General features: G+C 34.1%; 8 protein-coding genes and 1 long non-coding RNA gene across 9 annotated transcripts in view; 7 read left to right on the top strand and 2 right to left on the bottom strand.

Moving 5' to 3' along the window:
• Nucleotides 1-2,664: 2,664 nt before the first annotated feature.
• On the bottom strand, nt 2,665-5,676 carry LOC123895807. Its single transcript, XM_045946291.1, has 3 exons — nt 3,931-5,676; nt 3,251-3,774; nt 2,665-3,139 (listed from the first exon to the last, which is right to left on the bottom strand). Exons 1-3 carry the CDS (start codon nt 5,674-5,676, stop codon nt 2,665-2,667), a joined length of 2,745 nt encoding a protein of 914 aa, XP_045802247.1.
• A 5,593-nt stretch (nt 5,677-11,269) lies between these two features.
• Nucleotides 11,270-14,636, bottom strand: LOC123894830. Its single transcript, XR_006803924.1, has 3 exons — nt 14,198-14,636; nt 13,177-13,629; nt 11,270-11,498 (listed from the first exon to the last, which is right to left on the bottom strand). It is a non-coding gene; the product is annotated as an uncharacterized LOC123894830 (long non-coding RNA).
• Nucleotides 14,637-20,235: 5,599 nt separating this feature from the next.
• Nucleotides 20,236-21,295, top strand: LOC123894831 (expansin-A23-like). The gene is made up of 2 exons (XM_045944907.1): nt 20,236-20,371; nt 20,676-21,295. The coding sequence occupies exons 1-2, from the start codon at nt 20,236-20,238 to the stop codon at nt 21,293-21,295; spliced, it is 756 nt and encodes a 251-aa protein (XP_045800863.1).
• Nucleotides 21,296-37,140: 15,845 nt separating this feature from the next.
• On the top strand, nt 37,141-38,200 carry LOC123894832 (expansin-A23-like). The gene is made up of 2 exons (XM_045944908.1): nt 37,141-37,276; nt 37,581-38,200. Exons 1-2 carry the CDS (start codon nt 37,141-37,143, stop codon nt 38,198-38,200), a joined length of 756 nt encoding a protein of 251 aa, XP_045800864.1.
• A 5,744-nt stretch (nt 38,201-43,944) lies between these two features.
• On the top strand, nt 43,945-45,005 carry LOC123894833 (expansin-A23-like). The gene is made up of 2 exons (XM_045944909.1): nt 43,945-44,080; nt 44,386-45,005. The coding sequence occupies exons 1-2, from the start codon at nt 43,945-43,947 to the stop codon at nt 45,003-45,005; spliced, it is 756 nt and encodes a 251-aa protein (XP_045800865.1).
• A 5,696-nt stretch (nt 45,006-50,701) lies between these two features.
• LOC123894835 (expansin-A23-like) lies at nt 50,702-51,761 on the top strand. Its single transcript, XM_045944910.1, has 2 exons — nt 50,702-50,837; nt 51,142-51,761. The coding sequence occupies exons 1-2, from the start codon at nt 50,702-50,704 to the stop codon at nt 51,759-51,761; spliced, it is 756 nt and encodes a 251-aa protein (XP_045800866.1).
• Nucleotides 51,762-59,658: 7,897 nt separating this feature from the next.
• Nucleotides 59,659-60,716, top strand: LOC123894836 (expansin-A23-like). The gene is made up of 2 exons (XM_045944911.1): nt 59,659-59,791; nt 60,097-60,716. The coding sequence occupies exons 1-2, from the start codon at nt 59,659-59,661 to the stop codon at nt 60,714-60,716; spliced, it is 753 nt and encodes a 250-aa protein (XP_045800867.1).
• A 5,573-nt stretch (nt 60,717-66,289) lies between these two features.
• LOC123894837 (expansin-A23-like) lies at nt 66,290-67,349 on the top strand. Its single transcript, XM_045944912.1, has 2 exons — nt 66,290-66,425; nt 66,730-67,349. The coding sequence occupies exons 1-2, from the start codon at nt 66,290-66,292 to the stop codon at nt 67,347-67,349; spliced, it is 756 nt and encodes a 251-aa protein (XP_045800868.1).
• A 1,584-nt stretch (nt 67,350-68,933) lies between these two features.
• The window catches only part of LOC123894838 (biotin carboxyl carrier protein of acetyl-CoA carboxylase-like), a 6,414-nt gene continuing 3,258 nt past the window's right edge, over nt 68,934-72,089 (top strand). Inside the window, exons 1-5 of the mRNA XM_045944914.1 lie at nt 68,934-69,162; nt 70,393-70,548; nt 71,070-71,146; nt 71,411-71,464; nt 71,987-72,089. The exon at nt 71,987-72,089 is cut by the window's right edge and continues 170 nt beyond it. Coding sequence (XP_045800870.1) covers nt 69,129-69,162; nt 70,393-70,548; nt 71,070-71,146; nt 71,411-71,464; nt 71,987-72,089 — 424 coding nt within the window. The 5' untranslated portion in view covers nt 68,934-69,128. The remainder of the gene's footprint in view (nt 69,163-70,392; nt 70,549-71,069; nt 71,147-71,410; nt 71,465-71,986) is intronic.

The raw sequence follows: 72,089 nt of genomic DNA on the forward strand, positions 1-72,089 counted from the left end.
CAGTAGCAATCTCCTTGAATATATTTTCAATAATAATCTCCTTGAACCATAAAGATTTATTTGAAATAAATCTTTTATATTTTCTACAACAATCTTCACAAAATATATTTTAGAATCAAATCTTTATCTCTTAATATTGAGGAACAAATAACACATAAATCGCTTACTGAAGATTCTGGAAACACCTGTGTGTTGGCACACAAATTAAAAGGCGTGGATTAATTCTTCAATCAAATCTTTCAAAGATCTTACGCAAAAATATATCATTCGCGAAAACAGAGCGCACTGGATGTGGTATCCAATGTTGAAGCATGAATGTTGTATCCAATGTTGAAGCATTCTATCCAACATCTTGCTTGAATATTTGTTTTAGCAAAATGAGGCCAACATAAAACACCAACAATCTCCCCCTTTGGCAATTTTTGGCTAAAACAACTTAAGATCATTTCAACCAATCTAGAGAGATACATCACCTACCTTTCTTCAAATCAACATAAGCACACAGTCATGAAGTAAAGTAGAACATCTTCAAATGCAGTTTTCTATAGAACTTCTCAGATGAAAAAGCAAATAAGAATAGCTGTATCGCACAAGAATAACAGAGGCATGCAACAGCGGAATAGTGAACACAACTCGCCTCACAGAAAAACGCCAATGGAGTGACAAATATTCTCATAAAAAGAATCATCGGGGAAAAATAAATTCCCTCAAGGCTGAGAGAAATAAACTCTCAGGAATCAAGATGTTCATTTTCAACAGAGCATCAGGTAACGTGATTCAGCATCGATTAGAACATCTAGCATTGGTCCACTGAAGGCAAACCAAGGCAAACCACAGCACATAATACTACTCTTCACAGATTCAGCAGACAATCAGCAGTACATCAGGCAGACTTACTAACTCTCCCCCTTTTTAGTCACAAAATATGCCAAACAGAAGCTTCATGAACGAAGAGTATCACAGAAATCCATAGTGCAGAGTATCAGAGCATAACAAATCCATATATTAGTATCTAGCAATCCGTAGTCTTGTAATAGCAGAAGCATTACTTCACATACAAAAATGCAGCAGTATTGCTATACATAACATATACACACTCCACAACAGGAAAGGCAAATGTCTCTACATTAAGCACCACATCATGAAACATCAGATAACTACTCCCTTTCAAGACATGCATAACAGAGTATCAAAACATCACACACCACTCATGCAAAGCACATTCAGAACATATGCAAAGCACATACATCAGATACTATACATCACATACTGCTACCGTGCCTACAGCAGATGTTAGAGCATCTGTCAGCACATCATGCTCACTAAATAATACTCCTCCCCCTCAATATCAGAGATGAGCAAAAATTTAATCAAACATGTTTACTCCCCCTAAAAAAGTGCATATCATAACAAGGTATCCGAGTACCACATGCATATCAGAACTTACTCCCCCTTAATCCTTACAGAGCAAACATAAGTACTACGACACATATCAGATGTTGCAACATCAAATAGCACATCAACATACTGCACACTACTAACTACCAACTACTCCCCCTTTTTTTTAGACAAAATAGGGTCTTCATAGAAGTAGCAGAAAAACCAGAGACACAGTGCAGAATATCACAGTCAAGATGCACACAAGGTGCTTAAATTTAGATCATAGCCCACACATGAAAAATAAATCCAAAAGAAAACATTACACAGAGGCACTGTCTTGGGGAATCATTTCCCTCATCTTCAACCTCAGAGTCTTCTTCCTCATTATCACCACCTGCACCAACACTCAAATTATCATCAACACCTGCGTCAGTTGCTTCTAATGCAGCTTCTTCAAGCTTCAGAGCATGAATCATTCGCTCAAACTACAACTTCTTTTCATCCAGCTAACTAGAGGTTGTAACAAGCATATCTACTACCTCCATCACAACAAACACATAGTCAACAAAAAAATAGACATTTCCCCTTGTTTGCATAATATGACAAGGGCATAAGAAAACATTGTTCCAATCTCCCATGAACAGTCTTTGGCTGAGGTTCATCCAAGAAGTCAACCTCATCAAGATCAATCATCTCTTGTTCTTCATCTACTATCTTTTCAGACTCAGTATCTTTATCACCAAGAGAGACAACTTTCTCTATACTTTCCTCTGTTTTAGAGTCTTCAATAGCATCAGCAGGAATATCATTCTTTTCTTTGTCCTGCAATTCATCTTCAGTAGCAGCCTCAAAATCACAGCTATCACCAAAAGACTCAGTGATAGTGGTAGCATTTGGATTAGGCTGGACAGAGGATGTTCCAACATCCTGTGCAACATCAAGGGTAGTAATGTTCTCCTTGATAGAAAAGGTAACAAGCTCAACAACAGAATCAGAGATGGACTTATCAGATGGAGCCACATGATCATTCACAACTACAAATGGTTGTACAGTAGCATCAACAGTATTATCAGAGTTTAACATGGTGATCTGATTGGAATAAAATAGTTTTTGATTGAATTGAACTTCAAACACAGCACAATCAGTGGGACAGTAGGTGAAAGAGAGTTGATTGCATGTTATGACACAGTTATGGCAATTTTGATATGATTGCCCGGAATTAGCGTGCATCACTGGTGGGAGCGAAGTGAAAAATGTGGTTGCACGCTCAAAACTCCTTAACTGCTACAATTCCTTATGCAGGCAAATTCTTAATTTTCCCCTTAGCCTTTCAAACTCAACAACATCCAATGCTTTACTGAATATGTCAGCCACCTGTTCTTCAATAGCAACATGATCAAGCTTCACAATATTTTCTTCAGCTAAATCCCTGATAAATGGGACTTTGTTGACACGGGCAGGTTCTGATTTAGGATTAGTAGATTCATTGTTAGAACCTGAAACTTCATCAAATACAATATCATATGACTGTTGAATGGATGATTCAACATCTGCTGTTTTGGTTGATGGTGCATCATCAACTACCACATTGATTGATTCCATGGTAACTTTAGTTCTAGAGTTATAAACTCTGTAAGCTCTGCTGTTTGTGGAGTATCCAAGAAAAATTCCTTCTGATGCACATAAATCAAAGAATTTTTCATTCTCAAATTCTTTGCCATGATCACTTCTTATTCTTACAATAACAACCTCTTTTTCTCTTTGAAGTTGTAAGCATAAGTTTCTAAAAGTTTCAAAGCTGTCTGATTTTTCTCTAAGGAAATCTATCCAAGTGAATCTAGAAAAATCATCTTCAAAAGCAAAAACATACCTTTTACCACCAAGACTTTCAGTCTGCATAGGTCCCATCAGATCTATGTGTAATAGTTCAAGTGCTCTAGATGTAACCGGATGTTGGAGCCTCGGATGTGCCACCATGGTTTGCTTACCTATTTGGCACTCACCACATATAGTTCCTTCCTCAATCTTGAGCTTTGGATTCCCCCTGATTGCTTCTTCTGCTATGACCTTCTTCAAACCTCTCAGATGTAAGTGACCAATTTCTTGATGCCACGGCTTCACTTTATCCTCTTTGCTTAAGAGACAAGTGGACAAGTGGTTTTCTTCTTCAGAGACCCATAAGTAGCAGTTGTCCTTTGACATCACACCCTTCATCAAGAGTCTTCCTTCTTCATTTATAACAAGACATTCTGACTTTGTGAAGTTTACTTTCATGCCTTGATCACACAACTGGCTAATGCTGATTAGATTAGTTGTAAGGCCTTTCACCAATAGAACATTATCTAGATTTGGCAATCCATTGTTGATTAGATTCCCAATTCCTTTTATCTCTCCCTTAGCTCCATCACCAAAGGTTACATAACTTGTGGCATAGGATTTTAAGTTGGCAAGATATCCTTCCACTCCAGTCATGTGTCTTGAACATCCACTGTCAAAGTACCAATCTTGTCTAGATGATGCTCGTAGTGATGTGTGAGCTATCAGACATACATCATTCTCCTTTTCTTTCCACTCTTTCTTAGTCTTCACATTTTCTGGCTTTGGTGCAGGTGACCGGAAATTCTTTGGGTAACCATACAATTTATAGCAATAAGGCCTTATGTGCCCTTTCCTACCACAATAGTGACATCTCCAGTTCCTTCTCCTAGAATTAGGTCTTGACCAATTATTCCGATGTGGAGGAGGATGTTGAGGCATCGATCCAGTCTGTGCAGGAGGCTTAGGTTTGGGTTTTAACCAAGTGTCGGTTCCCTGGTGTGTGGGAGGATGTGGTGGTAAAAAGCCAGCACTGACAGGAAAAGTCTTCTCGATGGGAGTACTGATTGTAGCTTTGTTGTATCCCATTTGTTGATCAACAATCTCATAGTCAAAGCCAATTGGTTTCTTTCCTGCACTTTGTTTCAACAACATGGCTTGAAATTTTTCTTCTCCTGACCCATAAACTCTGACTTGTTTTCTAGCATGCTCCAAGTCACCATTCAGATTTTCAATTTCTTTGTTGAGAGTATCAATCGTTACCAGACATTCATTCTTCTCAGCTTGCAGTTGACAATTCGCCTTCTTTTGTTTTTCCAACGCTTTATAAACTTCATTGCTTCTGATGAACAGATCCTTATAGGTAGTAAGCAGTTCCTCATAGGATGTTCCATCACATGATTTAGCATCAGATTCACACACACCTGTCAATGCATTGACATGTTTTGCAGATCCACTTTCAGTTTCCTCCTCTGGGTCATCCTCATCTGACCAAGTGATAGTCAGACTTTTCCTTTGTCTCTTCAGAAAGGTAGGACATTCAGCTTTGATGTGTCCATATCCTTCACATTCATGACACTGGACCCCTTTTGACTGACTGGTTTTCTCATCACTTCTAGCCCTTCTTTGATCATTGGTCTGTTTGTTGATGTCGAGCTTGATGCTTGGCACATTGAACTTAGACTTTTTGTCCATTCTTTTCATGACTCTGTTGAATTGCCTTCCTAGCAAGACCATTGCTTCTGACAAACTTTCACCACTCTCCAGATCTGATTCTTCATCTTCTCCAGTGTTGGAGGCAAAAGCTAAACTTTTATTTTTCTTTTCTTTTCTTTGATTCATGCCTAGCTCATAGGTTTGAAGAGATCCTATTAGCTCATCTACTTGGATAGTTGCTAGGTCTTGAGACTCTTCTATTGCTGTTACCTTCATGTCAAACCTCTTAGGAAGAGATCTGAGAATTTTGCTTACAAGCTTCTCATCAGATATGGGTTCTCCTAACGCATCAAATGAGTTTGCAAATTCTAGAATATTCATGTGAAAATCATGAATGGTCTCTTCTTCCTTCATACACAGGTTTTCAAAGTTTGTACGAAGCATCTGAAGTTTAGACAATTTTACCTTGCTTGTTCCTTCATGTGCTTTCCTTAGTATTTCCCATGCATTCTTTGCTACAGTGCATCGTTTGACAAGTCTGAACATATTGATGTCCACTCCATTGAAGATGGCATTTAGAGCTTTTGAGTTACCAAGAGCTAGTTCATCCTCATCCTTTGAGTAGTCCTTTACTGCCTTAACCTCAGTTGTCTTGTTCCCGTCTTTGTCAAGAACAACTGGAGCCTCCCAGCCATTTTCAATAGCTTTCCATGTTCTGCTGTCAATGGATTTTAAGAAAGCCATCATCCGAGCTTTCCAATAGTCATAGTTCTCAGGCCCTATCAGTAGGGGCGGTCTGGAAACTGTTCCTCCTTCCTTGTCCATTTCACCAGAAAGTACTTTCCCTGGAGCTCACCCTAAATCCAGAACAGGGTGCCCGCTCTGATACCAATTGAAATTCTGGCACACTAGTAACACGATGTTGAACACGATGCTCCAACACTGTATGTTTGATCCGATGATCCAACACTGTGTTCAACACTGAACTAGATGAACAATAAGGAAATATAAAATGCACGAAACAGAATAACACAGTTATTTGTTAACCCAGTTCAGCATAACAGCCTACTCTGGGGGATACCAATCCAGGAGTGAATCCACTATGATAGTATTAGTTCAAAGCCCTCAATAAACGCCCCGTTTATGACTTCTCACCTAATCACCACCCGTGCTATATTCTACCTAAGTCACACCTAGGTATGAGAACCTCCGCTCAACTCCTCTTAATCACAGCCACTGTGATCGTACACGTTACAGTTTACAGATGAAGACACACTTCTTAAAACATCCACCAATTCCGTACTTCAAAGCTTAGGAATGGTTCATACACACTATCTCCTTGCTTAGAAGCTCCAGAGATATTACAACACAGTAACACACAGTCCTTAATCTTGCATCAAGGTAATACAAGAAGAGGAACACAATTAACAATACTAGAACCCTAAACACACGCTTTGTAAAACTCAATTTCGGTTTCAGTGAGTTGCACAAGGGTTCAGTCTTCCTTTATATAGCACGAGCTAGGTCTTGAATTGGGCTTCAAAAACGCAGCAGGTCCAGAAGTTACTTCAAGGAATATTCTTGTATCAAATGTTTTGTTTCCTAAAATAGTTGATTTGTTTAGAAACAAAACTAGGTCATGGCCGTCTTCTAGAACATCAGGAAAGGCGCTACTTAGTGCACAATACTTCAGGTCAAAGCAACCTTGTAGAAGAAAAATATATTTTCCACAAATATATTTTCACGAAATATTTATTCCTTCCATAAATATATTTATTGTCCATAAATATATTTATTGTCCATAAATATATTTTCAGTAGCAATCTCCTTGAATATATTTTCAATAATAATCTCCTTGAACCATAAAGATTTATTTGAAATAAATCTTTTATATTTTCTACAACAATCTTCACAAAATATATTTTAGAATCAAATCTTTATCTCTTAATATTGAGGAACAAATAACACATAAATCGCTTACTGAAGATTCTGGAAACACCTGTGTGTTGGCACACAAATTAAAAGGCGTGGATTAATTCTTCAATCAAATCTTTCAAAGATCTTACGCAAAAATATATCATTCGCGAAAACAGAGTGCACTGGATGTGGTATCCAATGTTGAAGCATGAATGTTGTATCCAATGTTGAAGCATTCTATCCAACATCTTGCTTGAATATTTGTTTTAGCAAAATGAGGCCAACATAAAACACCAACAACATTTATCTCTTTACCCCAACATATTTTAAAATATTCCTATTCTATCCTTATATATTGTGTTGGTATGTTAAGAGTGTGCTGGTTTGTTAATTAAACTGTGCTGGTATGTTAAAACTCCATCAAAAGTGTGCTGGTATTTTAAATAACTACCTATATCCCCTTGTTTGGCAGCAATGTGAAATGCATCAAAACCATTTCTTGCTTTAATTCCAGCATCAACAAGATCATAATATTGAATCATTTCTCTAACAACATCAATATAACCATACTCAACAGCAACATAAAGAGTTGTGTCTCCATCTTGATTCTGCCTAGTCAATAATTCAAGCAATTCATCCTCCTCAGCAGAATTAAGGGTATCCCTTCGTTACAACATCTAAATTCCCTGCTCTTGCTGCAGAATGCAAACGTGTATCATCCATTTTTCCTGTCAATTTCATTTTGTCATCTTTTTCTTTGGGTGCTCACATTCATAGCTTGTTGCTGCACCATTGAAGTTGCATTATTGGATTCACCCATCTTCAAATTTTCTATCTTTTGATGCTAATTACTATATCAAAATCATTGTGGAATGTGATCGCAACACAAAAACATAATAAAGGGTTTAAAACATTGCACCTAGGTACTTTATTTTTATTGCATTATGAAGCACATACACTTTTTGTAACACCCAAACCCATTATTTATATATTTCTACCTTAGTAAAATCTTTTTCAAAATACGCAACGGAAAATCACATTTAATTTATTGAATGTCGGTTTGAGTATTACACTCCTCTACCAAAATAATACTAATGTAGTTAATTAGTAAAAATACATGTTTATACAAATGTTAAATCAACTAATGTATTTATTAGCTATACAAAACAACCTAGATAAGGAGACTCTATATACATATAAAACCCCTTTTCCCGTGTCACAATCAGAGCGGAGCTTCACCGACGACTCGACATCGAATACCACAAAATCCTGTAAAATCTGGACCCCCAACGGTCCAGCACATAACACATAAAAGAGAGTTAGATAACATACTCAAAATATACAGGTGTAAGTAAATGGTACTTAAACACTTGTTCATAAAAACATGCATAATCATACATTATACATATACATCACCATCATTCATGCATATTCATATATCATGCATATACTTCATTTATCACCTAATCAATCATCCACAAAATACACCAAACATATAGTTTCACGTCGTCTCGGACAATACCAAAACATCAACAAATACATTGTTCAGATTATGGTCATGACGGACCCTGCGTTGTTCATTTTATAGTCATGACGGACTCTGCTCCTCACATACGGATTAACAATCAACATTTACCAAGTATGTGTCAAACATCATTTATCATAAAATGCACACAAAATCCCTAATGCAATCTAATGCTTCACATTCATGTTATGTCCTCTAGACACCTCTAATGCATGTGGTACCATCGTCTTTATCAGAGTATCTCACCTCCGATATCCGTCTTTATCAAACAAATATAGTTCGATATCCTTCTTTATTGGACAAGCCAATATCCCTAAATATTCATGATGCATGCACTCAAAACTCATGAATATATTCATCAACAATTTTGGCATATAGCCCGTCAACAATAACGTGGAACACTATCCAACGTCCGTCTTTATTAAGATAATCAATACCTTAATATCCGTCTTTATTAGAATAACATAATTCTAATATCCTTCTTTATTAAGTTGATTAACACCTTAATATACTTCATTTATACTTCATACATGATTAACAATCGTTATAAGCATCAACAAGCATCAACAATCATGTAAGAATAAGACACTGATTGAAAATACATGCAAAGGAAGATAGCATATGAAAAACTAGTGAAATCTGCAGTATTTCCGCCTGGGGCGGAAATATTTACGTTTGGGGCGGAAGTTTACGCCTGAGGCGCAAAAGTTTACGTTTGAGGCGCAGAAACTTCTGAAAGGTTGGCTGCTCACTGATCTGCCGTTTCAGGCGGAAATTATGGTGCCTGAGGCGGAAAAACATGCGTTTTCTACACAAAAACGCCCAAAAATCCCATTTTTCATGTTATAAACCCCAAATAAGTTCATATTCAAGCATAACAAGCATATCTAAACACAAAAGGACGGTTCATTTCACCGATCTACCATTTTTACTACGAAAAAGTAAGGATTTATCACTTTTACTCAAAACACTCAAGAACACAAAGTTCTTGAGTTTAATCTTTCATAAACATCGTTTTTACCCAATAAATTCGTTCATACATCATGATAAGAGCATGTTAAACATGTTATGAACCTTAGAATCGATTTCCATAAAGAAAATCCATTCACAACTAAAACGAAAATGGGGTGGAGGAAGTTCGGGTGAGGAGAAATCGACATTCTCCCCTTCCTCGGGTCACCCATGTAACACCCCGAACTAACTACCCTTAAAAACGTGATCTTAAAAACTCTTTAAAGATAAGTAGCCGGAGCGCTACGGAAAACATTTTCAACACGATCGTGCACACGACACGAAACGTCGCAGCGGAAAACATTTAAATAAAGGATTTTCAAAGCAATGAACAAAATAGTTCCAAAAGATAATTCATTAGCATAAAACATAAGTTAAGATGTTCGCATCGATATACGACGGAATACAAACGATCCCCCGACTCGATGTTACAATTACCAGAGCACTAATATACATCACAACCAAACTAACTTAACAAAACTATACAAAGGTAGCCTACACTAGCTCCTCACCAAAAGTGCTCCATACCAAAACGATCTACAGCTAAAGCTCGATCGAAACCTCGACCTGAATACCTGAACCCCCAAAGGTCCAGCACATAACAAATAGGTAGAGAGTTAGTAAACATAATCACATACATACGAATATAGAAACGCACCTATATTCAACCTATCACGTATTACTAACTCACACACATGCCTCAAAAGCAATAACCAGATAACACATACTCACAAATACACAACCAGATAGTTTCACGTCGTTTCGGACAACACAAAGAACTCACATAACACATAACACATAATTGCACATTTACTCAAATGCGACTAATGCCAAACATTCAATGTCATGCCAACCTAGACACGACTAATGCATGTGGTACCATCTTCTTTATCAAGGAACTTACCATTGATATTCTTCTTTATTGGACAAGTCCAATATCCTTCTTTATCAGACAAGTCTGATATCCCTAAATAATGCATGAATTTATGAATGCCATGCATTTACCAAACATATGATAATCACTTAGCACGAAGCTACTGCTCACTACATGGATAACATAATCCATTAAACTTCTTTATCAGACAAACTGATATTCTTCTTTATCGGACAACCCGATATACAAAATACATATACTTCTTTGACATTTTATATAAATGCCATCACACAACACAATTATTAAACATATAATAATTCCAAACCAAAACAAAACCAAATACATGGATACACACACTTATAAACAATCAACAAAATTGCTGTCGCAGAGGCCTTCGCTAAGCGAGGGCTTAGCGAGACTTGGCGAACCTCACCAGGAAGTCACCTGCTCATGGCGAGCTTTGGCGAGCTTCGGCGAACAGGTTCGCTACAGCGAACTCCTGGTCGCTTAGCGAACTACACCAGAAAAATATCTGTTCTTGAGTTTTCCAAAGGCGGTTTAACACTCAAATCCAATCAAAATACATCATAACATGTTATAAATGCATAACAAGTGATCAATCATGTATATACCATACATATATACATGTATCAACACTAGTACAGAAAACACTTTTTACATCTGGCCAAAACCCCCTTTTACATCTGGCCCAAGTCAGAGGTAGACGTACGAGAAGTAGTAAGTTTATGCTTTTTACATCTGACATTCGCCAGATGTAAAAATATCCCCTTTTACCTCTGTTCTCAAGTTTCAGCTGACCAATTTTTTTTTTTAATTAAATTGGACCTTTTACATCTGACCAAGTCCACCAGATGTAAAATAGTAACTTTATTTAATTATTTTTTTTTCAAAACCCTGCGTTTTCTTTTTTATATTTTAAATCCTTTTTTATAATTAAAAAAACTAAAATACCACTACAATTTAACATTCAACCAAAATACAGTTGCAAAATATAATCAAATGTCATTAAAATTCAACATTCATCCAAAATACCAAATGTCATACAATTCAACATTCATCCAAAATGTCATACAATTCAACATTCAAGCAAAATACCAAATGTCATTACAATTCAAAACATCATAATTAATATGAATCCATCGTAACATCATACAAATTAACCTAGCTAGCTCCTAAGCCTCATCGGCAACATCATAATCTACCTCAGGATTATATATATAGGTCAAGAAAACAAGTTGCCCAGCGGTTTCACAATTCATACAGCTCCTCCTCTGTTAATGTCGTGGGATTATCGAACACCTACAATATGTAAATATATATTTACTTATACATACATGGCTCAAATTCATTACGTATACATGATCAACTTATTCATATATATAAATTAACATACATTCAGGTAGTATCATACTGCATGATCTAAAATCGAACAAAATGCAACACAAAGTGAGCTAAAGGCTGCTGCCTCGAGCGCCCCACGAAGGGTGTGGCGCGCCCGCGCAATTGGGAGCATGCAACCTGCAGAATTCTGCAGAAAAGAAACAAAGAAAACAGTCCCCTTTATGCAGAAAAATGCAGCAAACCAGCCCTTCTTTTTATGCAGAAATTTATAGCAAAGCAGTGCCGTTGTTATGCAGAAAAATCCATCAAACCAGTCCCAATTTCATGCAGAAATTTACAGCAAAACAGTCTCATTCTTATGCATGAATATACAGAAAACCAGTCTCATTTATGCAGAAAAAATGCAGCAATCAATACTTCTTTTTATGCAGAAAAAATGCAGCAATCAATACTTCTGTCTCATAATCTAACTTGTGGTTCCACTATCTACACTATTTGTTTGTTAATTTCACTTATTAAGTGCCAACCAAACCTATACAGATTTACCATAAAAGCATAAGCAGTCTGCTAAACATCAACAGAGGTTAACGAAAAATACATATAATGTCGATAAAGAAAAATATAATACCTCCATCCAATTCTTTGTAATACTAGCGGAGACAATGTCAATCATATTCTTCATTACATAATATCCACAGTCATTGCCGTTAGGCTGTACCCCAAATATGTTGCATAAACCAGTCCCAAAACTTGAAGCAAATCTTACATAAAGCAGTGTCAACTTAACATGTAGCAACCTTATTAAAGATCAAAAGGCTCGTGTAAACAATCAATTAATAATCACAATGAGAAATAATTATACATGTTGCAATGAAAAAGTTTCTAGTTTCATCTCCAAACAAAGTAAATTTCATTGAGTTACTAAATAATTGTTTTCTTCTAAACCATGATCATTCTCTTTTTAAAATAGCATGAAAATTTTGAAAAGAAGCATGATACATGTACTATACATGCCTCGGCCCTCAATAAAACATGGCTAGTTCAAACATTTCATTCCCAAAACCAATAATCTACTTGTATAAAACAATCATCAAAAGCTTATCTTAACTTAAAAATTTCTTTTCCAAAGTAACTCAAAATTTTAAGCTAAGTAGATTTAAACCCTCACTTTTATTCTTCAAAATTAGACCACATCAATACATGTTTTCAAAAGCTACAGAGGGTCTAATTTCAAAGCAGCAGAAGCAACTCCCATGTCTTTGATAAATTGTAAATTTTCTTTTAAAGAAGACATGACTTGCACAAATAAATTAGGGCTTTTCTCTTTTAAGTTAAACACAAGAAAAGTGTAAGTACCACAAGTCATAGAATAGTTTTAATTTTAATTAAACCATGACAAACTTTAAGTTCTTGATTAATTGGAATTTTCTCAAATGCCTAGCTACTGACTATTGTGAAAGCCATGGTTTCAACCATGAAAATCCATCTAACTACCCTTAACACACTAGTTTCATAATAGCTACTATAAGACTTCCATTAGGAGTTAACTAAATCATAAATATGAAAAAGACATAAAACCATTCTTCAAGCTCTGAGAGCTTGACCTGCTATGGAGAAGAAAAGAAGTTCTAGTTACCTTAGAAGAGGAAGCTCATCACAACTCCTAGCTTTCAAACAAGCTTCGAAAGGATGAAAATGGTGGAGAGATGAATTTTGAGTGAGTGTATAGTGATGGTGGAGTGTGTGGTTCGGCCATGGAAGAAAGATGAGTGAGTTTCCAATTTATCCTAAACCTTCTACTTAATAGCTAAGCTAAGGATCATGGCCATTGTTCAGAATTCAGAACAACAAATTAAATTCTAATAATCATAATAAAGGCATAAAAATCAACCATAAAGAGGAACCTTGTTAAGTGTTAACCATCAAACACAAAGATAAATTATGTTTCAAATACATAAAAATTGAGATGAAATCAAGTCACCCTTTTCAAAGTAGTCTTCTTGCTAAGCAATTCTGGCACAACAGAGGCCACGACTGTATGAACCAGCAAATCAGTAGGTTCTTGATCATCCATTGTCTTCTCCCGGAACTTCAATGTAGAAAGTCAAGCAAACAAACGCATTAGCATCAAAATGAACATTATTAAAACTGTAAATCAAAGTCATACACAGTTTCATAAAGCTCAAAATATCATCATCCTACAACCCATCAACAAAGTTCTCATTTTTCATATAATTCACAGTGTCCCATAAAGTCATATCCATGTTCACATAATCCATTTTCAATTTATGCTCTCTCCAGAGATCATCACATCTCAGAATATAAAAAATAAAACATATGTTGTGAGCTAAAATATACTTAACACAAACCAATTACGGCGACAGTTTATGCTGACACCACAATGCTTCAAACATCAATTCTGGCCCATTAATTAAATTCCATAATCAGATTGACCATAAAAACAAAACATCAATCTTTTCAATAATCACATTCACAAAAAACAATTCAAGTCCCACTTTATGGTTCAATATACAAAAGCAAAAGTAGAAGATTACAAAAAATTACACAGGATTAAACCCTTAATCATCAAAATCAAAGATTAAAATGAAAGATAAACATATGCTAAAACCTAAAAACCCTTAATCGTCAGAACTCACCAGTTTATGACTCTGTAACGAGCTGAGAGAGCTTTGATTCGTTTCACTGAGCTTCGATTTGGGTTCAGTAAGCCTTGGTTCTTCAATTAGGGATTAGAATTTGTGATTCAATGAAAGGGATTGGAGGCTAGGGTTCGAGAGAGAACAAGTGTTAGAGAGACATCTCTTCGATCGCGAATCTAGGGTGAGAGAGAACGACAAGCTTCGATTCGTGAGAGTAGAGGCCGGAGAAAGAAAGAGAAGCTTCGATTTGGAGTTAAGCTTCGATTTGGAGTTAGGGTTCGTGAGAGAGAGGACGACTGCGAGTGAGAGAGAGGACGGCGCTGGTGGTGAGTTGATTAAAGGTTGCGGAGGGTTCAATCTTGTCGCCGGTAGAGGACGGCGGTGAGGGTTTGCATCGCCGGTTCTTGCGAAGGTGAGGGTTTTTTCTGAAGTCTTGGGAGAGAGATATCACACTATTACCGTTCCAAAAATATTTTTTTTTTTTTGTATTTAACCTGACATTTTACATCTGTGCCTAAATATGGCCAGATACATACATATTTTAGATAATTTTCACCATAATTACAAGATTGCCACCGCGTTTAGTTATGCTTCTGGTACATTGAAGTCAGATGTAAAAAGTCTTGTCTATTTATTTTTTACATCTGTGGATATTGAAGCCAGATGAAAAGGTTACTCCACATAGCCTTTTACATCTGACATATGCTCGTCAGATGTAAACATGCTGTGTAATATGTTATATTTGTACTAGTGCAACAATCAAAAACACCAAAACACATCACACATACAAAATCATGTCAATTTCTTGCAAAATAAGCAAAGTTGCATAAACATGCAAAACCATCATCAAACATATACATATTCCCTCCTAGATGTTCATTAAGCATACTAAGATGAAAAGACATGTTTATGATAAAGAAACTTCACCCAAACCCCAAAGAAATTGGATGAGAGAGTTCAGGAATGGAGGCTAGACACCTCCCCTCTCTTGGATCACCCAAGCTTATGCTTAACCACTCTCACCTTGGATTGAATGATGATTCTTGGCCTCTAAACCTCTTCTCCTTGCTCAAGTTCTTCTCCTTGCTCTCCTAGCCAAAACCCTAGCTTAGCTTTCTCTCTTGCTAACTTCTACTTCTCATGAAAAGTGAATTATGAAACTATAATGGTTTTGACTTGCTACTTATACTACTCTCCAATTCTCTTGGTTCAAGCCCAATAGCCTAAGCCCATTAAGCCCTATCACACGCCCAAGCCCACTAACACGACAAAGGTTTCGCTCACAAACTTATGTTCGCGATAAATAATAATAGGTCGCGTAAATAAATATTTAACACTAACCCAAAATATATGCAAATATATAAAATATCGATTTACTAAAAATCGGGTCGTTACAACTCTACCCCCCTTAAAAGAATTTCGCCCTCGAAATTACCTAAGAGATAAAACAGAGAACGAACCCTCAACGCGGCATCTTCGGTTTCTTGCATACCGGACTCTTGTGACCTTCCTCGCCACAATTGAAACAAAACACTTTCACCCGACAAGCATCGGCCTTGTGCCCAAACTGTCCACAATTGAAACACTTGTCGCTTTTCCTCGGGCAATCATATGACATATGACCCCGCTCTCCACATTTGTAACAACTTCCACTTCCTTGCTTCTTCTTTACATTTCCATTGCCCTTGTTCTCATACGGTTTACCACGATCCAAACCTTTCCCTTTCCTATCATTCAGAACCTTATAGTAGTTGGTCTTGGCTTTGCTATCTTCATCACAAATCCTTGCCTTGGTCATAAGGGTCGGAAAATCCCTGATTTCAGAAAATCCAATCAAAAGCTTGATATCCGGACGAAGTCCACTCTCGAACTTGACACACTTATCCTCTTCGGCTTCCACCGTGTTGTAGTGTGGACTAAACACACACAAAGCTTCAAACTTAGCCGAATACTCGGCGACCGATAAATTTCCTTGCTTGAGCTCCATGAACTCGATCACTTTCTTATTCTTCACATCAGCCGGAAAGTACTTCCTTAAAAATTCCCTTTTGAAAGTTTCCCAAACGATAGCAACACCGTCCACTCCTATCCTGAGTCTCACATTCCTCCACCAAACGATTGCCTCCTCTCTAAGGGCATAAGTTCCCAAAGTAGTCTTGTTCTCCTCAGAACAACCCATTGCTTCGAAGATGATCTCAACCTCATCTAACCACTTGATAGCTCCCTCTGGGTTATAGCCTCCGGTAAACAGAGTTGGTTTATGCGACATAAACCTTTCCAATCTTTTCTCACTATCCCTTCCCGGGTCATTATCTCTTACCACCAATGTAGTCAAAGCAGTCAAAGCTTGTGCAATCTGAGCGTTGGTCCTAGCAGCAGCCATGATTCCTGAACGAATCACAACTCGACGTTAGAATGTATTAACAGTGTACCCAACACATGCTTCATACAAGAGAAAGAAAATCCTAATGGCTCACATGAACCGACCTGCTCTGATACCAACTATTGTAACACCCCGAACTAACTACCCTTAAAAACGTGATCTTAAAAACTCTTTAAAGATAAGTAGCCGGAGCGCTACGGAAAACATTTTCAACACGATCGTGCACACGACACGAAACGTCGCAGCGGAAAACATTTAAATAAAGGATTTTCAAAGCAATGAACAAAATAGTTCCAAAAGATAATTCATTAGCATAAAACATAAGTTAAGATGTTCGCATCGATATACGACGGAATACAAACGATCCCCCGACTCGATGTTACAATTACCAGAGCACTAATATACATCACAACCAAACTAACTTAACAAAACTATACAAAGGTAGCCTACACTAGCTCCTCACCAAAAGTGCTCCATACCAAAACGATCTACAGCTAAAGCTCGATCGAAACCTCGACCTGAATACCTGAACCCCCAAAGGTCCAGCACATAACAAATAGGTAGAGAGTTAGTAAACATAATCACATACATACGAATATAGAAACGCACCTATATTCAACCTATCACGTATTACTAACTCACACACATGCCTCAAAAGCAATAACCAGATAACACATACTCACAAATACACAACCAGATAGTTTCACGTCGTTTCGGACAACACAAAGAACTCACATAACACATAACACATAATTGCACATTTACTCAAATGCGACTAATGCCAAACATTCAATGTCATGCCAACCTAGACACGACTAATGCATGTGGTACCATCTTCTTTATCAAGGAACTTACCATTGATATTCTTCTTTATTGGACAAGTCCAATATCCTTCTTTATCAGACAAGTCTGATATCCCTAAATAATGCATGAATTTATGAATGCCATGCATTTACCAAACATATGATAATCACTTAGCACGAAGCTACTGCTCACTACATGGATAACATAATCCATTAAACTTCTTTATCAGACAAACTGATATTCTTCTTTATCGGACAACCCGATATACAAAATACATATACTTCTTTGACATTTTATATAAATGCCATCACACAACACAATTATTAAACATATAATAATTCCAAACCAAAACAAAACCAAATACATGGATACACACACTTATAAACAATCAACAAAATTGCTGTCGCAGAGGCCTTCGCTAAGCGAGGGCTTAGCGAGACTTGGCGAACCTCACCAGGAAGTCACCTGCTCATGGCGAGCTTTGGCGAGCTTCGGCGAACAGGTTCGCTACAGCGAACTCCTGGTCGCTTAGCGAACTACACCAGAAAAATATCTGTTCTTGAGTTTTCCAAAGGCGGTTTAACACTCAAATCCAATCAAAATACATCATAACATGTTATAAATGCATAACAAGTGATCAATCATGTATATACCATACATATATACATGTATCAACAATCAAAAACACCAAAACACATCACACATACAAAATCATGTCAATTTCTTGCAAAATAAGCAAAGTTGCATAAACATGCAAAACCATCATCAAACATATACATATTCCCTCCTAGATGTTCATTAAGCATACTAAGATGAAAAGACATGTTTATGATAAAGAAACTTCACCCAAACCCCAAAGAAATTGGATGAGAGAGTTCAGGAATGGAGGCTAGACACCTCCCCTCTCTTGGATCACCCAAGCTTATGCTTAACCACTCTCACCTTGGATTGAATGATGATTCTTGGCCTCTAAACCTCTTCTCCTTGCTCAAGTTCTTCTCCTTGCTCTCCTAGCCAAAACCCTAGCTTAGCTTTCTCTCTTGCTAACTTCTACTTCTCATGAAAAGTGAATTATGAAACTATTCATGGTTTTGACTTGCTACTTATACTACTCTCCAATTCTCTTGGTTCAAGCCCAATAGCCTAAGCCCATTAAGCCCTATCACACGCCCAAGCCCACTAACACGACAAAGGTTTCGCTCACAAACTTATGTTCGCGATAAATAATAATAGGTCGCGTAAATAAATATTTAACACTAACCCAAAATATATGCAAATATATAAAATATCGATTTACTAAAAATCGGGTCGTTACAACCCACGAATATGAAATCTACTCTCTTACCTGGATTCGAAGAAAACACGACGAAGCTCTCGAATCCCTAGCTCTCCCTTTGCCCTAGCTCCACAAACTCTCCTCTCTTCTCTCAAGAACACAAGACTTATGAGAAAAATGAAATGTTCTCTTCTCCCCCCTCATGGCCATAAGGGCGCCACACACACTCACAAGGCCCATTGGGCCTCAAGCCCAATTGGCTTGGCCCAATAACACGATAACTCTCACTATTCGCTTAATAACTAAAGTACTCGATAAATAACTCTAGTTATTAACTTAATTAAAATGCCACGTTAAATAAAATATTTTAACACATTAAAATTAATAATTTGAAAATTGGGTCGTTACACTTTTCAGATTAGGCGTGTCTCGATGTCGGGCACGCGTCGATGTCACACACCGACACGACACCGACACTTATGAATACACTGAATTATATTATTTTCTCAAATTATTATCGGTGTTGACGTGTGTGTCATGTCTTGTGCCAATGCTTCATATATTATTATATTCTAAAGAATAAAAACAACCCAAGAAACAGAAATTGGAAAAAGACAAAAAAAAAATGATTCATTGTATTGGTCGTCGAATGATCATGGAAGACAAAAAATCAAATGGGTAAGAATGGAAAAACAAAAGAAACGAACTTGAAAATAAATTAAACCTTGGGTTGAAGAAAGTACCTCCTCAACCCTTGTGCTAGCTTCGTTCTACCACCGTGAAAACTATAAAGAACAAAGATTCGATTTTGAAAGAAACAACATTTGCAAAGGTGGTGGTGAATTTGGTGATGGTGTCGGAAATAATTCGGAAAAAATATGTTGACAGAGAGAGAGAGAAGAAGATACACTTTTAACATACCAGCACACTTTTGATGCAGTTTTAACATACCGGCACACTTTAATTAACATACAAGCACACTTTAATTAACATACCAGCACACTTTTAACATACCAACACAATATATAAGGGTAGAATATGAATATTTTAAAATATGTTGGGGTAAAGAGATAAACGTAGGGGTATAAAAAAAATTCCACAATAAAATAATAATGTTGCTGCTTTTTTAGGGCCTCAAATTTTGCATATGATAATGTGCTTACGCTAAAAAATAAGCAAATGTTAATTAAATATTTTTGGGCCTAAATTCTTTAGAAGGCTTAAATTTTAGAATCAACTTATATTTTATATTTTTTTATTGGGCCTAAGTTTTTGTAAAAAATTATATTTATGAATTGGGAGTTGACTTATATGTCCAAATTTTAATTCTTTTATGAATTCCTTTTTCTTTCTTTTTCTAGGTAAGAATTGACTTTTTCTTATTTTATTTGTCTTGGGAATTGACTTTTATTTTTACTTTTCTTGAGAATTTAATTTATTTCTTTATTTGTCTTGAGAATTGAATTATAGCCTTTTATATTTATTTTGATTTCCTTTAAATACCACCATATATTCACCACTCTAAAATGCAAATATTCTGCGGCTCTTCCGTGTCTTTTACGTACCTTAGTGATGGCTATTTCTCACTCTTTCATTCCTTTGACCTTTTTCATATTGCTCTTCAAACAGGTCATAGCCGGCATTGATACAAATTGGTATGATGCTCACGCAACCTTCTATGGTGGTCCGTCAGGAGCTGGAACCATGCGTAAGTTCTAAAATTAAACTTTGATTTTTATTCTATATGAGTTTTTAAATGATATAAATTGTTTATACGTTATTTAGAATCTCAACAATAAATAACTATGAATCTCCATTATTTTGTTTGCCTAATATTCTCCACCCACATACAATTATAAAAAAAAAATAGATAAATCATATTTCAAGTTTTTTATATCATACGTTATGTGTTACATGAAGTTCAAATGACTATTCGTTGTTAGTTATTATATATGAATGAAGAACATACGGGAAACAAGTTGTGTACCTAATCCTTTATTGTATTTGTGCAGAGGGGGCTTGTGGTTATGGTGATCTCTACAAACAAGGATATGGACTTACAAACACAGCACTAAGCACAGCTCTATTCAATAACGGAGCTACTTGTGGTGCTTGTTTTCAGTTAGTTTGTGTGAACGATCCTCAATGGTGCATAAAGGGTGCAAGGCCAATCACGGTAACCGCAACAAATTTTTGTCCTCCAGATTACTCCAAAACCACTGATATTTGGTGTAATCCACCACAAAAACACTTTGACTTGAGTTATAAAATGTTCACTTCTATTGCCTACGAAAAAGGCGGTATCATACCAGTTAAATATCGACGTGTTTCATGTTTCAAAAGAGGGGGTGTAAGGTTTGAGATCAACGGAAACCATAATTTCTTGTTAGTTTTGGTGTTCAATGTTGCTAATGCTGGCGAAGTTTCTCGTGTTAGTGTCAAAGGATCTAAGACTGGCTGGATTCCCATGAAACGCAATTGGGGACAAAAGTGGGATTCTGGAGTTAATTTGGTAGGACAAGCTTTGTCATTTCAAGTTACTACAAGTGATGGAAAAACTTTGGAGTTTTATTCAGTTTCTCCTTACAACTGGCAATTTGGACAGACTTATGAGGGTCGGGGTAATTTTTAGATAAAATTTAATACGTTAATATATCTAGTCACAAAATCATTAGGAGAATGAGTTAAAAAATAATAATTATTCGGAGTATCATGTAATTTTAATTCTAGTATTTTGATGAAATAAAAGCATGTGGTTTATAAATTATAAACTAGTTTATTTGTACACCTTTTCTTTTTATAATTTATGTTTAAATGATTTTCCAATTTCACTTAGAATTCTAGCTTCTTTTTTTTTTCTTTCATAAAGATAAAATGTAGTAAGTAGTTTTTATTTTCAAAATTTTTAGACTTATATAAATGGCATTTTTCATAAAGTAATTGTATATAGATTTATAAAAAATTACATATTGTGTGATTCTATATACAATTTATTTATTTAAAAATCTATTTTATTATATATATATATATATATATATATATATATATATATATATATATATATATATATATATATATATATATATATATATATATATACTTATTGATCACTGTCGTTTCGTGATCAAAATAATTTCAAAAGAATAGTAGTACAAGGTAGTAACCTTGGTCGTTTCGCAAGGACTCACAATCAGTTTAACAATGTTAGAATCAATTTAAAATTGTAAAGTTGGGGGTTTTCGGTGTTGAAAGAGTATGTGGTTTTAATTAATAGAAAAGAATCAATCCATTGGTTTTAGGTAACTTCGTTTATTATCTATCACAGGTTATTCGAAAATGTTCATTCAAGGATTTATGCTTCGGTTGATCATTAAACTAATTAAACAAGCGGAAATTAGTCTTATACGGAATTCAATTGATTAAGCATCAAATGTGTTCAATTAACTATGACAGTGATCAAGCGTCACGAAAATAGAGTTAATGTCATAGAAAATTCCAATCAGCCCTATTGCTAAGCGCGATAGTTTGTATCAGTTTCTATTCAAATCAATTTTAACAAGTGGAAAATCAATTCGAACAATCTCAACAATATAAATTCGAAATAGAATAATTAAGCATCAATCTAAACGAAATTCATACAGAATAAGAGATATGAAACATACAGAATAAGAGATATGAAAGTGATACAAAACAGCATAAACACTCAAACGAACTTGCAATTGAAAACCGAACCTCAAGAATTCATAAACGGAGTTCCTTACACCAATGGATCGATAGAGATTATTTTTAGTTCTCCATGAGGCAGTGGCTGCTAGGGTTTGTTTATTTTTGTGAATACTGAATAATGCCTGACTCTGTCAGAATTTCGTTTCTATACATCAATGAAAATGGGCCACAAAACAATTGGGCCGAAAAAATACAAGTTATCCTGAAAATAATTAAGTTTTGGCAAGTCTGGGACATTGATGAGTAAATATGACACCTTTTCGCTCGGAATTGGCTTTGGCCTTCAACACGAAAGTTGTAGCTCTTTGTCTTATCTTTCCAATGCAACTGACCGCGCCTTAATCCGATATTCCTAGCTCAAGTTATAGTCTGCGCAATGAGAATGTGTCAAATTACTGTTTATTACGAAAATAAATAGCAAAACTTAAATAATAGCAAAACTAGACTCTAAACACAAAACATGATAAAAACACTAAAATAGCGGGAGAAGTCACAAAATTGTCATAGCACAGAGTGATTAAAAAGTGCACTAAAATGCACTGATCACTTACATACAGTGTACGTAATAGAGTATAATTTTCGAAATTTGGTGCATTTATTTGGAACAAAAGTTTGTGCGTCATGGGTTTTGCTCATATAATTGTAAAAATTGGTTCTCTTTTTGCTATTCATCTTATCCGACAAAGTTGCTCGATGAATCATCCATATTATCTCATTATTTTTCGTATTTCATCGCTATCACGGATAAAAACTTTGGAATATTATTTTGTTTCTCCTTACAACCGGCAATTCGGATAGACTTAGGAGGGTGGGGGAAATTTTTAGATAAAATTTAATTGAAAAATACATCTAGTCACAAAATTATTAGGAGAATTGTGATAAAAATTATTAATTATTACGAGTATCATGTAATTTTAGTTCTAACATTTTGTTCACCAAAAGTCTTTCCTTTCAAAAAATATTAAGGGAAGTCTTTGTTTCTCGGGTTCAAAATGGTTTGTGGTACACTTTTTTTTTTATACTTGTTGTTTAAATTATTTTTTCCAATTCCACCATTTTTATTTATCAAACCTTTGTTTGTTGACACATTTTATTACCAAACCTTTAATTCCAAATAGAATTCTATTTTTTTTATTTCACCTATAAGAGTAAGATAAAAAAAATGCTAATTGATTATTTAATCAAATTTTTTTGGCTCAACCTATAAATGGATTTTTCACGAGTGAATTGTATATAAACTTATAAAAAATAAAAGATAAATATATTTCAGATCAAATACTATTAAATACATTCAAGACCAAATACATTAAAACATGTCAGTTTTTATTTGACTTTTTTCTTCATATTCTTGTGTTATCATTCTATGTGAGAGTATCTTTCATACCTCATTCATCGACATATTAGCAGTCCATAAAATATAATATTTCTTTTAACAACAAAACAAAGTTGATAAAGGGGTTGAGAGAGACAAAAGAGTCTCTAGAAAATGAAGGGGAAAAAAAAGATACATATCTTAACGGTTTTTCGGTCGATTTCGTACACTAAGATCTTGGTTTTACGAGACTCTCACCCATCTACGTGCAACTATGGATGATCGATTTTTCATAACACTAACCCGAGATCCACCAAAATATTCACCTATATATGTGTATGCACGCTTGTAATTAGGCTATGTTTTGCTTTAGTTAGGGTCTCTCGATTTATTCTCTATATTTTCCTTCTCTATTACTATAGTTTTGATAGGTTTTAGAATATATATATTAAATATTTGGACCCAATTGTTGGGTTTTTGTATATTGGCTACATTTTGCAAAAACATATTTTAGCCAAGTGTTGAGACAAATGTGCTGACCCCAAGTGTTATGACAAATGTTGGTACACTTTGGAACAACACCTGTCTCTGTATCTGCGCGCGCCAGCAAGCTGTTATTATTTTCTACTCAATCTTTTGAAGATCTGTTTGAAGAATTGTTTCAAGGTTTCTTACTGAGGAAGACGCACGTGTTTAATGTGTTTCAGGAGGCAGCCAAACCCTAGTTTTATTTTCCAAAAGAATTATATTTTTGGAAAATATATTTTTGCGTTTCAAAAATATAACTATTGTTTTCAAAAATATATCACTGCTGCCGCAATTCTAGAAGCCCTAATTTTGTCTTGAAGCCCAAGTCATTCTACTACTATAAATACGAAGGCAAGCATATGGTTTCAAGCATCTAAAATCGTGTCTTACAAAGCGTGTGTTTTAGGGATTTTAGAGTGTTAATTGTGAGCCTTTCTTGTGTCTCATTGATGCAAGCTTAGGACCTGAGTGTTATTGAGTTGTAAGTGTGAACTTCTCCTAAGCTTTGAAGTACGGAGATTGTTCTATTGTGTTGTGTGGTTTACTCGGAAGCTTTTAAGCAAGAGTGAATCCTAGTTTCTTAGGAGTGTGTCTCCACCTGTTGTGATCGTTGAACTGAATAACAACGCTGTCTGTGTTGTTAAGGTGGGAATTGGGACGGGGTCTCATATCTAGGAGTTCCTAGGTAGAAGTGTCATTGGGTAGTGATTAAGTGAGAAGTTGTAAACGGGTGAGTTTAGCTTCGAAGTAATACTGCTGATAGTGGACTTCATTCCTGGATTGGTATCCCCCAGAGTAGGCTTTAGGCTGAACTGGGTTAACAACTCTCGTGTGTTATTTACTTTACTGTTTGTATTGTTTTATGTTATTTGCTCTGTTTATAGACAAGTGTTGGCGCACCGGTAACAACATCTGTCTACAACAGACAAGTGTTGATACACCTTGATCAACACCTGTCCACTGTGTGTCAGGAATTTCAATTGGCATCAGAGCAGGCACCCTGTTCTGAATTTTAGGGTGAGCTCCAGGGAAACTTTTTCTAGCAAGGATGGACAAAGAAGGAGGGTTTGTTACCAGACCACCTCTTCTGGTTGGTGCTTCAAACTATGACTATTGGAAGTCCCGCATGATGGCCTTTCTAAAACAAATTGATAGCAAGACATGGAAGGCAATTCTGAGAGGGTGGACTCTACCTGTGAAGATGGACAAAGATGGTAAACCAACTCTTGAGTTGAAATCTGCTGAAGAATGGTCCAAAGAAGAGGATGAGCTTGCTCTTGCAAACTCAAAAGCATTATATGCACTATATAATGGTGTTGACAAGCACATATTCAGACTCATCAAAAAGTGTGTCTCTGCTAAGGAAGCTTGGACAATTCTTGAGACTGTTCATGAAGGTACCTCTAAAGTAAAGCTGTCAAAGCTACAACTTTTAACAACTAAGTTTGAGAATCTAAGAATGAATGATGATGAAACCATTCAGGATTTTCACATGACCATACTTGATTTTGACAATCAATTTGATGCCTTGGGTGAAAAGATACCTGAAGAAAAGCTGGTAAGAAAAATGCTTAGGTCTTTACCTAAGAAGTTTGACATGAAAGTCACAGCTATAGAAGAAGCAAAGGATATCACAGATATGAAGCTAGATGAATTGGTTGGTTCACTACAAACCTATGAGGTAGCTACAAATGAGAAGATGGATAAGAAAAATAAAAGCATTGCTTTTGTCTCAAATGCTGAGGAAGAAGATCAACAGAGTGACACAGAGTCTGAACACAGCATCTCTGATGCAATGGTTCTTTTGGGAAAACAATTTAATAAGGTGCTAAAGAGAATGGACAAACGCTCTAAGACAGGTGCAGCTGACATTGGTCGCAACACTTACAGGAATTTCAGAAAACTTGTAACAGATGAGAAATCAGCTCCAAATAAAGGTGTTCAATGCCATGAATGTGAGGGGTATGGTCACATTAGAAGTGAATGTGGAACCTTCCTGAAGAAACAAAAGAAGGGGTTAACTGTAACTTGGTCAGATGAAGATTCTGAGGGAGAAGCCGATACTGCAAAGGCTATACATGTATTGACAAGTGTTTGCACATCTGACACTGAATCATGTGAAGAAGAACTGACCTTTGATGAGCTTGCTGAATCATATAAAAAACTGTGTCTGAAGAGTGCAGAAGTCTGCAGAGTCTCTGAAGAGCAAAAAGAAACAATTACTAAGTTACAAACTGAGAGAGATGCTAATCTGTCAAGAATCTCTGAATTTAGTACTAAATGGGAAGATAGCTTAAAGATCATTGAGGAACAAAAGGCAACTATCATCAACTTAGAAGCAGACAAGATCAAACAACTGACAGAGATAGCCCATCTGAATGAAGAGGTAACTGATTTAAACTCTCATCTTGAGAATTTAAAGAAGCATGTTCTTAGGCTATTCAAAGGAAGTGATCTAGATGAAATCCTGGAAACTTTGCCTGCTCCTAGTAGATCCAAAACAGGCATTGGGTATGAATACAAAAATGTTAATAGGATTATGGATTACAACAAAGAAGGGAAATATATGCCTAAGATAAGTAAACAATCTTCTCCAAAAATGCATAATAGGATGTCGCCACACTTGGCTCCTAGACAGCAGAGACAAGTGTTACCACATGTGGCACCACATCAGCAAAGATGGCAGAGACCTAGATTTATACCTAGACCCAGAAGCAGGTACCACTCATGGAGATGTCATCACTGTGGAAGAAAGGGACACATAAGGCCCTACTGCTACAAATTGTATGGGTATCCAAGTGAAATTCCTCAAGAGTCTGATCCATCCATTACTAAAACAAGGATGGAATGGAAGCAAAAAGATGATACAACCAATACCAAGGAGTATACAGCTGAAAGCAGTGAGAAAAGTTTGATTGCCCATACGTCACTCAGAGCCTCATCAAAAGAAGATTGATACTTTGATAGTGGTTGTTCCAGACACATGACTGGTGTTGAAAAGTATTTGAAGGAGGTAAAATCCTATGCCACAAGTTTTGTGACATTTGGAGATGGAGCAAAGGGTGAAATCAAAGGTATTGGAAGACTGATTGACCATGGTCTACCAAAACTTGAAAATGTTCTCCTTGTGAAAGGGCTAACTGCCAATCTAATCAGTATAAGCCAACTATGTGATCAAGGCATGAAAGTCAACTTTACAAAAAATGAATGTCTGGTCAGCAATAATGAAGGAGACATCCTTATGAGGGGTGTTAGATCAAAAGACAACTGCTACTTGTGGATCCCTCTTGAAGAAACTAATGTATCTACATGTCTCTTAACCAAAAATGAAGAGGTTAAGCTGTGGCATCAAAAATTAGGACACCTTAACCTGAAGAGCATGAAGAGAGTCATATCTGAAGAAGCTATCAGAGGACTACCAAGTTTACAGATACAGGAAGGCAATATCTGTGGTGAATGTCAGATTGGGAAGCAAACCAAAGTGTCGCACCAGCAGTTGCAACACTTGTCCACCTCTAGAGTTCTTGAGTTACTACATATGGATCTGATGGGGCCCATACAAGTTGAGAGTCTTGGAGGTAAGAAATATGTTCTTGTTGTTGTTGATGACTTCTCTAGATATACTTGGGTCAATTTCATTAGGGAAAAATCTGAGACTTTTGAAGAATTCAAAAATCTTTGCTTACAACTTCAAAAAGAGAAAGATTGTGGTATTGTAAGAATCAGAAGTGACCATGGTAAGGAGTTTGAAAACTCTAAATTTGCTGACTTTTGTGCTGCTGAAGGAATAACTCATGAATTTTCTTCACCAATTACACCTCAACAAAATGGTGTGGTTGAAAGAAAGAACAGAACCTTACAAGAATCTGCTAGAGTGATGTTGCATGCCAAAAATGTTCCTTACAAGTTTTGGGCTGAAGCCATGAATACAGCATGTTACATTCACAATAGAGTAACATTAAGAAAAGGTACTGCTACAACACTGTATGAACTATGGAAGAATAGGAAGCCTACTGTGAAATATTTCCATGTGTTTGGGTCAAAATGTTACATTTTGGCAGATAGAGAACCTAGGAGAAAATTGGACCCCAAAAGTGATGAGGGGATATTTTTGGGTTACTCAACCAACAGCAGAGCCTACAGAGTCTTTAACTCCAGAACAAGAACTATGATGGAATCAATTAATGTTGTTGTTGATGATAGTAATACAACAAGTGCAGATTCAGCAGAAGAGACAGATGTCATAACACCTGTCCCAACATCAGATGATGATCAAACTGAAACTGAGCCTGATCAACATTCTGAATCTACTACAGAGGCTACTAGACCAAACAAAGGACCATCTACTAGAATACAGAAGAATCATCCTCTGGAACTTGTCATTGGAAATCCAAATCAAGGAATTGCAACAAGAAGATCAAAAGAAGCAATCTCCAACTCATGCTTCATATCCAAGATTGAACCAAAAAATGTTAAAGAAGCCTTGACTGATGAATACTGGATCAATGCCATGCAGGAGGAACTAACTCAGTTCAAAAGAAGTGAGGTATGGGATCTAGTACCTAGACCAGATGGTATAAATGTTATTGGTACAAAGTGGGTCTACAAGAACAAAACTGATGAAAATGGTGACATTACCAGAAATAAAGCCAGACTTGTAGCACAAGGATACACCCAGATAGAAGGAGTAGACTTTGATGAGACTTTTGCTCCAGTTGCTCGCTTAGAGTCCATAAGATTGCTCTTGGATGTGGCATGCATCTTAAAATTCAAGTTATATCAAATGTATGTAAAGAGTGCATTCCTAAATGGATATCTACATGAAGAGGTATATGTTGAACAACCCAAAGGGTTTGTAGATCCAAGCTTTCCTAACCATGTCTACAAACTAAAGAAAGCTCTCTATGGATTAAAACAAGCCTCTAGAGCATGGTATGAAAGATTGACTGAATTCCTTGTCAGCCATGGATACAAGAAAGGTGGCAATGATAAAACTCTATTTGTAAGAGAGGAGAAAGGGAAGCTAATGATAGCTCAGATATACGTGGATGATATTGTATTTGGTGGAATGTCGCGACAAATGGTGGAACATTTTGTGCATCAAATGCAATCTGAATTTGAAATGAGTCTTGTAGGTGAGCTAACTTATTTTTTAGGTCTTCAGGTCAAACAAATGGAAGACACTATATTTATCTCTCAGGAAAAATATGCAAGAAACATTGTGAAGAAATTTGGAATGGAAGGTGGTAGTCACAAAAGGACACCTGCACCTACACATTTGAAGCTTACCAAAGATGAAAAAGGGATTGATGTGGATCAAAGTCTCTACAGAAGTATGATTGGAAGCTTGCTATATCTCACAGCTAGCAGACCTGATATCATGTTTGCAGTAGGTGTTTGTGCTAGATATCAATCTGAACCCAAGATGAGTCATCTGACTCAAGTAAAAAGAATCTTCAAATATGTCAATGGAACATGTGGGTATGGAATTTTATATTCTCATGGTAATGATTCTACCTTAGTTGGCTATTGTGATGCAGATTGGGCAGGAAGTGCAGATGATAGAAAGAGCACCTCTGGTGCATGTTTCTTCTTGGGAAACAATCTAGTATCTTGGTTTAGTAAGAAACAGAATAGTGTGTCTCTATCCACAGCTGAGGCAGAATATATAGCAGCTGGTAGTAGTTGCTCTCAATTGTTATGGATGAGACAAATGTTGAAGGAGTATAGTGTTGAGCAAAATGTCATGACACTTTACTGTGATAATCTGAGTGCTATCAATATCTCTAAAAACCCTATTCAGCATAGTAGGACTAAGCACATTGATATACGCCATCATTTTATAAGAGAGCTTGTAGAAGAAAAAATTGTTTCACTTGAGCACATTGCATCTGAAGAACAATTAGCAGACATTTTTACTAAAGCTTTGGACGCAAGTCAATTTGAAAAATTGAGGGGCAAATTGGGAATTTGCCTTTTTGAAAATCAATAGCAGTTACTGCATGAAGAGCGTGCAGCAGTTGATTTCTCTCTCCCACTTTTGGTGCACGCTAACTTAAGGGAGTTATTATTGGTTTTTCAAAACCAACCTATCTTCACGCAAACTTCTCATCTTCTTTTCTCTCTCACGCAAATCAACTCAACTTCAACTTTGTATTTTCTCAGAGAACGTTCAACTTCCATCTTCTTCAATCACAAATTTCACCTCATTTCACTCACTATGTCTGACTCTGCAAAATCCTCACCAACGAAGACAGATGTTGTTCCATCGCTACAAAAAGTGGTGATCGATGCTGTTCCTCTCAACACCATACCTTCCACAAGTCCAACGATGAGGAGAAAATCAGTTGCAAAGAAGGAAAAATCATCACGAACGAGTATAAATCCTTTATCTCCCTCCGCTTCAATTAAGAAAACGAAGAAGAAGAGCAAGAAACCGCGAACTGAATCGAGAAGGGCCTATACAATGTCTGAACTATATAATGATCCACTACCATCGAGTGATGTTCCTACACCTGTCATTAATCCTGCAGAAGAGAATGTCGACACATCTGGTAAGACTTCTGTTAATTTAGGTCTTGATGTTCCAAATCCTGCTGAAACCCTAGGTTTAAAGGACCCTGCTGTGTCTGAAAAATTGGGGAAAAATGTTCCTAACCCCCCTACTGTTGTTGATGCTAATATTGGTGCTTCCACTGAGACCAATGATGCTGTTGCTGATGAGTCTCTCAAGAAAACTGATCCTGAGACTCATGTTGCGCCAAATGTTGCAACACATGGCGCTGCGCCAAATGTTGTGCCAGATGTTACCACATCTTTGGCACAGGATAATACAGTGGACTATTCTGAGTCTGATGAGAGTCCCCAACCTAAGGATGCTGATAAAGAAACTGTTCCTGATAAGGTTGTAGATGAAAATCCTGAGGTTATAATAGTTAATGAAGCAACTGTGAGTGAAAAGTCTATTCCTGCAAATTCTGAAGCTAGTGTGGCTAGGAGGACTAGAAGTAGGGCTGGTAAAGGTGTAGAGACTGCTAACACACCTGTCCAAACACCCAAACCTTCTAAGGCTAGAAAAGATACTGGTAAAAAGCCTCTTTATGGACCTCCCAAACCTGTCAGTAAGGTGGTTCCTAGGACTGAAACTAAGAAAAGGAAAGCTCCACCAACTAGTGATTCAGATTTTGAGCCAGAGACAGATGTTGCTGCATCTGGCAGCACATCTAGGAAGAGTATACGAAGAAAGAAAGTTCCTCAGTCTGTCCCCTATGCTCCTTTGGATAATGTCTCATTCCATCTGGAAAATGGGTCTGCTAGATGGAAGTTTGTGTATCACAGAAGGTTAGCTCTGGAGAGGAATCTTAAAGATGATATCCTTCAATGTCTGAGTGTTGTTGAAGCTCTTGAGTATGCAGGTTTGATGAAAACTGTGGTTGGTTTGGACAAGTGCTATGACAGACTTGTCAAAGAGTTTTTGATTAATGTGGCTGATAACTGTAATGATCCAGCAAGTCCTGAATACAGGCAGGTATTTGTTCGTGGTAGATGTGTTAAGTTCTCACCAACTGTGATCAACCAATATTTGCAAAGAAATTCTGATGAAGTGGCTCCTCTAAAAGTCACAGACAATGAGGTCTGCAAGGTCCTCACTGGTGGAAGAATAAAGGTATGGCCAAGCAAGGCTAAGTTGGCTGCAACTTCCCTCTCTCCATTTTATGCTGTTCTGAATAGGATTGCTGCACATAATTGGGTGCCTACAACCCACTCAGGTGATGTGGCCAGAGGATTAGGAAAGTTTATCTATGCTGTGGGTACCATGGCCAACTTTGATTATGGATCTTATTTCTTTCAAGAAACTTTAAGTCATGCCTTGACCTATGCTGTTGAGAAACCAGTTGCTCTTCCTACTCTGCTATGCAATATCATCCTTGAGCAACACCCAGATATACTTAGAAGTACTGATGTTCCCTGTAAAAGGAAAGGGGTGTTGGTTATTGAGCAGAGACTGCTGGATGGGACAGATGCTGCAGCAGGTGTTGGCACATCTGGAGTACTTTCAAGAAAGCAGATGATTGCAGATCTGACTGAGACCAGCAGAGCTCTTGAGGCCAGGAAACTGAAAATAGACCGTGTGATTGAGGCCCTCAAGGCTGAGGAGGCTGCTGAGACTGCTGAGGGTGAGCCTGATGGACAAGAAGGTGAAGGAACTAGTGGCTCTGATGATGACACTGAAGATGTGATGGAGGACTCTGATGAAAGTACTTCTATCTGATTTCTGATGTTTTCTTCTATTTTTCTGATGTACTTTTGGTGTTTCTTTGCTGTTACTTTTATGGGCAAGGCCCTGGATTTCTAGCACCTGTGTGTGCATTTTGGTCTGTAATAATTACACCCTGACACTTCTATTATATGCTACCCTATGATTTCATATGCATGGTGTTTGTCAAAATTGTGGCTAAAAAGGGGGAGTAGTGTGTGTGTGTATGTGTGACAAGTGTGTGGATAGATGTTCTCACATCTGGTGACTGTTTTTTGTTCGTATGCTCGTATTGAGGGGGAGTGTGAATAATATGCATGTACTGAGGGGGAGTAGTGAATATTCTTTCTCTATCTGGTGATTGTATGCATGAATTCAGGGGGAGTGTGAGTGATAATATCTCTTGATCGCCTGAATATATTTGACGACAAATGTTGTGCCAAGTGTTATGGCACCTGACTATTGAGTCCACTATCCACTATGACTGAGAATTTATTTTTCTCAGATGTTTTATGGGAATTTGTTTTTCCTGATGTTTCTATTATGAATGGATGCGCTTTAACTATTAGGAGTTTATTTCTCCTATTTCTTTGCATCTACTATGGGAGTTTATTTCTCCCTTGTGTTGTTCCATTAGGCTAGTCGTGTTTTTTCCGCTGTTGCATTGCCTCTGATGCTACTTAAATCTCTTGGAAGTAGTATTATTATGTGTTACCATCTTTCCTAGTTGTGTGATCATGTTGACTCGAAGGAAAGGTAATACTGCATCTCTCTATATACTGGTCTAATATTGTTTTAGCCAAAATTTGCCAAAGGGGGAGATTGTTGGGTTTTTGTATATTGGCTACATTTTGCAAAAACATATTTTAGCCAAGTGTTGAGACAAATGTGCTGACCCCAAGTGTTGTGACAAATGTTGGTACACTTTGGAACAACACCTGTCTCTGTATCTGCGCGCGCCAGCAAGCTGTTATTATTTTCTACTCAATCTTTTGAAGATCTGTTTGAAGAATTGTTTCAAGGTTTCTTACAGAGGAAGACGCACGTGTTTAATGTGTTTCAGGAGGCAGCCAAACCCTAGTTTTATTTTCCAAAAGAATTATATTTTTGGAAAATATATTTTTGCGTTTCAAAAATATAACTATTGTTTTCAAAAATATATCACTGCTGCCGCAATTCTAGAAGCCCTAATTTTGTCTTGAAGCCCAAGTCATTCTACTACTATAAATACGAAGGCAAGCATATGGTTTCAAGCATCTAAAATCGTGTCTTACAAAGCGTGTGTTTTAGGGATTTTAGAGTGTTAATTGTGAGCCTTTCTTGTGTCTCATTGATGCAAGCTTAGGACCTGAGTGTTATTGAGTTGTAAGTGTGAACTTCTCCTAAGCTTTGAAGTACGGAGATTGTTCTATTGTGTTGTGTGGTTTACTCGCAAGCTTTTAAGCAAGAGTGAATCCTAGTTTCTTAGGAGTGTGTCTCCACCTGTTGTGATCGTTGAACTGAATAACAACGCTGTCTGTGTTGTTAAGGTGGGAATTGGGATGGGGTCTCATATCTATGAGTTCCTAGGTAGAAGTGTCATTGGGTAGTGATTAAGTGAGAAGTTGTAAACGGGTGAGTTTAGCTTCGAAGTAATACTGCTGATAGTGGACTTCATTCCTGGATTGGTATCCCCCAGAGTAGGCTTTAGGCTGAACTGGGTTAACAACTCTCGTGTGTTATTTACTTTACTGTTTGTATTGTTTTATGTTATTTGCTCTGTTTATAGACAAGTGTTGGCGCACCGGTAACAACATCTGTCTACAACAGACAAGTGTTGATACACCTTGATCAACACCTGTCCACTGTGTGTCAGGAATTTCACCAATAAATGCCAGCTAATTGTATTTATATTCTAAAAACTTTAATAATGGCAAAAATGAAGAGATAAACAAATGGAGAGGATCTTTATTCATTTCATTGTGGTTTGACATTTAGTTGTATGATGATGCATTAGAAGATTGTCCAAAATGATTTTAATTTTTTTTTTTTTGGTAAAACAGTTGTGGATGTTGAGCAGCTGGTGGACATGATTATTCTCTCTTCATGACAATAGTTTTTTAGTAAGCTTTCTGGTAATCCACGCTCGCATTACAAGTGGATAGTTGAACCCATTCTATGTTGGTGCCACTAGGAATTTGTGTGGTTGGCATCATTAGTTTAACTGTCAATTATTTTGTTGCTGATAATTGTGAATCCCCGTTGTTTCTTCATCCTCCAAGGGCTTATTCTCGTCCTCTGAGAGATTATTCTAGTCCTCAATGTTGTCAAAAGTCTTATCTTTTTTCGGGAAAAGATAATTAGCAATATCTTCTTTAAAGGATCTCTTTTGCACTTGTTTAGTTTCTTCCATTTCCCAATCTATTTCATCAACACCGCTTTCGTTCATTTCATCCATTTCCTTTGCCTTCTTCTTCTCTTCAGTCGAAAAAGAATACGGAAGTGGTATTCTAACTAAACAGTGGGCAAAGATAAGAAATGAAAAAACAACAAATATTTGACCGGCATAATCTCGCAATAGTAACAGCGTGTACTTATCAAATCGCATAGTTAGCTTCGATTTGATCGAATATTTTTGCTGTAACCAGACTACTAATATCAATCCAATACATTTCATCAAAATGACCAATTAACCAACCAACAAAACTACTGAAGATCAATTAACTCATATATATATATATATATATATATTTCTATATATATTTCTTTATCAAAATGTTAAGCTGAATGGGCCACTAGCTTTATGGGTCTTACCCAGTCCGGAACAATAAAAGAATTTTTTTTTTCTACCCCTACATTTATCTCTTTACCCCAACATATTTTAAAATATTCCTATTCTATCCTTATATATTGTGTTGGTATGTTAAGAGTGTGCTGGTTTGTTAATTAAACTGTGCTGGTATGTTAAAACTCCATCAAAAGTGTGCTGGTATTTTAAATAACTACCTATATCCCCTTGTTTGGCAGCAATGTGAAATGCATCAAAACCATTTCTTGCTTTAATTCCAGCATCAACAAGATCATAATATTGAATCATTTCTCTAACAACATCAATATAACCATACTCAACAGCAACATAAAGAGTTGTGTCTCCATCTTGATTCTGCCTAGTCAATAATTCAAGCAATTCATCCTCCTCAGCAGAATTAAGGGTATCCCTTCGTTACAACATCTAAATTCCCTGCTCTTGCTGCAGAATGCAAACGTGTATCATCCCTTTTTCCTGTCAATTTCATTTTGTCATCTTTTTCTTTGGGTGCTCACATTCATAGCTTGTTGCTGCACCATTTAAGTTGCATTATTGGATTCACCCATCTTCAAATTTTCTATCTTTTGATGCTAATTACTATATCAAAATCATTGTGGAATCTGATCACAACACAAAAACATAATAAAGGGTTTAAAACATTGCACCTAGGTACTTTATTTTTATTGCATTATGAAGCACATACACTTTTCAGATTAGGCGTGTCTCGATGTCGGGCACGCGTCGATCTCACACACCGACACGACACCGACACTTATGAATACACTGAATTATATTATTTTCTCAAATTATTATCGGTGTTGACGTGTGTGTCATGTCTTGTGCCCATGCTTCATATATTATTATATTCTAAAGAATAAAAACAACCCAAGAAACAGAAATTGGAAAAAGACAAAAAATAAATGATTCATTGTATTGGTCGTCGAATGATCATGGAAGACAAAAAATCAAATGGGTAAGAATGGAAAAACAAAAGAAACGAACTTGAAAATAAATTAAACCTTGGGTTGAAGAAAGTACCTCCTCAACCCTTATGCTAGCTTCGTTCTACCACCGTGAAAACTATAAAGAACAAAGATTCGATTTTGAAAGAAACAACATTTGCAAAGGTGGTGGTGAATTTGGTGATGGTGTCGGAAATAATTCGGAAAAAATATGTTGAGAGAGAGAGAGAAGAAGATACACTTTTAACATACCAGCACACTTTTGATGCAGTTTTAACATACCGGCACACTTTAATTAACATACAAGCACACTTTAATTAACATACCAGCACACTTTTAACATACCAACACAATATATAAGGGTAGAATATGAATATTTTAAAATATGTTGGGGTAAAGAGATAAACGTAGGGGTATAAAAAAAATTCCACAATAAAATAATAATGTTGCTGCTTTTTTAGGGCCTCAAATTTTGCATATGATAATGTGCTTACGCTAAAAAATAAGCAAATGTTAATTAAATATTTTTGGGCCTAAATTCTTTAGAAGGCTTAAATTTTAGAATCAACTTATATTTTATATTTTTTTATTGGGCCTAAGTTTTTGTAAAAAATTATATTTATGAATTGGGAGTTGACTTATATGTCCAAATTTTAATTCTTTTATGAATTTCTTTTTCTTTCTTTTTCTAGGTAAGAATTGACTTTTACTTATTTTATTTGTCTTGGGAATTGACTTTTATTTTTACTTTTCCTGAGAATTGAATTTATTTCTTTATTTGTCTTGAGAATTGAATATATAGCCTTTTATATTTATTTTGATTTCCTTTAAATACCACCATATATTCACCACTCTATAATGCAAATATTCTGCGGCTCTTCCGTGTCTTTTACGTACCTTAGTGATGGCTATTTCTCACTCTTTCATTCCTTTGACCTTTTTCATATTGCTCTTCAAACAGGTCATAGCCGGCATTGATACAAATTGGTATGATGCTCACGCAACCTTCTATGGTGGTCCGTCAGGAGCTGGAACCATGCGTAAGTTCTAAAATTAAACTTTCATTTTTATTCTATATGAGTTTTTAAATGATATAAATTGTTTATACGTTATTTAGAATCTCAACAATAAATAACTATGAATCTCCATTATTTTGTTTGCCTAATATTCTCCACCCACATACAATTATAAAAAAAAAATAGATAAATCATATTTCAAGTTTTTTATATCATACGTTATGTGTTACATGAAGTTCAAATGACTATTCGTTGTTAGTTATTATATATGAATGAAGAACATACGGGAAACAAGTTGTGTACCTAATCCTTTATTGTATTTGTGCAGAGGGGGCTTGTGGTTATGGTGATCTCTACAAACAAGGATATGGACTTGCAAACACAGCACTAAGCACAGCTCTATTCAATAACGGAGCTACTTGTGGTGCTTGTTTTCAGTTAGTTTGTGTGAACGATCCTCAATGGTGCATAAAGGGTGCAAGGCCAATCACGGTAACCGCAACAAATTTTTGTCCTCCAGATTACTCCAAAACCACTGATATTTGGTGTAATCCACCACAAAAACACTTTGACTTGAGTTATAAAATGTTCACTTCTATTGCCTACGAAAAAGGCGGTATCATACCAGTTAAATATCGACGTGTTTCATGTTTCAAAAGAGGGGGTGTAAGGTTTGAGATCAACGGAAACCCTAATTTCTTGTTAGTTTTGGTGTTCAATGTTGCTAATGCTGGCGAAGTTTCTCGTGTTAGTGTCAAAGGATCTAAGACTGGCTGGATTCCCATGAAACGCAATTGGGGACAAAAGTGGGATTCTGGAGTTAATTTGGTAGGACAAGCTTTGTCATTTCAAGTTACTACAAGTGATGGAAAAACTTTGGAGTTTTATTCAGTTTCTCCTTACAACTGGCAATTTGGACAGACTTATGAGGGTCGGGGTAATTTTTAGATAAAATTTAATACGTTAATATATCTAGTCACAAAATCATTAGGAGAATGAGTTAAAAAATAATAATTATTCGGAGTATCATGTAATTTTAATTCTAGTATTTTGATGAAATAAAAGCATGTGGTTTATAAATTATAAACTAGTTTATTTGTACACCTTTTCTTTTTATAATTTATGTTTAAATGATTTTCCAATTTCACTTAGAATTCTAGCTTCTTTTTTTTTTCTTTCATAAAGATAAAATGTAGTAAGTAGTTTTTATTTTCAAAATTTTTAGACTTATATAAATGGCATTTTTCATAAAGTAATTGTATATAGATTTATAAAAAATTACATACTGTGTGATTCTATATACAATTTATTTATTTAAAAATCTATTTTATTATATATATATATATATATATATATATATATATATATATATATATATATACTTATTGATCACTGTCGTTTCGTGATCAAAATAATTTCAAAAGAATAGTAGTACAAGGTAGTAACCTTGGTCGTTTCGCAAGGACTCACAATCAGTTTAACAATGTTAGAATCAATTTAAAATGTTGTAAAGTTGGGGGTTTTCGGTGTTGAAAGAGTATGTGGTTTTAATTAATAGAAAAGAATCAATCCATTGGTTTTAGGTAACTTCGTTTATTATCTATCACAGGTTATTCGAAAATGTTCATTCAAGGGTTTTTGCTTCGGTTGATCATTAAACTAATTAAACAAGCGGAAATTAGTCTTATACGGAATTCAATTGATTAAGCATCAAATGTGTTCAATTAACTATGACAGTGATCAAGCGTCACGAAAATAGAGTTAATGTCATAGAAAATTCCAATCAGCCCTATTGCTAAGCGCGATAGTTTGTATCAGTTTCTATTCAAATCAATTTTAACAAGTGGAAAATCAATTCGAACAATCTCAACAATATAAATTCGAAATAGAATAATTAAGCATCAATCTAAACGAAATTCATACAGAATAAGAGATATGAAACATACAGAATAAGAGATATGAAAGTGATACAAAACAGCATAAACACTCAAACGAACTTGCAATTGAAAACCGAACCTCAAGAATTCATAAACGGAGTTCCTTACACCAATGGATCGATAGAGATTATTTTTAGTTCTCCATGAGGCAGTGGCTGCTAGGGTTTGTTTATTTTTGTGAATACTGAATAATGCCTGACTCTGTCAGAATTTCGTTTCTATACATCAATGAAAATGGGCCACAAAACAATTGGGCCGAAAAAATACAAGTTATCCTGAAAATAATTAAGTTTTGGCAAGTCTGGGACATTGACGAGTAAATATGACACCTTTTCGCTCGGAATTGGCTTTGGCCTTCAACACGAAAGTTGTAGCTCTTTGTCTTATCTTTCCAATGCAACTGACCGCGCCTTAATCCGATATTCCTAGCTCAAGTTATAGTCTGCGCAATGAGAATGTGTCAAATTACTGTTTATTACGAAAATAAATAGCAAAACTTAAATAATAGCAAAACTAGACTCTAAACACAAAACATGATAAAAACACTAAAATAGCGGGAGAAGTCACAAAATTGTCATAGCACAGAGTGATTAAAAAGTGCACTAAAATGCACTGATCACTTACATACAGTGTACGTAATAGAGTATAATTTTCGAAATTTGGTGCATTTATTTGGAACAAAAGTTTGTGCGTCATGGGTTTTGCTCATATAATTGTAAAAATTGGTTCTCTTTTTGCTATTCATCTTATCCGACAAAGTTGCTCGATGAATCATCCATATTATCTCATTATTTTTCGTATTTCATCGCTATCACGGATAAAAACTTTGGAATATTATTTTGTTTCTCCTTACAACCGGCAATTCGGATAGACTTAGGAGGGTGGGGGAAATTTTTAGATAAAATTTAATTGAAAAATACATCTAGTCACAAAATTATTAGGAGAATTGTGATAAAAATTATTAATTATTACGAGTATCATGTAATTTTAGTTCTAACATTTTGTTCACCAAAAGTCTTTCCTTTCAAAAAATATTAAGGGAAGTCTTTGTTTCTCGGGTTCAAAATGGTTTGTGGTACACTTTTTTTTTTATACTTGTTGTTTAAATTATTTTTTCCAATTCCACCATTTTTATTTATCAAACCTTTGTTTGTTGACACATTTTATTACCAAACCTTTAATTCCAAATAGAATTCTATTTTTTTTATTTCACCTATAAGAGTAAGATAAAAAAAATGCTAATTGATTATTTAATCAAATTTTTTTGGCTCAACCTATAAATGGATTTTTCACGAGTGAATTGTATATAAACTTATAAAAAATAAAAGATAAATATATTTCAGATCAAATACTATTAAATACATTCAAGACCAAATACATTAAAACATGTCAGTTTTTATTTGACTTTTTTCTTCATATTCTTGTGTTATCATTCTATGTGAGAGTATCTTTCATACCTCATTCATCGACATATTAGCAGTCCATAAAATATAATATTTCTTTTAACAACAAAACAAAGTTGATAAAGGGGTTGAGAGAGACAAAAGAGTCTCTAGAAAATGAAGGGGAAAAAAAAGATACATATCTTAACGGTTTTTCGGTCGATTTCGTACACTAAGATCTTGGTTTTACGAGACTCTCACCCATCTACGTGCAACTATGGATGATCGATTTTTCATAACACTAACCCGAGATCCACCAAAATATTCACCTATATATGTGTATGCACGCTTGTAATTAGGCTATGTTTTGCTTTAGTTAGGGTCTCTCGATTTATTCTCTATATTTTCCTTCTCTATTACTATAGTTTTGATAGGTTTTAGAATATATATATATTAAATATTTGGACCCAATAAATGCTAGCTAATTGTATTTATATTCTAAAAACTTTAATAATGGCAAAAATGAAGAGATAAACAAATGGAGAGGATCTTTATTCATTTCATTGTGGTTTGACATTTAGTTGTATGATGATGCATTAGAAGATTGTCCAAAATGATTTTAATTTTTTTTTTTTTTTGGTAAAACAGTTGTGGATGTTGAGCAGCTGGTGGACATGATTATTCTCTCTTCATGACAATAGTTTTTTAGTAAGCTTTCTGGTAATCCACGCTCGCATTACGAGTGGATAGTTAAACCCATTCTATGTTGGTGCCACTAGGAATTTGTGTGGTTGGCATCATTAGTTTAACTGAAGAACTAGAAATCTCAATTATTTTGTTGTTGATAATTGTGAATCCCCGTTGTTTCTTCATCCTCCAAGGGCTTATTCTCGTCCTCTGAGAGATTATTCTAGTCCTCAATGTTGTCAAAAGTCTTATCTTTTTTCGGGAAAAGATAATTAGCAATATCTTCTTTAAAGGATCTCTTTTGCACTTGTTTAGTTTCTTCCATTTCCCAATCTATTTCATCAACACCGCTTTCGTTCATTTCATCCATTTCCTTTGCCTTCTTCTTCTCTTCAGTCGAAAAAGAATACGGAAGTGGTATTCTAACTAAACAGTGGGCAAAGATAAGAAATGAAAAAACAACAAATATTTGACCGGCATAATCTCGCAATAGTAACAGCGTGTACTTATCAAATCGCATAGTTAGCTTCGATTTGATCGAATATTTTTGTTGTAACCAGACTGCTAATATCAATCCAATACATTTCATCAAAATGACCAATTAACCAACCAACAAAACTACTGAAGATCAATTAACTCATATATATATATATATATATATATATATATATATATATATATATATATATATATATATATATATATATATATATATATATATATATATATATATATATATATATATATATATATTTTCTTTATCAAAATGTTAAGCTGAATGGGCCACTAGCTTTATGGGTCTTACCCAGTCCGGAACAATAAAAGAATTTTTTTTTTCTACCCCTACATTTATCTCTTTACCCCAACATATTTTAAAATATTCCTATTCTATCCTTATATATTGTGTTGGTATGTTAAGAGTGTGCTGGTTTGTTAATTAAACTGTGCTGGTATGTTAAAACTCCATCAAAAGTGTGCTGGTATTTTAAATAACTACCTATATCCCCTTGTTTGGCAGCAATGTGAAATGCATCAAAACCATTTCTTGCTTTAATTCCAGCATCAACAAGATCATAATATTGAATCATTTCTCTAACAACATCAATATAACCATACTCAACAGCAACATAAAGAGTTGTGTCTCCATCTTGATTCTGCCTAGTCAATAATTCAAGCAATTCATCCTCCTCAGCAGAATTAAGGGTATCCCTTCGTTACAACATCTAAATTCCCTGCTCTTGCTGCAGAATGCAAACGTGTATCATCCCTTTTTCCTGTCAATTTCATTTTGTCATCTTTTTCTTTGGGTGCTCACATTCATAGCTTGTTGCTGCACCATTGAAGTTGCATTATTGGATTCACCCATCTTCAAATTTTCTATCTTTTGATGCTAATTACTATATCAAAATCATTGTGGAATATGATCGCAACACAAAAACATAATATAGGGTTTAAAACATTGCACCTAGGTACTTTATTTATATTGCATTATGAAGCACATACACTTTTCAGATTAGGCGTGTCTCGATGTCGGGCACGCGTCGATGTCACACACCGACACGACACCGACACTTATGAATACACTGAATTATATTATTTTCTCAAATTATTATCGGTGTTGACGTGTGTGTCATGTCTTGTGCCAATGCTTCATATATTATTATATTCTAAAGAATAAAAACAACCCAAGAAACAGAAATTGGAAAAAGACAAAAAAAAAATGATTCATTGTATTGGTCGTCGAATGATCATGGAAGACAAAAAATCAAATGGGTAAGAATGGAAAAACAAAAGAAACGAACTTGAAAATAAATTAAACCTTGGGTTGAAGAAAGTACCTCCTCAACCCTTATGCTAGCTTCGTTCTACCACCGTGAAAACTATAAAGAACAAAGATTCGATTTTGAAAGAAACAACATTTGCAAAGGTGGTGGTGAATTTGGTGATGGTGTCGGAAATAATTCGGAAAAAATATGTTGAGAGAGAGAGAGAGAGAGAGAGAGAGAGAGAGAAGAAGATACACTTTTAACATACCAGCACACTTTTGATGCAGTTTTAACATACCGGCACACTTTAATTAACATACAAGCACACTTTAATTAACATACCAGCACACTTTTAACATACCATCACAATATATAAGGGTAGAATATGAATATTTTAAAATATGTTGGGGTAAAGAGATAAACGTAGGGGTATAAAAAAAATTCCACAATAAAATAATAATGTTGCTGCTTTTTTAGGGCCTCAAATTTTGCATATGATAATGTGCTTACGCTAAAAAATAAGAAAATGTTAATTAAATATTTTTGGGCCTAAATTCTTTAGAAGGCTTAAATTTTAGAATCAACTTATATTTTATATTTTTTTATTGGGCCTAAGTTTTTGTAAAAAATTATATTTATGAATTGGGAGTTGACTTATATGTCCAAATTTTAATTCTTTTATGAATTCCTTTTTCTTTCTTTTTCTAGGTAAGAATTGACTTTTACTTATTTTATTTGTCTTGGGAATTGACTTTTATTTTTACTTTTCCTGAGAATTGAATTTATTTCTTTATTTGTCTTGAGAATTGAATATATAGCCTTTTATATTTATTTTGATTTCCTTTAAATACCACCATATATTCACCACTCTATAATGCAAATATTCTGCGGCTCTTCCGTGTCTTTTACGTACCTTAGTGATGGCTATTTCTCACTCTTTCATTCCTTTGACCTTTTTCATATTGCTCTTCAAACAGGTCATAGCCGGCATTGATACAAATTGGTATGATGCTCACGCAACCTTCTATGGTGGTCCGTCAGGAGCTGGAACCATGCGTAAGTTCTAAAATTAAACTTTCATTTTTATTCTATATGAGTTTTTAAATGATATAAATTGTTTATACGTTATTTAGAATCTCAACAATAAATAACTATGAATCTCCATTATTTTGTTTGCCTAATATTCTCCACCCACATACAATTATAAAAAAAAAAATAGATAAATCATATTTCAAGTTTTTTATATCATACGTTATGTGTTACATGAAGTTCAAATGACTATTCGTTGTTAGTTATTATATATGAATGAAGAACATACGGGAAACAAGTTGTGTACCTAATCCTTTATTGTATTTGTGCAGAGGGGGCTTGTGGTTATGGTGATCTCTACAAACAAGGATATGGACTTGCAAACACAGCACTAAGCACAGCTCTATTCAATAACGGAGCTACTTGTGGTGCTTGTTTTCAGTTAGTTTGTGTGAACGATCCTCAATGGTGCATAAAGGGTGCAAGGCCAATCACGGTAACCGCAACAAATTTTTGTCCTCCAGATTACTCCAAAACCACTGATATTTGGTGTAATCCACCACAAAAACACTTTGACTTGAGTTATAAAATGTTCACTTCTATTGCCTACGAAAAAGGCGGTATCATACCAGTTAAATATCGACGTGTTTCATGTTTCAAAAGAGGGGGTGTAAGGTTTGAGATCAACGGAAACCCTAATTTCTTGTTAGTTTTGGTGTTCAATGTTGCTAATGCTGGCGAAGTTTCTCGTGTTAGTGTCAAAGGATCTAAGACTGGCTGGATTCCCATGAAACGCAATTGGGGACAAAAGTGGGATTCTGGAGTTAATTTGGTAGGACAAGCTTTGTCATTTCAAGTTACTACAAGTGATGGAAAAACTTTGGAGTTTTATTCAGTTTCTCCTTACAACTGGCAATTTGGACAGACTTATGAGGGTCGGGGTAATTTTTAGATAAAATTTAATACGTTAATATATCTAGCTAGTCACAAAATCATTAGGAGAATGAGTTAAAAAATAATAATTATTCGGAGTATCATGTAATTTTAATTCTAGTATTTTGATGAAATAAAAGCATGTGGTTTATAAATTATAAACTAGTTTATTTGTACACCTTTTCTTTTTATAATTTATGTTTAAATGATTTTCCAATTTCACTTAGAATTCTAGCTTCTTTTTTTTTTTTCTTTCATAAAGATAAAATGTAGTAAGTAGTTTTTATTTTCAAAATTTTTAGACTTATATAAATGGCATTTTTCATAAAGTAATTGTATATAGATTTATAAAAAATTACATATTGTGTGATTCTATATACAATTTATTTATTTAAAAATCTATTTTATTATATATATATATATACTTATTGATCACTGTCGTTTCGTGATCAAAATAATTTCAAAAGAATAGTAGTACAAGGTAGTAACCTTGGTCGTTTCGCAAGGACTCACAATCAGTTTAACAATGTTAGAATCAATTTAAAATGTTGTAAAGTTGAGGGTTTTCGGTGTTGAAAGAGTATGTGGTTTTAATTAATAGAAAAGAATCAATCCATTGGTTTTAGGTAACTTCGTTTATTATCTATCACAGGTTATTCGAAAATGTTCATTCAAGGGTTTATGCTTCGGTTGATCATTAAACTAATTAAACAAGCGGAAATTAGTCTTATACGGAATTCAATTGATTAAGCATCAAATGTGTTCAATTAACTATGACAGTGATCAAGCGTCACGAAAATAGAGTTAATGTCATAGAAAATTCCAATCAGCCCTATTGCTAAGCGCGATAGTTTGTATCAGTTTCTATTCAAATCAATTTTAACAAGTGGAAAATCAATTCGAACAATCTCAACAATATAAATTCGAAATAGAATAATTAAGCATCAATCTAAACGAAATTCATACAGAATAAGAGATATGAAACATACAGAATAAGAGATATGAAAGTGATACAAAACAGCATAAACACTCAAACGAACTTGCAATTGAAAACCGAACCTCAAGAATTCATAAACGGAGTTCCTTACACCAATGGATCGATAGAGATTATTTTTAGTTCTCCATGAGGCAGTGGCTGCTAGGGTTTGTTTATTTTCGTGAATACTGAATAATGCCTGACTCTGTCAGAATTTCGTTTCTATACATCAATGAAAATGGGCCACAAAACAATTGGGCCGAAAAAATACAAGTTATCCTGAAAATAATTAAGTTTTGGCAAGTCTGGGACATTGACGAGTAAATAAGACACCTTTTCGCTCGGAATTGGCTTTGGCCTTCAACACGAAAGTTGTAGCTCTTTGTCTTATCTTTCCAATGCAACTGACCGCGCCTTAATCCGATATTCCTAGCTCAAGTTATAGTCTGCGCAATGAGAATGTGTCAAATTACTGTTTATTACGAAAATAAATAGCAAAACTTAAATAATAGCAAAACTAGACTCTAAACACAAAACATGATAAAAACACTAAAATAGCGGGAGAAGTCACAAAATTGTCATAGCACAGAGTGATTAAAAAGTGCACTAAAATGCACTGATCACTTACATACAGTGTACGTAATAGAGTATAATTTTCGAAATTTGGTGCATTTATTTGGAACAAAAGTTTGTGCGTCATGGGTTTTGCTCATATAATTGTAAAAATTGGTTCTCTTTTTGCTATTCATCTTATCCGACAAAGTTGCTCGATGAATCATCCATATTATCTCATTATTTTTCGTATTTCATCGCTATCACGGATAAAAACTTTGGAATATTATTTTGTTTCTCCTTACAACCAGCAATTCGGATAGACTTAGGAGGGTGGGGGAAATTTTTAGATAAAATTTAATTGAAAAATACATCTAGTCACAAAATTATTAGGAGAATTGTGATAAAAATTATTAATTATTACGAGTATCATGTAATTTTAGTTCTAACATTTTGTTCACCAAAAGTCTTTCCTTTCAAAAAATATTAAGGGAAGTCTTTGTTTCTCGGGTTCAAAATGGTTTGTGGTACACTTTTTTTTTTATACTTGTTGTTTAAATTATTTTTTCCAATTCCACCATTTTTATTTATCAAACCTTTGTTTGTTGACACATTTTATTACCAAACCTTTAATTCCAAATAGAATTCTATTTTTTTTTATTTCACCTATAAGAGTAAGATAAAAAAAATGCTAATTGATTATTTAATCAAATTTTTTTGGCTCAACCTATAAATGGATTTTTCACGAGTGAATTGTATATAAACTTATAAAAAATAAAAGATAAATATATTTCAGATCAAATACTATTAAATACATTCAAGACCAAATACATTAAAACATGTCAGTTTTTATTTGACTTTTTTCTTCATATTCTTGTGTTATCATTCTATGTGAGAGTATCTTTCATACCTCATTCATCGACATATTAGCAGTCCATAAAATATAATATTTCTTTTAACAACAAAACAAAGTTGATAAAGGGGTTGAGAGAGACAAAAGAGTCTCTAGAAAATGAAGGGAAAAAAAAGATACATATCTTAACGGTTTTTCGGTCGATTTCGTACACTAAGATCTTGGTTTTACGAGACTCTCACCCATCTACGTGCAACTATGGATGATCGATTTTTCATAACACTAACCCGAGATCCACCAAAATATTCACCTATATATGTGTATGCACGCTTGTAATTAGGCTATGTTTTGCTTTAGTTAGGGTCTCTCGATTTATTCTCTATATTTTCCTTCTCTATTACTATAGTTTTGATAGGTTTTAGAATATATATATTAAATATTTGGACCCAATAAATGCCAGCTAATTGTATTTATATTCTAAAAACTTTAATAATGGCAAAAATGAAGAGATAAACAAATGGAGAGGATCTTTATTCATTTCATTGTGGTTTGACATTTAGTTGTATGATGATGCATTAGAAGATTGTCCAAAATGATTTTAATATTTTTTTTTTTTGGTAAAACAGTTGTGGATGTTGAGCAGCTGGTGGACATGATTATTCTCTCTTCATGACAATAGTTTTTTAGTAAGCTTTCTGGTAATCCACGCTCGCATTACAAGTGGATAGTTGAACCCATTCTATGTTGGTGCCACTAGGAATTTGTGTGGTTGGCATCATTAGTTTAACTGAAGAACTAGAAATCTCAATTATTTTGTTGTTGATAATTGTGAATCCCCGTTGTTTCTTCATCCTCCAAGGGCTTATTCTCGTCCTCTGAGAGATTATTCTAGTCCTCAATGTTGTCAAAAGTCTTATCTTTTTTCGGGAAAAGATAATTAGCAATATCTTCTTTAAAGGATCTCTTTTGCACTTGTTTAGTTTCTTCCATTTCCCAATCTATTTCATCAACACCGCTTTCGTTCATTTCATCCATTTCCTTTGCCTTCTTCTTCTCTTCAGTCGAAAAAGAATACATAAGTGGTATTCTAACTAAACAGTGGGCAGAGATAAGAAATGAAAAAACAACAAATATTTGACCGGCATAATCTCGCAATAGTAACAGCGTGTACTTATCAAATCGCATAGTTAGATTCGATTTGATCGAATATTTTTGCTGTAACCAGACTACTAATATCAATCCAATACATTTCATCAAAATGACCAATTAACCAACCAACAAAACTACTGAAGATCAAATAACTCATATATATATATATATATATATATATATATATATATATATATATATATATATATATATATATATATATATATATATATATATATATATATATATATATATATATATATATATATTTCTTTATCAAAATGTTAAGCTGAATGGGCCACTAGCTTTATGGGTCTTACCCAGTCCGAAACAATAAAAGAATTTTTTTTTTCTACCCCTACATTTATCTCTTTACCCCAACATATTTTAAAATATTCCTATTCTATCCTTATATATTGTGTTGGTATGTTAAGAGTGTGCTGGTTTGTTAATTAAACTGTGCTGGTATGTTAAAACTCCATCAATAGTGTGCTGGTATTTTAAATAACTACCTATATCCCCTTGTTTGGCAGCAATGTGAAATGCATCAAAACCATTTCTTGCTTTAATTCCAGCATCAACAAGATCATAATATTGAATCATTTCTCTAACAACATCAATATAACCATACTCAACAGCAACATAAAGAGTTGTGTCTCCATCTTGATTCTGCCTAGTCAATAATTCAAGCAATTCATCCTCCTCAGCAGAATTAAGGGTATCCCTTCGTTACAACATCTAAATTCCCTGCTCTTGCTGCAGAATGCAAACGTGTATCATCCCTTTTTCCTGTCAATTTCATTTTGTCATCTTTTTCTTTGGGTGCTCACATTCATAGCTTGTTGCTGCACCATTTAAGTTGCATTATTGGATTCACCCATCTTCAAATTTTCTATCTTTTGATGCTAATTACTATATCAAAATCATTGTGGAATCTGATCCCAACACAAAAACATAATAAAGGGTTTAAAACATTGCACCTAGGTACTTTATTTTTATTGCATTATGAAGCACATACACTTTTCAGATTAGGCGTGTCTCGATGTCGGGCACGCGTCGATGTCACACACCGACACGACACCGACACTTATGAATACACTGAATTATATTATTTTCTCAAATTATTATCGGTGTTGACGTGTGTGTCATGTCTTGTGCCCATGCTTCATATATTATTATATTCTAAAGAATAAAAACAACCCAAGAAACAGAAATTGGAAAAAGACAAAAAAAAAATGATTCATTGTATTGGTCGTCGAATGATCATGGAAGACAAAAAATCAAATGGGTAAGAATGGAAAAACAAAAGAAACGAACTTGAAAATAAATTAAACCTTGGGTTGAAGAAAGTACCTCCTCAACCCTTATGCTAGCTTCGTTCTACCACCGTGAAAACTATAAAGAACAAAGATTCGATTTTGAAAGAAACAACATTTGCAAAGGTGGTGGTGAATTTGGTGATGGTGTCGGAAATAATTCGGAAAAAATATGTTGAGAGAGAGAGAGAGAGAAGAAGATACACTTTTAACATACCAGCACACTTTTGATGCATTTTTAACATACCGGCACACTTTAATTAACATACAAGCACACTTTAATTAACATACCAGCACACTTTTAACATACCAACACAATATATAAGGGTAGAATATGAATATTTTAAAATATGTTGGGGTAAAGAGATAAACGTAGGGGTATAAAAAAAATTCCACAATAAAATAATAATGTTGCTGCTTTTTTAGGGCCTCAAATTTTGCATATGATAATGTGCTTACGCTAAAAAATAAGCAAATGTTAATTAAATATTTTTGGGCCTAAATTCTTTAGAAGGCTTAAATTTTAGAATCAACTTATATTTTATATTTTTTTATTGGGCCTAAGTTTTTGTAAAAAATTATATTTATGAATTGGGAGTTGACTTATATGTCCAAATTTTAATTCTTTTATGAATTCCTTTTTCTTTCTTTTTCTAGGTAAGAATTGACTTTTACTTATTTTATTTGTCTTGGGAATTGACTTTTATTTTTACTTTTCCTGAGAATTGAATTTATTTCTTTATTTGTCTTGAGAATTGAATATATAGCCTTTTATATTTATTTTGATTTCCTTTAAATACCACCATATATTCACCACTCTATAATGCAAATATTCTGCGGCTCTTCCGTGTCTTTTATGTACCTTAGTGATGGCTATTTCTCACTCTTTCATTCCTTTGACCTTTTTCATATTGCTCTTCAAACAGGTCATAGCCGGCATTGATACAAATTGGTATGATGCTCACGCAACCTTCTATGGTGGTCCGTCAGGAGCTGGAACCATGCGTAAGTTCTAAAATTAAACTTTCATTTTTATTCTATATGAGTTTTTAAATGATATAAATTGTTTATACGTTATTTAGAATCTCAACAATAAATAACTATGAATCTCCATTATTTTGTTTGCCTAATATTCTCCACCCACATACAATTATAAAAAAAAAATAGATAAATCATATTTCAAGTTTTTTATATCATACGTTATGTGTTACATGAAGTTCAAATGACTATTCGTTGTTAGTTATTATATATGAATGAAGAACATACGGGAAACAAGTTGTGTACCTAATCCTTTATTGTATTTGTGTAGAGGGGGCTTGTGGTTATGGTGATCTCTACAAACAAGGATATGGACTTGCAAACACAGCACTAAGCACAGCTCTATTCAATAACGGAGCTACTTGTGGTGCTTGTTTTCAGTTAGTTTGTGTGAACGATCCTCAATGGTGCATAAAGGGTGCAAGGCCAATCACGGTAACCGCAACAAATTTTTGTCCTCCAGATTACTCCAAAACCACTGATATTTGGTGTAATCCACCACAAAAACACTTTGACTTGAGTTATAAAATGTTCACTTCTATTGCCTACGAAAAAGGCGGTATCATACCAGTTAAATATCGACGTGTTTCATGTTTCAAAAGAGGGGGTGTAAGGTTTGAGATCAACGGAAACCCTAATTTCTTGTTAGTTTTGGTGTTCAATGTTGCCAATGCTGGCGATGTTTCTCGTGTTAGTGTCAAAGGGTCTAAGACTGGCTGGATTCCCATGAAACGCAATTGGGGACAAAAGTGGGATTCTGGAGTTAATTTGGTAGGACAAGCTTTGTCATTTCAAGTTACTACAAGTGATGGAAAAACTTTGGAGTTTTATTCAGTTTCTCCTTACAACTGGCAATTTGGACAGACTTATGAGGGTCGGGGTAATTTTTAGATAAAATTTAATACGTTAATATATCTAGTCACAAAATCATTAGGAGAATGAGTTAAAAAATAATAATTATTCGGAGTATCATGTAATTTTAATTCTAGTATTTTGATGAAATAAAAGCATGTGGTTTATAAATTATAAACTAGTTTATTTGTACACCTTTTCTTTTTATAATTTATGTTTAAATGATTTTCCAATTTCACTTAGAATTCTAGCTTCTTTTTATTTTTCTTTCATAAAGATAAAATGTAGTAAGTAGTTTTTATTTTCAAAATTTTTAGACTTATATAAATGGCATTTTTCATAAAGTAATTGTATATAGATTTATAAAAAATTACATATTGTGTGATTCTATATACAATTTATTTATTTAAAAATCTATTTTATTATATATATATATATACTTATTGATCACTGTCGTTTCGTGATCAAAATAATTTCAAAAGAATAGTAGTACAAGGTAGTAACCTTGGTCGTTTCGCAAGGACTCACAATCAGTTTAACAATGTTAGAATCAATTTAAAATGTTGTAAAGTTGGGGGTTTTCGGTGTTGAAAGAGTATGTGGTTTTAATTAATAGAAAAGAATCAATCCATTGGTTTTAGGTAACTTCGTTTATTATCTATCACAGGTTATTCGAAAATGTTCATTCAAGGGTTTATGCTTCGGTTGATCATTAAACTAATTAAACAAGCGGAAATTAGTCTTATACGGAATTCAATTGATTAAGCATCAAATGTGTTCAATTAACTATGACAGTGATCAAGCGTCACGAAAATAGAGTTAATGTCATAGAAAATTCCAATCAGCCCTATTGCTAAGCGCGATAGTTTGTATCAGTTTCTATTCAAATCAATTTTAACAAGTGGAAAATCAATTCGAACAATCTCAACAATATAAATTCGAAATAGAATAATTAAGCATCAATCTAAACGAAATTCATACAGAATAAGAGATATGAAACATACAGAATAAGAGATATGAAAGTGATACAAAACAGCATAAACACTCAAACAAACTTGCAATTGAAAACCGAACCTCAAGAATTCATAAACGGAGTTCCTTACACCAATGGATCGATAGAGATTATTTTTAGTTCTCCATGAGGCAGTGGCTGCTAGGGTTTGTTTATTTTCGTGAATACTGAATAATGCCTGACTCTGTCAGAATTTCGTTTCTATATGTAACGACCCAAATTTATTATTCACTATTTAAGTGTTTAATTATTTGGTGACGTGGTTTTTGAGTAAGATAGTAACTTTAAGTTATTTATCGAGAGTTTTAGTTAACGCGCGAGTTAGTGAGAGTTAACGCGAGTTGGGCCAAGTTAGTGGGCTTGAGGCCCAATGGGCCTTGTCTCATGAGGGGGGGCGCTATATGAAGCCCATTGAGAGAGAAAGAGTTCATTTTTCATGTTCTTGTGAAAGAAGAGAGAAGGGAGAGCAAGAGGAGAGCTAGGGCAAGAGCTTGGAGGAGAGATTCGAGGAGCAATCTTCGTGAGTTCGTCGATCTAAGGTAAGAGAGTAGAGTTCATATTCGTGGGTGACTCGAGGAAGGGGAGAATGTCGATTTCTCCTCACCCGAACTTCCTCCACCCCATTTTCGTTTTAGCTTAGAACGGATTTTCTTGATGGAAATCGTTCCTAAGGTTCTTAATATGCTTAACATGCTTTTAACATGATTAATGAACGAAAACTATGGTAAAAACGAGTTGTATGAAAGATTAAACTCAAGAACTTAGTGTTCTTGAGAGTTTTGATGAAAAAGTGTTTAATCTCTACTTTTTCGATGTTTATGATGTAGATCGGTGAAATGAACTGTCCTTTTGTGTTTAGATATGCTTGTTATACTTGAATATGAACTTATTTGGGGTTTATAACATGAAAAATGGGATTTTTGGGTGAATTGGTGTGGAAAACGCAGGTTTTGAACTGTCCTGACAGGAGGCGTTCGCTAGGCCTTCGCTTAGCGAACGTGTGGCGAACAGCTTCGCCACAGCTTTGCTACAACTTCGCCACGAGCAGGTGATCCTCTGGTGAGCTTCTCTAAGCCTTCGCTAAGCCTTCGCTTAGCGAACAGCTTCGCTAAGCCTTCGCTATGCCTTCGCTTAGCGAACAGCACTGTGACAGCAACTTTTTGATAGTTGTTTTAAGTGCAATTAGGCACTTGTAACATGGATTTAAGGTATCCTAACATGCAATTAGGTGTTTATAACCATGATTAATTGTATTGTGATGATAGTTGTTGATTATGTGTGTGGAATATAATTGTTGTTGATTGTGTTGATGATGTTTGTTAAAATGTCAAAGAAGTATATTAAGGTATAGTGTTATCTTAATAAAGAAGTAATGTTGGATAGTGTTCCACATTAGTAAATGAAGAGCTTAATGCTATTGATTGTGAGTGAATTCATGAAATACATACATGCATTCATGAATATATGTGATATTGGATATTCCAATAAAGAAGGATATCGGATTATATTTATCCGATAAAGAAGGATATTAGAGGTGAGATACTCTAATAAAGAAGATGGTACCACATGCATTAGAGGTGTCTAGAGGACATAGCATGAATGTGAAGCATTAGATTGCATTAGGGATTATGTGTGCATTTTATGATAAATAATGTTTGACACGTACTTGGTAAATGTTGATTGTTAATCCGTATGTGAGGAGCAGAGTCCGTCATGACTATAAAATGAACAACGCATGGTCCGTCATGACCATAATCTGAACAATGTATTTGTGGTGTTAGATTACATTAGGAACTTTATGTATATCCCTATTTGTAATTGAGTTATGTGATAATTGTTGATGTTTTGGTATTGTCCGAGACGACGTGAAACTATATGTTTGGTGTATTTTGTGGATGATTGATTATGTGATAAATGAAGTATATGCATGATATATGAATATGCATGAATGATGGTGATGTATATGTATAATGTATGATTATGCATGTTTTATGAAGAAGTGTTTAAGTACCCTTTACTTACACTTGTATATTTTGAGTATGTTATCTAACTCTCTTTTATGTGTTATGTGCTGGACCGTTGGGGGTCCAGATTTTACAGGATTTTGTGGTATTCGATGTCGAGTCGTCGGTGAAGCTCCGCTCTGATTGTGACACGGGAAAGGGTTTTATATTGTATATAAAGTCTATTGTCTAGGTTGTTTTGTATAATCAATAAATACATTATTTGATTCAAAGATTTGTATAAACACTATTTTTACTAATTAACTACATTAGGATTATTTTGGTAGAGGAGTGTAATACTCGAACCGATATTCAATAAATTAAATGTGATTTTCCGTTGCGTATTTTGAAAAAGATTTTACTAAGGTAGAAATATATAAATAATGGGTTTGGGTGTTACACTATACATCAATGAAAATGGGCCACAAAACAATTGGGCCGAAAAAATACAAGTTATCCTGAAAATAATTAAGTTTTGGCAAGTCTGGGACATTGACGAGTAAATATGACACCTTTTCGCTCGGAATTGGCTTTGGCCTTCAACACGAAAGTTGTAGATCTTTGTCTTATCTTTCCAATGCAACTGACCGCGCCTTAATCCGATATTCCTAGCTCAAGTTATAGTCTGCGCAATGAGAATGTGTCAAATTACTGTTTATTACGAAAATAAATAGCAAAACTTAAATAATAGCAAAACTAGACTCTAAACACAAAACATGATAAAAACACTAAAATAGCGGGAGAAGTCACAAAATTGTCATAGCACAGAGTGATTAAAAAGTGCACTAAAATGCACTGATCACTTACATACAGTGTACGTAATAGAGTATAATTTTCGAAATTTGGTGCATTAAATTTGGAACAAAAGTTTGTGCGTCATGGGTTTTGCTCATATAATTGTAAAAATTGGTTCTCTTTTTGCTATTCATCTTATCCGACAAAGTTGCTCGATGAATCATCCATATTATCTCATTATTTTTCGTATTTCATCGCTATCACGGATAAAAACTTTGGAATATTATTTTGTTTCTCCTTACAACCGGCAATTCGGATAGACTTAGGAGGGTGGGGGAAATTTTTAGATAAAATTTAATTGAAAAATACATCTAGTCACAAAATTATTAGGAGAATTGTGATAAAAATTATTAATTATTACGAGTATCATGTAATTTTAGTTCTAACATTTTGTTCACCAAAAGTCTTTCCTTTCAAAAAATATTAAGGGAAGTCTTTGTTTCTCGGGTTCAAAATGGTTTGTGGTACACTTTTTTTTTTATACTTGTTGTTTAAATTATTTTTTCCAATTCCACCATTTTTATTTATCAAACCTTTGTTTGTTGACACATTTTATTACCAAACCTTTAATTCCAAATAGAATTCTATTTTTTTTATTTCACCTATAAGAGTAAGATAAAAAAAATGCTAATTGATTATTTAATCAAATTTTTTTGGCTCAACCTATAAATGGATTTTTCACGAGTGAATTGTATATAAACTTATAAAAAATAAAAGATAAATATATTTCAGATCAAATACTATTAAATACATTCAAGACCAAATACATTAAAACATGTCAGTTTTTATTTGACTTTTTTCTTCATATTCTTGTGTTATCATTCTATGTGAGAGTATCTTTCATACCTCATTCATCGACATATTAGCAGTCCATAAAATATAATATTTCTTTTAACAACAAAACAAAGTTGATAAAGGGGTTGAGAGAGACAAAAGAGTCTCTAGAAAATGAAGGGGAAAAAAAAGATACATATCTTAACGGTTTTTCGGTCGATTTCGTACACTAAGATCTTGGTTTTTCGAGACTCTCACCCATCTACGTGCAACTATGGATGATCGATTTTTCATAACACTAACCCGAGATCCACCAAAATATTCACCTATATATGTGTATGCACGCTTGTAATTAGGCTATGTTTTGCTTTAGTTAGGGTCTCTCGATTTATTCTCTATATTTTCCTTCTCTATTACTATAGTTTTGATAGGTTTTAGAATATATATATTAAATATTTGGACCCAATAAATGCTAGCTAATTGTATTTATATTCTAAAAACTTTAATAATGGCAAAAATGAAGAGATAAACAAATGGAGAGGATCTTTATTCATTTCATTGTGCTTTGACATTTAGTTGTATGATGATGCATTAGAAGATTGTCCAAAATGATTTTAATTTTTTTTTTTTTTTTGGTAAAACAGTTGTGGATGTTGAGCAGCTGGTGGACATGATTATTCTCTCTTCATGACAATAGTTTTTTAGTAAGCTTTCTGGTAATCCACGCTCGCATTACGATTGGATAGTTAAACCCATTCTATGTTGGTGCCACTAGGAATTTGTGTGGTTGGCATCATTAGTTTAACTGAAGAACTAGAAATCTCAATTATTTTGTTGTTGATAATTGTGAATCCCCGTTGTTTCTTCATCCTCCAAGGGCTTATTCTCGTCCTCTGAGAGATTATTCTAGTCCTCAATGTTGTCAAAAGTCTTATCTTTTTTCGGGAAAAGATAATTAGCAATATCTTCTTTAAAGGATCTCTTTTGCACTTGTTTAGTTTCTTCCATTTCCCAATCTATTTCATCAACACCGCTTTCGTTCATTTCATCCATTTCCTTTGCCTTCTTCTTCTCTTCAGTCGAAAAAGAATACGGAAGTGGTATTCTAACTAAACAGTGGGCAAAGATAAGAAATGAAAAAACAACAAATATTTGACCGGCATAATCTCGCAATAGTAACAGCGTGTACTTATCAAATCGCATAGTTAGCTTCGATTTGATCGAATATTTTTGCTGTAACCAGACTACTAATATCAATCCAATACATTTCATCAAAATGACCAATTAACCAACCAACAAAACTACTGAAGATCAATTAACTCATATATATATATATATATATATATATATATATATATATATATATATATATATATATATATATATATATATATATATATATATATATATATATATATATATATATTTCTATATATATTTCTTTATCAAAATGTTAAGCTGAATGGGCCACTAGCTTTATGGGTCTTACCCAGTCCGGAACAATAAAAGAATTTTTTTTTTCTACCCCTACATTTATCTCTTTACCCCAACATATTTTAAAATATTCCTATTCTATCCTTATATATTGTGTTGGTATGTTAAGAGTGTGCTGGTTTGTTAATTAAACTGTGCTGGTATGTTAAAACTCCATCAAAAGTGTGCTGGTATTTTAAATAACTACCTATATCCCCTTGTTTGGCAGCAATGTGAAATGCATCAAAACCATTTCTTGCTTTAATTCCAGCATCAACAAGATCATAATATTGAATCATTTCTCTAACAACATCAATATAACCATACTCAACAGCAACATAAAGAGTTGTGTCTCCATCTTGATTCTGCCTAGTCAATAATTCAAGCAATTCATCCTCCTCAGCAGAATTAAGGGTATCCCTTCGTTACAACATCTAAATTCCCTGCTCTTGCTGCAGAATGCAAACGTGTATCATCCCTTTTTCCTGTCAATTTCATTTTGTCATCTTTTTCTTTGGGTGCTCACATTCATAGCTTGTTGCTGCACCATTTAAGTTGCATTATTGGATTCACCCATCTTCAAATTTTCTATCTTTTGATGCTAATTACTATATCAAAATCATTGTGGAATCTGATCACAACACAAAAACATAATAAAGGGTTTAAAACATTGCACCTAGGTACTTTATTTTTATTGCATTATGAAGCACATACACTTTTCAGATTAGGCGTGTCTCGATGTCGGGCACGCGTCGATGTCACACACCGACACGACACCGACACTTATGAATACACTGAATTATATTATTTTCTCAAATTATTATCGGTGTTGACGTGTGTCATGTCTTGTGCCAATGCTTCATATATTATTATATTCTAAAGAATAAAAACAACCCAAGAAACAGAAATTGGAAAAAGACAAAAAAAAAATGATTCATTGTATTGGTCGTCGAATGATCATGGAAGACAAAAAATCAAATGGGTAAGAATGGAAAAACAAAAGAAACGAACTTGAAAATAAATTAAACCTTGGGTTGAAGAAAGTACCTCCTCAACCCTTATGCTAGCTTCGTTCTACCACCGTGAAAACTATAAAGAACAAAGATTCGATTTTGAAAGAAACAACATTTGCAAAGGTGGTGGTGAATTTGGTGATGGTGTCGGAAATAATTCGGAAAAAATATGTTGACAGAGAGAGAGAGAGAAGAAGATACACTTTTAACATACCAGCACACTTTTGATGCAGTTTTAACATACCGGCACACTTTAATTAACATACAAGCACACTTTAATTAACATACCAGCACACTTTTAACATACCAACACAATATATAAGGGTAGAATATGAATATTTTAAAATATGTTGGGGTAAAGAGATAAACGTAGGGGTATAAAAAAAAATCCACAATAAAATAATAATGTTGCTGCTTTTTTAGGGCCTCAAATTTTGCATATGATAATGTGCTTACGCTAAAAAATAAGCAAATGTTAATTAAATATTTTTGGGCCTAAATTCTTTAGAAGGCTTAAATTTTAGAATCAACTTATATTTTATATTTTTTTATTGGGCCTAAGTTTTTGTAAAAAATTATATTTATGAATTGGGAGTTGACTTATATGTCCAAATTTTAATTCTTTTATGAATTCCTTTTTCTTTCTTTTTCTAGGTAAGAATTGACTTTTACTTATTTTATTTGTCTTGGGAATTGACTTTTATTTTTACTTTTCCTGAGAATTGAATTTATTTCTTTATTTGTCTTGAGAATTGAATATATAGCCTTTTATATTTATTTTGATTTCCTTTAAATACCACCATATATTCACCACTCTATAATGCAAATATTCTGCGGCTCTTCCGTGTCTTTTACGTACCTTAGTGATGGCTATTTCTCACTCTTTCATTCCTTTGACCTTTTTCATATTGCTCTTCAAGGTCATAGCCGGCATTGATACAAATTGGTATGATGCTCACGCAACCTTCTATGGTGGTCCGTCAGGAGCTGGAACCATGCGTAAGTTCTAAAATTAAACTTTCATTTTTATTCTATATGAGTTTTTAAATGATATAAATTGTTTATACGTTATTTAGAATCTCAACAATAAATAACTATGAATCTCCATTATTTTGTTTGCCTAATATTCTCCACCCACATACAATTATAAAAAAAAAAATAGATAAATCATATTTCAAGTTTTTTATATCATACGTTATGTGTTACATGAAGTTCAAATGACTATTCGTTGTTAGTTATTATATATGAATGAAGAACATACGGGAAACAAGTTGTGTACCTAATCCTTTATTGTATTTGTGCAGAGGGGGCTTGTGGTTATGGTGATCTCTACAAACAAGGATATGGACTTGCAAACACAGCACTAAGCACAGCTCTATTCAATAACGGAGCTACTTGTGGTGCTTGTTTTCAGTTAGTTTGTGTGAACGATCCTCAATGGTGCATAAAGGGTGCAAGGCCAATCACGGTAACCGCAACAAATTTTTGTCCTCCAGATTACTCCAAAACCACTGATATTTGGTGTAATCCACCACAAAAACACTTTGACTTGAGTTATAAAATGTTCACTTCTATTGCCTACGAAAAAGGCGGTATCATACCAGTTAAATATCGACGTGTTTCATGTTTCAAAAGAGGGGGTGTAAGGTTTGAGATCAACGGAAACCCTAATTTCTTGTTAGTTTTGGTGTTCAATGTTGCTAATGCTGGCGAAGTTTCTCGTGTTAGTGTCAAAGGATCTAAGACTGGCTGGATTCCCATGAAACGCAATTGGGGACAAAAGTGGGATTCTGGAGTTAATTTGGTAGGACAAGCTTTGTCATTTCAAGTTACTACAAGTGATGGAAAAACTTTGGAGTTTTATTCAGTTTCTCCTTACAACTGGCAATTTGGACAGACTTATGAGGGTCGGGGTAATTTTTAGATAAAATTTAATACGTTAATATATCTAGTCACAAAATCATTAGGAGAATGAGTTAAAAAATAATAATTATTCGGAGTATCATGTAATTTTAATTCTAGTATTTTGATGAAATAAAAGCATGTGGTTTATAAATTATAAACTAGTTTATTTGTACACCTTTTCTTTTTATAATTTATGTTTAAATGATTTTCCAATTTCACTTAGAATTCTAGCTTCTTTTTTTTTTCTTTCATAAAGATAAAATGTAGTAAGTAGTTTTTATTTTCAAAATTTTTAGACTTATATAAATGGCATTTTTCATAAAGTAATTGTATATAGATTTATAAAAAATTACATATTGTGTGATTCTATATACAATTTATTTATTTAAAAATCTATTTTATTATATATATATATATATATATATATATATATATATATATATATATATATATATATATATATACTTATTGATCACTGTCGTTTCGTGATCAAAATAATTTCAAAAGAATAGTAGTACAAGGTAGTAACCTTGGTCGTTTCGCAAGGACTCACAATCAGTTTAACAATGTTAGAATCAATTTAAAATGTTGTAAAGTTGGGGGTTTTCGGTGTTGAAAGAGTATGTGGTTTTAATTAATAGAAAAGAATCAATCCATTGGTTTTAGGTAACTTCGTTTATTATCTATCACAGGTTATTCGAAAATGTTCATTCAAGGATTTATGCTTCGGTTGATCATTAAACTAATTAAACAAGCGGAAATTAGTCTTATACGGAATTCAATTGATTAAGCATCAAATGTGTTCAATTAACTATGACAGTGATCAAGCGTCACGAAAATAGAGTTAATGTCATAGAAAATTCCAATCAGCCCTATTGCTAAGCGCGATAGTTTGTATCAGTTTCTATTCAAATCAATTTTAACAAGTGGAAAATCAATTCGAACAATCTCAACAATATAAATTCGAAATAGAATAATTAAGCATCAATCTAAACGAAATTCATACAGAATAAGAGATATGAAACATACAGAATAAGAGATATGAAAGTGATACAAAACAGCATAAACACTCAAACGAACTTGCAATTGAAAACCGAACCTCAAGAATTCATAAACGGAGTTCCTTACACCAATGGATCGATAGAGATTATTTTTAGTTCTCCATGAGGCAGTGGCTGCTAGGGTTTGTTTATTTTCGTGAATACTGAATAATGCCTGACTCTGTCAGAATTTCGTTTCTATACATCAATGAAAATGGGCCACAAAACAATTGGGCCGAAAAAATACAAGTTATCCTGAAAATAATTAAGTTTTGGCAAGTCTGGGACATTGACGAGTAAATATGACACCTTTTCGCTCGGAATTGGCTTTGGCCTTCAACACAAAAGTTGTAGCTCTTTGTCTTATCTTTCCAATGCAACTGACCGCGCCTTAATCCGATATTCCTAGCTCAAGTTATAGTCTGCGCAATGAGAATGTGTCAAATTACTGTTTATTACGAAAATAAATAGCAAAACTTAAATAATAGCAAAACTAGACTCTAAACACAAAACATGATAAAAACACTAAAATAGCGGGAGAAGTCACAAAATTGTCATAGCACAGAGTGATTAAAAAGTGCACTAAAATGCACTGATCACTTACATACAGTGTACGTAATAGAGTATAATTTTCGAAATTTGGTGCATTTATTTGGAACAAAAGTTTGTGCGTCATGGGTTTTGCTCATATAATTGTAAAAATTGGTTCTCTTTTTGCTATTCATCTTATCCGACAAAGTTGCTCGATGAATCATCCATATTATCTCATTATTTTTCGTATTTCATCGCTATCACGGATAAAAACTTTGGAATATTATTTTGTTTCTCCTTACAACCGGCAATTCGGATAGACTTAGGAGGGTGGGGGAAATTTTTAGATAAAATTTAATTGAAAAATACATCTAGTCACAAAATTATTAGGAGAATTGTGATAAAAATTATTAATTATTACGAGTATCATGTAATTTTAGTTCTAACATTTTGTTCACCAAAAGTCTTTCCTTTCAAAAAATATTAAGGGAAGTCTTTGTTTCTCGGGTTCAAAATGGTTTGTGGTACACTTTTTTTTTTATACTTGTTGTTTAAATTATTTTTTCCAATTCCACCATTTTTATTTATCAAACCTTTGTTTGTTGACACATTTTATTACCAAACCTTTAATTCCAAATAGAATTCTATTTTTTTTATTTCACCTATAAGAGTAAGATAAAAAAAATGCTAATTGATTATTTAATCAAATTTTTTTGGCTCAACCTATAAATGGATTTTTCACGAGTGAATTGTATATAAACTTATAAAAAATAAAAGATAAATATATTTCAGATCAAATACTATTAAATACATTCAAGACCAAATACATTAAAACATGTCAGTTTTTATTTGACTTTTTTCTTCATATTCTTGTGTTATCATTCTATGTGAGAGTATCTTTCATACCTCATTCATCGACATATTAGCAGTCCATAAAATATAATATTTCTTTTAACAACAAAACAAAGATGATAAAGGGGTTGAGAGAGACAAAAGAGTCACTAGAAAAATAAGGTAAAAAAAAATACATATCTTAACGTTTTTTCAGTCGATTTCGTACAGTAAGATCTTGGTTTTACGAGACTCTCACCCATCTACGTGCAACTATGGATGATCGATTTTTCATAACACTAACCCGAGATCCACCAAAATATTCACCTATATATGTGTATGCACGCTTGTAATTAGGCTATGTTTTGCTTAGTTAGGGTCTCTCGATTTATTCTCTATATTTTCCTTCTCTATTACTATAGTTTTGATAGGTTTTAGAATATATATATTAAATATTTGGACCCAATAAATGCCAGCTAATTGTATTTATATTCTAAAAACTTTAATAATGGCAAAAATGAAGAGATAAACAAATGGAGAGGATGTTTATTCATTTCATTGTGATTTGACATTTAGTTGTATGATGATGCATGAGAAGATTGTCCCAAAATGATTTTAATTTTTTTTATTTGGTAAAATAGTTGTGGATGTTGAGCAGCTGGTGGACATGATTATTCTCTCTTCATGGCAATAGTTTTTTAGTAAGCTTTCTGGTAATCCATGCTCGCATTACGAGTGGATAGTTGAACCCATTCTATGTTGGTGCCACTAGGAATTTGTGTGGTTGGCATCATTAGTTTAATTGAAGAACTAGAAATCTCAATTATTTTGTTGTTGATAATTGTGAATCTCCGTTGTTTCTTCATCCTCCAAGGGCTTATTCTCGTCCTCTGAGAGATTATTCTAGTCCTCAATGTTGTCAAAAGTCTTATCTTTTTTTGGGAAAAGATAATTAGCAATATCTTCTTTAAAGGATCTCTTTTGCACTTGTTTAGTTTCTTTCGTTTCTCAATCTATTTCATCAACACCGCTTTCGTTCATTTCCCAATCTACCTAAACTGTGGGCAAAGATAACAAATGAAAAAACAACAAATATTTGACCGGCATAATCTCGCAATAGTAACAGCGTGTACTTATCAAATCACATAGTTTGCTTCGATTTGATCGAATATTTTTGCTGTAACCAGACTACTAATATCAGTCCAATACATTTCATCAAAATGACCAATTAACCAACTAACAAAACTACTGAAGATCAATTAACTCATATATATATTTCTTTATCAAAATGTTAAGCTGAATGGGCCACTAACTTTATGAGTCTTACCCAGTCCGGAACAATAAAAGAAATATTTTTTTTCTACCCCTACATTTATCTTTTTACCCCAATATATTTTAAAATATTCATATTCTTTCCTCATATATTGTGTTGGTATGTTAGGAGTGTGCTGGTAAGTTAAGAGTGTGCTGGTTTGTTAATTAAACTGTGTTGGTATGTTAAAACTCCATCAAAAGTGTGCTGGTATTTTAAATAACTACCTATATCCCCTTGTTTGGCAGCAATGTGAAATGCATCGAAACCATTTCTTGCTTTAATTCCAGCATCAACAAGATCATAATATTGAATCATTTCTCTAACAACATCAATATAACCATACTCAGCAGCAACATAAAGAGCTGTTTCTCCATCTTGATTCTGCCTAGTCAATAATTCAAGCAATTCATCCTCCTCGGCAGAATTAAGTTATATCCCTTACAACATCTAAATTCCCTGCTCTTGCTGCAGAATGCAAACGTGTATCATCCCTTTTTCCTGTCAATTGTTTTGTCATCTTTTTCTTCGGGTGCTCACATTCATAGCTTGTTGCTGCACCATTGATGTTGCATTATTGGATTCACCCATCTTCAAATTTCCTATCTTTTGATGCTAATTACTATATCAAAATCATTGTGGAATCTGATCACAACACAAAAACATAATAAAGGGTTTAAAACATTGCACCTAGATACTTTATTTTTATTGCATTATGAAGCACATACACTTTTCAGATTAGGAGTGTCTCGATGTCGGGCACGCGTCGATGTCACACACCGACACGACACCGACACTTTTGAATACACTGAATTATATTATTTTCTCAAATTATTATCGGTGTTGACGTGTGTGTCGTGTCTTGTGCCCATGCTTCATATATTATTATATTCTAAAGAATAAAAACAACCCAAGAAACGGAAATTGGAAAAAGACAAAAAAAAAATGATTCATTGTATTGGTCGTCTAATGATCATGGAAGACAAAAAATCAAATGGGTAAGAATGGAAAAACAAAAGAAACGAACTTGAAAATAAATTAAACCTTGGGTTGAAGAAAGAACCTCCTCCACCCTTATGCTAGCTTCGTTCTACCACCGTGAAAACTATAAAGAACAAAGATTCAATTTTGAAAGAAACAACATTTGTAAAGGTGGTGGTGAATTTGGTGATGGTGTCGGAAATAATTCGGAAAAAAATATGTTTGAGAGAGAGAGAAGAAGAGACACTTTTAATATACCAGCACACTTTATTTAACATACCAGAACACTTTTAACATATCAGCACACTTTAATTAACATATCAGCACACTTTTAACAAACCAACACAATATATAAGGGTAGAATAGGAATATTTTAAAATATGTTGGGGTAAAGAGATAAACGTAGGGGTATAAAAAAAATTCAACAATAAAATAATAATGTTGCTGCTTTTTTAGGGCCTCAAATTTTGCATATGATAATGTGCTTACGCTAAAAAATCAGCAAATGTTAATTAATTATTTTTGGGCCTAAATTCTTTAGAAGGCTTAAATTTTAGAATCAACTTATATTTTTTTATTGGGCCTAAGTTTTTGTAAAAAATTATATTTATGAATTGGGAGTTGACTTATATGTCCAAATTTTAATTCTTTTATGAATTCCTCTTTCTTTCTTTTTTTTTCTAGGTAAAAATTGACTTTTTGTTATTTTATTTGTCTTGGGAATTGACTTTTATTTTTCCTTTTCCTGAGAATTGAATTTATTTCGTTATTTGTCTTGAGAATTGAATTATACCCTTTTATATTTATTTTGATTTACTTTAAATACCACCATATATTCACCACTCTATAATGCAAATATTCTGGGGCTCTTTTCCGTGTCTTTTACGTACCTTAGTGATGGCTATTTCTCACTCTTTCATTCTTTTGACCTTTTTCATATTGCTCCTCAAACAGGTCATAGCAGGCATTGATACAAATTGGTATGATGCTCACGCAACCTTCTATGGTGGTCCATCAGGAGCTGGAACCATGCGTAAGTTCTAAAATTAAACTTTCATTTTTATTCTATATGAGTTTTTAAATGATATAAATTGTTTATACGTTATTTAGAATCTCAACAATAAAGAACTATGAATCTCCATTATTTTGTTTGCCTAATATTGTCCACCCACATACAATTATAAAAAAATAATAGATAAATCATATTTCAAGATTTTAATATCATACGTTATGTGTTACATGAAGTTCAAATGACTATTCGTTGTTAGTTATTTTATATGAATGAAGAACATACGGGAAACAAGTTGTGTACCTAATCCTTTCTTGTATTTGTGCAGAGGGGGCTTGTGGTTATGATGATCTCTACAAACAAGGATATGGACTTGCAAACACAGCACTAAGCACAACTCTATTCAATAACGGAGCTACTTGTGGTGCTTGTTTTCAGTTAGTTTGTGTGAACGATCCTCAATGGTGCATAAAGGGTGCAAGGCCAATCACGGTAACCGCAACAAATTTTTGTCCTCCAGATTACTCCAAAACCACTGATATTTGGTGTAATCCACCACAAAAACACTTTGACTTGAGTTATAAAATGTTCACTTCTATTGCCTACGAAAAAGGCGGTATCATACCAGTTAAATATCGACGTGTTTCATGTTTCAAAAGAGGGGGTGTAAGGTTTGAGATCAACGGAAACCCTAATTTCTTGTTAGTTTTGGTGTTCAATGTTGCCAATGCTGGCGAAGTTTCTCGTGTTAGTGTCAAAGGGTCTAAGACTGGCTGGATTCCCATGAAACGCAATTGGGGACAAAAATGGGATTCTGGAGTTAATTTGGTAGGACAAGCTTTGTCATTTCAAGTTACTACAAGTGATGGAAAAACTTTGGAGTTTTATTCAGTTTCTCCTTACAACTGGCAATTTGGACAGACTTATGAGGGTCGGGGTAATTTTTAGATAAAATTTAATACTTTAATATATCTAGTCACGAAATTATTAGGAGAATTGAGTTAAAAAATAACAATTATTCGGAATATCATGTAATTTCAAATCTAGTATTTTGATGAAATAAAAGTATGCGGTTTATAAGTTATAAAATAGTTTATTTGTACACCTTTTTTTTATATAATTTATGTTTAAATGATTTTCCAATTTCATCTTCTTTGGTGGCTATGTAGGGGATGTCTTCCAACAAGATATCGACTATTAGAACGTATTGTGGATTGTAATACTCAGTGCCCATTGTGTGAAGCGGATGTAGAAGACGATGTACACACTTGTTTCACCTGTGCTTATGCTCGGTCTAGCTGCCAAGCAGCTGGACTATCATCTGTTATGGTCTCTGCAGCGTGTCAACATGGTGGTGCGGCTGATAGAGTATTTGCCTTGTGCCGGTATGGGGATTATGCTACTATAAGAAGAGTGGCTACATTGTTTTGGAACATATGGTACAACCGTAACGACATAGTATGTAATGACAATGCTAGAATGTCAAGTTAAGTTGGATGGGCTGCTTATGATCAGTGGCAGGAGTGGATTACAGTTCATAAGCTGCGGAGTGATGATGATCAATTTGTTCCGCCTTCAAGCACAGACCAGCGGGAAAAGCCTCGTATTGAATGGTTAAAATGTAATGTAGATGCATCGTTTTTTGTCGACTTGGGAAGGACAGCGATGTGTGCCTGTTTTCGTAATAGCTCCGGTGAGTTTAAAGCTGGATTCACACAGTGGCAACAGCTGGTTTTATCAACAGAGGAGGGTGAAGCATGGATATTATTGCAAGCGATGCATGAAGTTAAGCATAGAGGTTTTGAGCGAGTCCAATTCGAAAGTGATTCTCAAGTATTAGTTGAAGCAATTCGTACAAAGTGGCGTGACAATTCAGAGTTTCTTTCAATCGTTAATGATATCATTCTTGTCATGTTATCTGGTGTAAACTTTGAAGTTAAGTTTGTTAGGAGACAAGTGAATTTGGTTGCTCATACGTTAGCCAGGGCGATCAATTCATGGACTAGTTTCCATAGATTTGAAAGTATTACTTCATGTATTGAACTTTTGGTAATTAATGAAATACATTAAGTTTGATTGGTTCAAAAAAAAAGTTATATTTTTTTTTCCTAATTTATTTATTTTTTTTTGAAAAAACTTAAAAAAATCAGAACTATTCATTTCAATTGGTCAAAATTCCATGGTTCTTCAAAATTTTGAATTAAAATTTTTTAAATACAATTTTTTTTAATTAAAATTTTTTAACTAGAATTTTTTTTAAAATTTTTTAAATACATTCTGTTATATTTTTAACTAAACTAAAACAAGTTATATTTTTTTTTTCCTAATTTAAATTTTTTTATTTTGAAAAAACTATAAAAAAAATCAGAACTACTCATTTCAATTGATCAAAATTCCATGGTTCTTCAAGCTTTTGAATTAAATTTTTTTTAAATACAATTTTTATAATTAAAATTTTTAACAAAAATTACTAATCTCATTCTCATTTGTCTTACTTGTTTTGGGAGAGGGTCCACATAATACAAGTAAAGCAGTAGTTACAACCAAGCGTACGTTAGCAGTTAAACCTTGTATATGGTAACGGAGAAAGTGATGAGAATGGCGGAAATCTCAATGAAAAGCTTCAATTAATTCACCCTCCAACCTCTTCACTCTCATTTCCGCTAACTAATCTCTCTTTCCTCTTCCAATTCCATTATCTGCACTCTCTTTAGCGTTCTCTCTCCCATGGATTCCACCGCTGCCATTCGATCCTTTCACTGTATATCTCACTCTCTCTCTCTCTCAGCATTTTTTTTTTTGGAGCTGAATAAGATCTGCGTTTTCGTTTTCTGATCTTGCTGTGTTGATTTTTGTGCTGTTTAATTTGCTTTAGGTTATGTGAGGGAAGGTGAAATGAAAATTATTTAGATTAGATAATAATCGTTTTTATTGTATTTGAAATATTTGAAATATTGCTGCTAATTAGTTTTATGAAATCAGGGTTTAAGAGTTGAATTAGGTATTTAATTATGATGCTCAGCCACGAGGATAATTTTAATTGCGAAGAGGCTTGCATTTTAATGGATGCAGTTATGCTCTTGTTGTATTGTGTGCTTGTTTGAAAACTCATTTCATATACATTATAATCATTTTGAATTAAATGCTGAACTTAAGATCATTTGTAGATGCTTTTATGAATTTGTATTAAACTTTGAAATCTCTTGATCCTAAGTATCTAGATTTTTTAGCTCGCTTGACTGGTTCGTTGTTCCGATTATTGCTTAATATACAAAGCTTAATTTAACCTGCTGCATTGGAAGAAAGAGTAAAGAGTTGAAGAACAACTCTGGACCTGAAGAAGGCAGTAGGGGAAAAGTTATGTATAGTTGTGCTTAGTATCACTTGTTTACTATAATCACAACCATAATATTCAAATAATTTCAATTTTCATAGTGGAAATTTGAATGTACTCTTTGACGTTTCAATAAATAATCGAAGGATGCTCTCCAACAACCTAGGATCATGTGATTGACATCCTGGTGGGTCATATAGGACACCTTAGGTCGATTGAACTAATATGTTCCGTAATCTTTATTATATTATTTGGTCTTTGACCAGAATTCCCAAAGACATGGCTGTTTTGTCTTCAGACACAAGACACACTCATGTACACGATTTGGCAAATTTAGTTGCAACCCCAACACAATGATTGTGTTATCAGACGCCAAATGTTTTGTAATGATGTCATTTTGGGTGTTTTAAGGGTTTTAGCTTATTGTGCCCGATTTTATGAATTTAAGTTTTTTACTTGCCCTGGTATAATTTGTGGGTATTTACTTCCCTATCCAAAATTACATTGTAAACATATATGCGTATATTTTATTAAGTGAATGCATTATCATTGTCACCATATACCTATGTCAAGTCCTTATTGCTAATTTCATGGATGGTCATTGTAAAAAGTTAAATCATTGCAGCCAGATCCTTAATCATTACTGTTGGATTTCAGATCCCATAGGCACTATATCCCATGTGCGATCCTCGATTGTTAAGGCAGCTGTAGTTCCCTGTCAGAAAGTCAGATGGAACTCTAATATCAGGGGGAAGAAAACACTGGTTTCATGTGCAAAAACAGTTGAAGCTATCAATGCAACAAAGTCTGATGGTGGGTTTTATCGTTTATAAACTGAATTATGTACTTTGTTTCTTTTTGGTTGCTATTTGAACGAGATAACTCTCATACAGTTATTTCCATTCTTAAGACTCAGACACATTAATCAGTTGCAAACATTTTAATCAGCATGTTTCTATGTGTAAAAGATAGTTTTTTTATTTTTAATCTTGTTATTATGTTCGGTGTCTGCAAGTTAGGATTTTAGTATTCACAGACCCCTAATTAGGAAAGTATCCAGAAGGAGAAATAAGGATGATGCAGTGATACGATGGTCAAAGTTATTGTTGACATAGTAATTAGGAGAGAATAATTCTGGACCAGAGTTATTAGTAGATATTCGTTAAATATAGTAGTTAGGGAATAATCGCTCTATAATGGAATTTTTGGAAGTAGGATTTAGAAAATATAGTATGTTATAAATAAAAGAAGGGAATCTCTGTACCTGTGACTAGAGAGATATTCCTTAGTGACATTCTTATTCCTTGACCTGGCAATTATTTATGATGTTGCAGCTTCTTCGGACAGCACTCCACAAAACTCATTAGACAAAAAGCCATTGCAAACTGCTACTTTTCCTAATGGATTTGAGGTTTATAGCTATACTTTCCTTTTATTTATATGCACTTTTGTATTTCTTATTGTTGAAAAAAGATACCTTTGTGTGAATTGGAATTAGTGTTTAGTATGCCCATGAATTAAAATGCTTTATGTTGGCTATTAGATGATACAAAACACTATATTTTTTACTAATTGACTGTTGGATTCTGTCCAAGACAGTTACATTAATCAACAACTATGTTTTAAAGTGAATCTGATAAACCCATACTTATGTGTTTGGTTTGCTTATGATCAGGCTTTGGTATTAGAGGTCTGTGACGAGACTGAAATTGCTGAACTGAAATTAAAGGTGATATTCTCTTCTTTTTGGTATTATTGCTTTGAAAATTTTGAAGTACAGTAATAATAAAATGATATCAAGGGTAAAAGAAACTTCATAGTGTATTGTATTCTTTAAAGCAAGAAGCTGTAGAGATGGTATGGTTTTCAATTTTCACTATTCAACCACGCGTACGCGCACACACACACTAATTGGCTGGATATATATGCCTATATCCCTGTAATATGTTGTGTGTTGAAACTTAAGTCTAAGTCAAAACAGAGAATTTGATTTACTTAAGATATGTCATATGCATATAGAAAATGAGGTAATGGTGCTTTTGTCAAAATTGTATCACATTGCATTACAAGCTAGAGATTGTGTTAGTTTCGTGCCTAACATCCTAATTGAGTATATCATTTTATCTTTTAATTCAAATTTGCTCGCAAACAATTTTATCTTTTAATTCAAATCTGTATTTCTATTGGTTCAATAAAAGAGGCATGCTCTAGATGGATGACATTGTATATGGCCTTATTTATATTTTGACAGGTTGGTGAGTTTGAGATGCATCTTAAGCGAAACATTGGAGCAAACACTGGAGCATCAAAAGTTCCATTGTCTAACATTTCACCAACTACACCACCACCTATTC

The sequence above is a fragment of the Trifolium pratense genome, linkage group LG7 (assembly GCF_020283565.1).
Source record: "Trifolium pratense cultivar HEN17-A07 linkage group LG7, ARS_RC_1.1, whole genome shotgun sequence".
Taxonomy (NCBI): domain Eukaryota; kingdom Viridiplantae; phylum Streptophyta; class Magnoliopsida; order Fabales; family Fabaceae; genus Trifolium; species Trifolium pratense.

Bases quoted from the DNA above. Each gene is read 5' to 3' on its own strand.
- LOC123894831 (XM_045944907.1), top strand. From the start codon at position 20,236: ATGGCTATTTCTCACTCTTTCATTCCTTTGACCTTTTTCATATTGCTC. The intron at 20,372-20,675 runs GTAAGTTCTAAA...GTATTTGTGCAG, and splicing joins GTCAGGAGCTGGAACCATGC to AGGGGGCTTGTGGTTATGGT.
- LOC123894836 (XM_045944911.1), top strand. From the start codon at position 59,659: ATGGCTATTTCTCACTCTTTCATTCCTTTGACCTTTTTCATATTGCTC. The intron at 59,792-60,096 runs GTAAGTTCTAAA...GTATTTGTGCAG, and splicing joins GTCAGGAGCTGGAACCATGC to AGGGGGCTTGTGGTTATGGT.
- LOC123894832 (XM_045944908.1), top strand. From the start codon at position 37,141: ATGGCTATTTCTCACTCTTTCATTCCTTTGACCTTTTTCATATTGCTC. The intron at 37,277-37,580 runs GTAAGTTCTAAA...GTATTTGTGCAG, and splicing joins GTCAGGAGCTGGAACCATGC to AGGGGGCTTGTGGTTATGGT.
- LOC123894837 (XM_045944912.1), top strand. From the start codon at position 66,290: ATGGCTATTTCTCACTCTTTCATTCTTTTGACCTTTTTCATATTGCTC. The intron at 66,426-66,729 runs GTAAGTTCTAAA...GTATTTGTGCAG, and splicing joins ATCAGGAGCTGGAACCATGC to AGGGGGCTTGTGGTTATGAT.
- LOC123894835 (XM_045944910.1), top strand. From the start codon at position 50,702: ATGGCTATTTCTCACTCTTTCATTCCTTTGACCTTTTTCATATTGCTC. The intron at 50,838-51,141 runs GTAAGTTCTAAA...GTATTTGTGTAG, and splicing joins GTCAGGAGCTGGAACCATGC to AGGGGGCTTGTGGTTATGGT.
- LOC123894833 (XM_045944909.1), top strand. From the start codon at position 43,945: ATGGCTATTTCTCACTCTTTCATTCCTTTGACCTTTTTCATATTGCTC. The intron at 44,081-44,385 runs GTAAGTTCTAAA...GTATTTGTGCAG, and splicing joins GTCAGGAGCTGGAACCATGC to AGGGGGCTTGTGGTTATGGT.
- LOC123895807 (XM_045946291.1), bottom strand. From the start codon at position 5,676: ATGGACAAGGAAGGAGGAACAGTTTCCAGACCGCCCCTACTGATAGGG. The intron at 3,775-3,930 runs GTATGTCTGATA...GATGGAGCTAAG, and splicing joins GGAAAGAAAAGGAGAATGAT to GGAGAGATAAAAGGAATTGG. The intron at 3,140-3,250 runs GTATGTTTTTGC...ACAACTTCAAAG, and splicing joins GAAAGTCTTGGTGGTAAAAG to AGAAAAAGAGGTTGTTATTG.